Here is a 68,316-nt window from a genome sequence, read left to right as displayed (position 1 = left end):
TATTTATATGCATTACATAACTATTTAGACATTTAACAGAGACAACCCCAATATATATGATCTACCCTTCCCTCTCCCTCTCTTTCGCTGCACAGCAACACCTAGAACCACGCTTAATACAAATCTGTCGCAAAAAACCCGACACTAAAAAAATGCCATGAAATATGCAAGTCGAAAAAAGAACAAGAAGAAAGAAGAGGAGGAAAATTTGTAGTTTTTGCTACCGTGGGGCAGTTGAAAGTTAACAGCACTTTCGACAGCTCATTTCATTAAAAGTGGTGATTTGTGTGGCAAGCGAAGTGCCGCCGTGCAATAAACTAAAAAAGCCAAGCAGACGCCAAGCCCCAAAGGCATCTCCAACGCCAACTCTAACTCCGAATGTGGCGCAGTCAACAGATGTGACTCACAGTGGCGGGAGGCCGATGGCAGGGCGTGGCAGATCTGAGGACTCTGTCGTTGAAGCCATTTTACTGCCAGCAGAAACTGAAAAAGAGAACTTGAGCGAAGCTGGAGTTGCAGCTGCGTCTCTGCTAATGGCTAAATAATTGAGTGATAATTGATTGATTGTAACTGGAATTTGATTTACCTGCACGAAGTGTGTTAGCTACATAAAGGTATTTCTGTTCAAAGAGGAATCGGATAAGGGAGCTATTCCAGTCGGATGAATTTGAGGTGGAAGCTGTGTAAGTACTAAATACTAAATTTATTTAAATTGTACAGAGTGAGAGTGAGAGAGAGAGAGAGAAAGAGAAAGAGAGAGAGAGAGAAGAGCTACATATAGATAGATAAAGAAAGAAAGAAAAAATAATAGAGAGGGTGAAAGAGAAATTCGAGAGGAAAAAAAGGAAAAATGGAAACGGAGAGAGAGAGAGAGAGAGAGAGGGAGAGAGAGAGAGAGAAACAGCTAGACTGGGAGAGAAAGGGCGACACTGGGAGAGTGAGATATAGAACGACACATTAGATTGAGAAAGAGTAAGAGAGAGTGTGAGATAGAGAGACAGAGAGAGAGATCGAGGGGGAAAGAGGGGCGATCGTAAAAAGACAAAAAAAATGAGGAAAAGAGGAATTGATTTATATATAGAAAACAGTGAGATTTTATAATGTACATTCTTAGTACAGTTTATCTCGTTGTGAAATGCTGATAAACGTTTTGATTTCATAAGCTCCATAAAATTCCATATTTAGAAATTTCCTCCATTATAATTTGCGAATATTTGATTCATAAAGATTTATACATTCCTTAATTAGCCTTTATTTTTTCCCACAGTTGCAGTTGCATTGCATCATTCTCAATATTTCCTAAATTCTAAAATCAAACGAAATTCGTTTATTCCAATAAGTTTCACTACACATAGAGGGAATGGGAGAATGAGCACGAAAATGATTACCAAAGAAATAAATTCAGTCACGTCGCTTATTTACGAACGCTTAAATCCATTTGCTCTCTTGCAGTGCAAGAGAGTGAGCGAAGAGCCACGTTGCGTTTTGCTTTGCTTGCGAATGAAGAGAGCGCTTGAACCGGTTGCCGAGCGCTCGACGACGAGAAACGAACGAACGAAATGCACGATTCGTCGGCAGTTGAACGCAAAGCACGACCAATCCGTGGCAAGCCGAAACAAACGAGCCGAAGTTGGTGAGTGGCTGGCGATTGGGCGTTGCCTGCAATGGGCTGTGATTCGGCCAAATGTTCGGGTTGTTCGGGCGTGGTCAATGCTCAATGCATTTCGTGCGAGTGCAAAAGGGGGCGAGTTTTTGTGCGTTGTAACAGGAGTAGTCAGCATAAATATACACAAATACAAATACACACACACGCATGCATGTGTGTTGATTGTATGTATTGATTGAGGAGTATGACTGGGAACAACTAGAGATAAAAGGTAAAATGAAAAGATTGTTTGTTGTGAAATGAATGGCCAAGCGGAGCAAGCGAAAGAGCTAACTATGATTTACAGTTGCAAGGCCGAGATATCATAGAGCGAAAAAGTTAGTTAGCTAAAGTACAGTCACAATTTGCAGCCTGAAGCATAGCTGAATATTAAAGCTAGCAAGAAAGCAACAATAATAGAAAGAGGAAGAGGCATATTAAGAGTCAAAAAAGACCCAAACACTTCTTCCCTCATTACTCATTATGAAAATGACACAGAGGAGAAGGAGAAGAAGCAGAGAAAATTGTATCTAACCATTCAAAATCAGCCATATGGAAAGATATCTTTTTTCCAAGCGCTGCGCAAACAAATGGAACGTGTTTCTGGGCGAGCGGGAAGAGCGGCGCAAAGAAGGGAAGAAAATAGCATAGCGCGAACTGGCTGAACAAAGGAAAATGCCAAGGCGCCTAGGCAAGAGAGTGTGTGTGTTTGTATGTATGTGTGTGTGTGTCTGTATTTGTTATAGCAAGCAGAAACTCGAGAATTCATCTTTTTTTGGGGTTGCTTTGCTAATGCGTGGGCGCAGTTAAGTGGACGGAGGGAGTTGAGTGGAGTGTGGGGCGCTATGTACTCGAACAAATTACGAGTTTGCTTTATGTAAATGCACGCAAGACTTTTGTTTGACTTGTGATTTATAAGCGCGAGCGCACATGTGTGTGAACAGCCAAGTGTTTGATTGCCCAAATCAGCAGAAATGTGCAACACCCCTGTAAAAATCTGGTCTGACTGTACCTAGGTGTACTGTTACCTAAAATAATTTGATATCTAATATATTATATTGTTTAATTATTTTTGCTTTGGCATTTTCCTGGCCTTAAAAGCAACTGACGCCATTTTCGATAAGTAAAAATGTGCAGCACTGACTGGTGTGAGTCTTGGCTAAACGACAGGCGCCATCTAGCAGACACAAGTGCACTAAACGCGAATCATTTGTGAGCAATTTTGGGCAGTATATTTAGGTTTGTGTCTGGACTAAAGCAGATTAAGCAGTTCTCCGCTAGGTGTAGGGTTTGTAAAGGCATGAACTTGGCTGCGCTTAAGTTAAGTTAGCTGAACGAAAGAGCGGGAATTATTTGAATTTGTTTAACAGCTGTAAGTTAACGAAAGTAATATTTTTAGTTTAAAGTTAAGTAAGTTAAAGTTGTTTCGCTTAAATTTTGAATATAAATGAAAAGTTTTTAGTATTTTAGTGCATTTAAACTTGGTTTGAGCTATTTTAAAGCACTTTATATATTGACATTTTTAGGTTTGCATTCGCTTTACTTTAAGCTTGAATTCAAACTGTTTGTAGATTTGTCTGTTTGCCAGTTACTGTTGCAACAATTAAATTCAGAGTAAGCCGCTCTAGCCGCACGGCTTGTTCAAATTGCATTCAATTTATGGCCTTCGTGTAGCTAAAGTACTCGAATCTCACTATTTACACATTTATGGCAATTGCATTTCAAAGGGTGTCGCTGTATGTGTGTGAGTGTGTGTTTGCACACACCTGTAATCCATAGCAATTTATGTGTGAGTATTATCTACAAGTAATTGCCTTTCGATTTTCATAAAATTTCATTTGAGTCCAGAGAGGCCGAAATTTCCATGCATATTTTATGCACCCAAAAAGAGATGAAAAATTGCCGTTATTGTTGTTGTTGTTGAGATAAGTTGACTTAATCACTTTTGGCATGCAAATAAGGCTGCAGCATGCCAACTGTGGCGATAAATAACGACGATTCTAATGACAGAGTTCAGAGTTCACAAAACGATTCTGTGGCAAAGTTTTTGTTGCCACTCATCAATATTGATTGCGTAGCGTGTGTGTTGGTGTGTGTGTGTGCAGGTGCCATGTTATTTTACAATTTTCGGCACGAATTTGTTATGCCACAAATCCCCAGCAGCGCTTTTCAAAACTGTTGCCCGTTGCCTGCTGCCTGTTGCCAGTTTGCCACGTTGGCCAAAAGTGTGGCTGAAACGGATTGGCCAACGCCCCCGCTTGCAATCAGCCAATCAGCCAATCATAAATACTTCATTACGTTTGCACCGACTGGCAAAGGGGCCAGCGCAGCACAGTGGGGCAAAAAACTCATAAATGTATGTCATAAATGTAAGTTATAAGAATCTATATAATAATAGTTCAGTTCCAATACACTTAAACATATATCGATAACAGCAATCGATAACAGTAAGTTGCATAATATATAACATATCTTTTGATTAAGCTTCAATAAATTCATATTTAATGTATTGTAAGGATATACATGTATAAATCGATATCTAGAAACTATCGATAACAACAAATTAGTTTATTATAATAACAGCAACATGCAATTGTATGTATATTAGTTGAGTGTTTTAAACAATAAAAATTATGCTTTTAATATGGATTATATTCCATGTTAAATAAATATATATATATCCATTATCGATAATAACAATCGATAACATGAAAATGCTTGAATATAGACTATAGGAAAGCCCTAAAAATAATTAGTATAACTTGAAAACATTTGTTTGAATTTCCCGATTTATATACATTTATCGATAACAATAATCGATAACAGCTTATATATTTCAAATTCACGTTCCGCAGCACTCGGCACTCGCTCCACTGTGCAGCTGGCAACTTTTGACGATTACAGTTTTTGGGGCAGCATGCAGTGGAGTAGAGTGGAGCTGGAGCAGAGAAAGATTGTTGGGGTCTAGGGAATTTGCTGCGCATTAGAGAGCATTTTCGAGCCATGCCAGGCATTGCCGTGGCATTAATTTATCCAGTTTTGCAGATTGAACGGGGCAAACTGTTTGGCTTGTTGCATATTTGAAGCGATTGCCAAGGTGGCAGCCACGGGGCAGGTGGCACGTAAACACCTGAAAGCAGATTGTGAGAACGTGCTGCGAAAATAATAACAAGTCCGTTTTGGCTGATGCCAAATTGCTATTTATTAAAAATCAATGTGGCTGGCAACAAAATCAGCAGAATTTAACCAGGCCCGCATGTGGCAAGGTGGCATGCTTGCATGCTGGCAGCTGTGTGGCATGGTGTCCCTGTCTCTGTGTGTGTGTGACATCTGCTGAGCCTCGGGGCCGCACTGCGGTCCGTGTTGCTGCCATGCTCCAATAACTGTTGCAGCAACACCCACACACACACACAGATGTAGAGCTTGCCACATATGCCAGAGCAGTGGAGGCGACACCGGCATCTGGTCAGCCAGGCGACATTTCCGGGTAGTTTGAAGTAATTGCTTTGCAAGCTGTTGCCCTGGACATGAACGCAACGATGTCGCACAAGTCTGTTGCACAGCTGTAGCCAGACCCCAATATAGGGGGAGGGCGAGCTGTTGTTGGGGATGCGAGGGGTGGTCGTGCTGGTGGTCAGAGCTTAGCCAGCAAGCGGCTTAGGTTAGGCATTCGAGCAAACTGACTGCGGCCCACGCGGCGTATGAGAAATTTGTCAAGTAAATTGCGCTGCCAAAGCGAATTTGGCAGCCCAAAGCTGGCAGCTTAAGCAGCGAGGGCAGCTCGAGGAGTTAATCGTAAATGATTTGAATTGATATTTCAGTTAAGCATTGTTGAACTATTCAAAGTAGAACTTGAGTCGTGCTATAGTTTGAATTTGGCATGCACAGAGCTTGCAGCGAGGGCTGTTACTAGAGTTGTTCATAATTAAAATAAGTTTTTATTTGAGCTGAGAATGATTTTAACGATCTAAGTGATTTAGAGTTTGTGCTCGTGTGAGCAGCTAGTGTGAATTGGGTAGCTTAAGCAGCGAGGGCTGTTTGTTGAGTTTGCTTGAATTATTATTTCTGCTGACAATTAATGAACTATGCTAATTATAACATTCTATGTGCTCTAGTTTGAAATTAATATGTATTTGGCAGCGAGGGCTGCTTGTTGAGTTTGTCAAAAGTATAATGAATTGGTATGCCATTTCAGTAGAAGCTGGAAATGAGCAAAGTTAAATGTGAACAGAAGAGGAGTACTTCCAGAATAGATCAAGTAAGCTTTAATAAAAAGCCAAATGTATTTATGAGCTCGCCTTTCTATGCAATTCTCATGTGATGAAGTAAGACTCACTTGACTTTATGGCAACTATAGTAAATATTCTCTAATATGATCAATTATATGTTTGATTATACTCTGAATATGCTGTCAACATAATGTTAAGCCCTAGTCTTATCTTAATCTTATTATCTTACAATTTCCCTTTACTCTTATGATTTATCCATCATCCATCATCTTTCAAATTTGTCAACCTTTTTACTTACTGCCCTCGCCGAATATCTACGTGACTCTGAATGCAATTTTTTGCAGTTGTTACAGCTCGACGATTTTTTCTTTACCGATTTTTTGCCCCAAACTGTTTTTATATTTCCACAAGCCGCCAACAGATGGCGTGTGTGTGTGTGTGTGTGTATCCGTGGCAGCATCCGTAAACATATCCGGCAACGGCTTTGCATTGCGAGCGGCGCGTTTTGCATATTAACTAAGTGAAACATTTCGTTGACAACTTTTCAAACATTTGTGCGTCCTGTGCAAATATTTAGCTAAATGCAAGACAGATACAGCCGGAGAGTGGGCGAGGGGGGGTTGGCAGCGGGCGAGGGTGCGCGCGATAGAGTTGTCTTCGATTTAGGATCGGGCTTTTTTATGCTCGTCGCCTCAAGACGTTCGAAATTGAAATTTAAATTCGATACAAAATGCTTTGGCAGCGCCCATAGTCAAAGCAGGACTTCGGGCCGCATCCCTTTGACCGTATCGCTTAACGTTTTCCTAAGCAGCATTTTTATTTATCACTCAAGCGGGGGCGGGGGCGGGGGCGGGGGTTTGGCAAGGGCTGGCTTACAAATTTCAAATGAACCAAGGCCAATAAGTCCGCTCCCCCCCAGCAGCACCTCGCCCCACCACGCCGTCTGCTGCAGGATTTGTGCAAAAATAGCTAACTGAAAAAGAGAAAGCAGCGAAAGCAGAGCAAAAAGGAAAGGAAAAGCAGAAATAACGAAATGTTCTATACGCCAACATATTTATTAAATATTGAATGTTTTCCTTTGCCAGCTGCCTGCAGGCGCACGGCGCATATCCTGCCTCAGCCTCAGCCTCGCTTTTTTTTCTGCTATTTTTGTGTCCTTTACGCTTGCGGCAAGGCGCGCACCCTTAAAGCCAGCTCGACTGAGGGGCTTCCATGCATATTTGTTAAATGCAAATGTTTGTTGCCGATGTCGATCAATGTTGCTGCTGTTGTTGTTGGCAACCATCATGCCGCATTAGTGAGTCATTTGGGCGAGAGGCTTTATGGCCAGATAATAATACGACGACAATTCCTGGCTCTGGCTGGCCATAAAGGACATCAAATGCGCTCATCGTAAGCCATCAGCAGCTCCATATAGTAGTCGCTATACTCTTGCTCTACTTATCAGTTATAGTTCATCAAGTGAAAGATTTGAAAAGTGTGACTGACTGGCAGATACTCTGCACATGCATTTAAGCTTTGGCTAAGGTGGGGTAAGCTAAGCAAAAGACGTCGCTCTCTTCTGCTCCTTGTCTCTCTTCTCTTTCTGCCGACTTCTCTAGCTCTTTTTCTTTCTGTTTCTGTTTCTATCTCTCTCTGTCTCTCTCTTTTTCTCTATATACTCTCTGACTATCTCTCTCTCTCTTTCTCTCTGACTCTCTGCCTCTCCGTATCTCTCTCTCTCTCTCTCTCTCTATACATAAATGCCTCTCTTTTTCTCGTTCTATCTTTTTATTTTTCTATATCCCTTTGCAGCTCTAACTTTTTCCAACTCTCTATCTCTTTCTCTCTCTAGTTCTCTTTTTCTATCTCTCTCCTAGCAACTATTAACAACATTTGGCCTCTATAGCTCTTATAGTTCTCGAGTTATGCTGCAGAAATCACTTATACAAAATTTATTTTTATCAATATGAAGGAAATTGGGAGGAGATAAAAATAAGGAAGTGATAAACTTATGCTTATATATTTATATATATAAATATATTTATAACTTAGAGAAATTAGTCAACGCAGCTAAAACCAACTAAGATTATATATAAAAATATAAGATATTTTAATACAAAAAAAAAAAAAAAAAAAAAAATATATATATATATATAACTTTATCTATATATAAATTTTTTTTTGTATTAAAATATCTTACATATATTTATATACCTATATTTCTATATATAACTTACGAAGTCTCTATTTATAAATTGATTGAGTCACAAAGTTTTGTGTCAATGTATGTAATATGCATATGAAGGCGTGTCCATAAAGTATATATATTTCTGATCAGGATGGCGAGCTGATAGCTTGATTGAGTTGCAGCTTTGAGCAGGCGGCAGGGTATCTTCTAGTCAAGTACTTCCTACTGTAGTGCACTTCTTTAATGGCTGAGCAAAACTTGTTTGATTTGAAGTATTTACAAGGAAAAGTTTATTACTGAACTGGATCTTCTGATCTTAGCTGCGCAGATGCTTAACTTTTTCCAATTTCACAATTTGTGAAATTAATAATATGTATTCCTATATATATTATCTAGAAGTGTGTGTGTACTCTTGATGCAATGCACATGGATAAAGCTGAACAAATAGACTTTTTGTATATCCAAATATTTAACAGAGCAAGAGTGAGAGCGAGAGAGACTTTGGGGTCTTGATAAATGCAATTTTTGTTTTATTTTGAGTTCTTAGTTAATTTTTTTTTATTTTTTATATATAGATTTCTAGCTAAAGTTTTGGTTGCGAGTACATCGGAGTTTCATTTGAATCGAGGCGTTTTTTAATATTTGCCCCAGATCTCAATGGTGGAGTTGAGACCACGGCTGACCTGGCTGCGCAGATTGATTTGGGCATAACGATAGCCGGGACCGCCGGACCACAGGCTGGGCGTGGCACCAGAGCTGTTGCGGAAGTTGTCGATCACATTGACGAGGGTGATCGTGTAGACGCTGTTAGTGCCCTGCATGAATACATTTCGGTGTTAGACCCGAGTTCAGCTGACACTTTTCACTTTGGCTACTTACGGGACGGGGATAGTCAATGTTGATGTTCCAGTAGCTGTTCTTGAGCGGGGCACGCACCTCGGTCTGGCGGGAGAGCAGGATGTCGGTGCTGTTCCTCTTGCCCCAGCTGGAGCTGTAGGCCTGGCTGGCGGCGAAGACGGCCAGCAGTAGAACGCAGCTGTATAGGAATTTCATTTTGTTCAGTTTTCGCTTTAGTTTCTACTTCGAAGACGTTCGATTTGACTCTGGTTCAGTTCTGCCCGGCCAGCTGCTTTTATACTAAACACTAGACGTATGAGTAATATTGTTTACACGCGAGCGGGGGCTTTTTAATTAATATTTTGTGCCGTAACTGAGAAGTGTTTCGTCTTTTTTGCTTTACACTTTTTATTGTTGTCTGCGATAAGCCTGGTCGGGCATAAGCGTAGCTGTGGACAGGTGAGCAGGTGCAGTGCAGCAGGCGGCAGCCCCTGCGCTACGTTTAATCAGTTCGTGTGTGATAAGCGAACGGCACATTGTTTTCTCTTATTACAATTTCATTGAGTCATGCCACTCGACTGGGCCTTAGTTAAGACATGTGTCCGTTGTTGGTGGTCAGGGGCGATTGGGCCCTCTTAATCGTAGATCAAAATGAAATAGAAAATCACATTAACTTTGAGGGGCTATCAAATTCGTGGAAGCTGATTTGGCCATTAAATTATGATAAGCAATTGATAACAGTATCATCATACTGTGATTTTCTTTGGTACTTTTTATTCAAATATTTTTAGGTGTATCTGCTGAAGACAGCCAGACGTTATCTTACATAAGTTTTATATGCAAATGTTATCAATTCTGTACATTTTTCCATTATTTTTTTTAGTGTGTGTATGTTTCTTTCTCAGTGTACATAAATAGAATTATTCCCGTTTCTATGTGCCATTGCTGTGATCCGTTAAGCAATGGCCATTGTTAAGCCTCTCTCAGCTCTTTGCGCTCTACTCACCATTTTTCATTGCGCTCAAGGCAGTCAAGCCTGCAGCTTTTGTTTTTGCTTATGTATTGAATATTTCAGACTTGTTCTGCTTTTGCTCTCAATGCCATTCAAATGTGTTGTTGTTGTGAGGCTTGCATTTTATTACTGGCAGAAAATTTTTCGTTTCACTGCTTGCATGCGCCTTTTCGATGATCCGCTATGCTTTGCTTTTGTTCTTGTTTCAAATCTCAGCTCTCCCCATTGAGTCTTTTGCTTTTATCATTTAGCTGCCGTTTTTGTTTGTATTTTCTTTTTGCCGATACCTCTCTTTGTTTTTATCTTTTAAATTGACATTGTAGCTTTTGTCACTGTTACTTTAGGCACCATGGTGCGTTGCCCTCCTACTCCCTCCCAGTTTCTTTTCTCATCCTTATGTTTTGTTGTTGCATTTGAACATGCAAGCCGCTACTGACCGCTATTTTCTTTATCCTTTTTGAGTAACCTTCGCTGTAGCAGGTAGCGTTTTGCTGATTTTTCAATTGTTGCGTAATTGATCTACGCTTAGTCGTTGTATGCACGCGTTAATAAGTGGCTGCATTTTTTGTCTGACATCAGCGCATTTATTTTGTTTTTGTTGAGTTGAATTGCTTGTTTTAAAGTGAAAATACATATGTATATGTATGTGTGTGTGGTGCAGTGATAAATTGTGAATGAAAATTAATAAGTGTCGTAAATTGTGTAGGCGTAAAAATTTATTTTATGTCAATTACGCGTTTTCAACAAGGCAATAATGCGTTGTGGGCAAATTGTTGTATTTTTAGTAATTTGAGTGCCCATATACGTGTAACAAGCCATTTAAATTATTTGATTTTATGCCATTTCTATGAGCTGCTTTGCTGCTGAGAGCAAATTCTTGCGCTCTCTCTTGTTTGCGCGCCTAACGGAATTTACAATGCTGGCTCTCTCTTATTTGCATTCTTATCAGAACTTATAGTATTCAAATTGGGTAAGCTGCGTATTTTGCTGTGTTGTGGAATAACTTAACATAGGAATCTTGAACATATTAGGTGAGTAGATGAGTAATTTATGCACTGTGCAATAACAGCTTATGTTAAGAAAGCATTTATTTTAATTTAATGCGTTTATCTCATTTAACAGGAATGTAAAATGATAAAACTATTTCTGTTGAACTGTTCATATTGTTATCGTCGTTATCTCTCTATAATTAATTTGCGCACGTACGATTGTGCTGATCAATCAAAAAGAAAAGCAAACTGTTTATTTACTATTTTAGAACCTACTGTGATTGTCTGGCCAAGGCCTTAGGTTCTACAAAGAAAAATATTTCAGCTAAATGCGAAATTTACTTAAATTTACGGCAAAGTTCTTTGGGCAATAGACTTGCTAATCACCAATAAATAATTTAATATCATTTCTCAAAGGTCATTCACACACGTTGCTCTGCGTCTTGCATGTGAAATCCATTCTAATAGCACTTAAACAATTGTATATTGATTGCAGCTCTTGCTTAAAGTGGCAAAGCAAACAAACAAACAAACTCAAGCACAAACATACAGGAAATATGCATTTCGGCTAGCTACTGGATATAACAACAAATATTTGCCTGAGGTTAGAGCATCGTTATGTGTGGAATTTGTTTAATTATGCCCGAAAGTTTGTGGGTTCATTAAAATGCTGATAACTAATATATCAAATGCCTGTCTGCCTCGCTGTCTGTCCGTCTGTCTGTCTATCTATTTGCTTAGCCAATTGAGTTGAATGGAACAGCTTAAGTCTAAAGTTTTATATATATATATACATATATATTTATGTACATCAGAGATATGGCAGCTGCAGCTAAGTTGAGCATTGCCTAGGGCTTTATGGCTGCCACACGCCTCACAGCTCTTATCTATGCTGCTGACTCTTGGCCTGGTTGGCTGCATATTTATTGCAAATTACAAAAGCCCAAGATACTTGGTTTGAAATAAAATCTCATTACTTGCAGCAGCCGCCACCGCCGCCGTCCAACACACGCGCCTGATAAGGGCAGAAACTTGCCTCGCCCCTGTCTGACTGCCTGTCTGTCTGTCTCCCTGTCTGATCCCAATTGCAGTTCGACAGACATATTTGTCACTTATGAAAGGGATAATTTGCCACGCTTGCCAGCGACAACAGCAACAAAAAAGAAAAATGCTGTGGCAGGAGTTTCCTTTGGGACTTCGAACAAAAGAAAAATGCCTGCGGCCAGAACAGCAGAGGGGGTGGGGGAGGCAGGGCGAAGTGTAAGGCAACGCAATTGCAATTGACTGTCGGCATTTTTATGCAAAACTTGTTAATCACATTTTATTGACACATGCAACGGTTGGGAGGGGGCGTGGCACACTCTGTCTGCCTTTTCACTCGGGGGAATCGATTTCCATTTTTAAATTGGGCAAATTAAGGGCGGCTAACGGAATGACTGCTGCAAATGCGGCCTGATAAGCAATTGGCAGCAGGCAAGTACCCTCATTGACACACACATACACACACACACACAGGCGAACGCATGTTAAACTCGACTCGACAATTGCCAAATTTAAAAGCAATAAACGTACGAGCAAATTTCTGGGTTTATGCCACGTTCTTTGCTTTTTTTTCCATTATTTTAACTGTTTGACAAGGGGGCGGCAAGCGCGTGCCACAGTTTCACCCCCTGTGCACTGTGCACCCAGTGCCCCATCTCACTCTTTCTATGGTCTACGTCTGAGCTCTGACTGGCATTCCGGCGCTGACTTTGCCATTGCCTTAGCTGTAGCTGAAACATGCAAAGGCTTCCCTTTCATTTACGCTTTCAATGCCAATTGAAGCGCACCCCAAGAGAGAAATCCTCACACTTGGCCTCTTACCCAGCGGGGGCAGAGTTCAAAATGCGCTTTGCAAAAATGTCAAGTGCGGAATGTGCACTTTTGACAGTTTCAGTTCATTCGACAGTCACTCTCTCTCACACACACACACACACACACATTCGCCCTTCGTCTGGCGTCTGGCGTGTGGCGTTTGGGAACCCTGACAGGCCAGTCTTTAACCCTAAAACATCCCTCACACACAAACTGCCAGCCAGACACGTACCCATAATAAAACTTGCAGCCTGCTTTGAAACAAAAAAAAAATAAATCTTATATGTTAAGTGAGCTTGCAATACCCTGTAATTAAAGAAATGTGACTTTAGCTGTAAAGGCCTACAACGTTTATCGATAGTCTATAGTTCGATATGTGATTTAAATAGTCTAGAATTGCAAACATTTTGATTCAAAGCTTTAAAGTATGATACAAAATGTTGCTGCGACTTTAAAAGCAAATATATATGATTAATCGTTTATCGATAGTCGTCAAAAGTTTATGTGATTTATGATATATGACTGATTGTAGATAGCATGCAATACGCTTAAGGAGAGGAAGCATTCAGAGCTGCTTGGGTAGCTGGTATAGATAAGTTATCGTTTATCGATAGTCATCACAAATGTGCTTATCAAGTATATAAGTGGGAGTTAAGTTTTCAAAGCTGGTATCGAGCATACCCTCAGTGCCCATTAGCTAAGGGTATAATAAACAAAATCAAATATTAGAAAACCGTCGGGCAACAAGCATTCCCCTTCCATTGCCAATGCCATAGCCACTTCCATTCCTCGATCTCAGTCGCAGCGTGTGTTTTTTATGTTTTTAATGTGTTTTGTTGGTGCCACATTTTGTTACCCGCTGTGGCTGCTGCTGCTGCTGCCCCAGCAATTGGAATTAGTTGCTGCTGCTAACAAAATAACAGTAAAAAAATAGAACTTAATGCGACGGCAAGCGACAACAAAGCCAAGGCACAAAAGCGCAAAAAGAAAGAGAACAGGAAACGCTAGAAGAAAACGAGCAAAATACAGTCAAAAGAAGAAGAAGAAGAAGAAAGGGGAAAAACCCACTGGAAAAAAGTCATATACAAAGCGCTTAGTTGCTTTGGCAAATGCTCAAAGCCCGTTGAAGTTGCCACCAACCGTTGCCATTGTTGTTGCAGCTGCTGTTGCTGCTAGTGCTGTTATTATTGTTGTTGCTGTCGCTGTTGCTGTTGTTGTTAATTGCTGACTTAATGGCGTTTTAATTAAATCGCAACACTGCAGGCGGCCGCTCAACTTTAGCTTAGAGTAATGGCATGCTCACACACGCACACAAACACACACATATGTATATATGTATTTGTATATGAACTATATATAACAAGTCCCAACTGCAGCTGCCCTTGTACCCCTTCCTGGCATGCAAAAGTTATAAACTGTTTGCGCAATTTTTATCAATAACAAATAAACAAATATCTGCTGACCGCAGACAAGAGAAGTTTTGCTTGCCTCTGTCTCCGCCTCTCTGCCCACTTCTTGCTACAGTTGCAAGTGATTCATTTGGCTGCAACCCCAAAACTATGCAGCACTTTATCTGCTCTCGCAGCTGTCTGCAATTCTGTTCGATTTGTATCTAGTCTGTGGCCCTCTGTCTATTGTGTCTCTAATTGCCGCCTTTATTATTCGCTTCAAAGTTTAATTGTTGGGACGAGCTATGAAAAATGCGCGATTGGCGTAAAATTACATTTAACGCGACTTCAAATTGCTTTCAATTAAGGCAGCGAGCAAGGAACTTTAACTTTTCAAACTTCTTTTTTTATAGTTTACTTGGATATTTTATCTTTACTTGTTCAATTTTCCGTCAATTTTTTTATATTTTTCTACTAGAGTAAAGTAATATTATTCAGAGCGACTCTCTCTTATTTTGCAATCACAGTTTTCAGCAATGAACTTGAAAACTCACCTGAGCTGCATCAGTTTCAACTGTTTTGCTTTATTTGTAAGCATTAAAGCTAGGCGCACGTTGCTTGGATTATAAATATTTCATTTTTCTACCTTATAATATTTACGTTTAATCAAAGGGAAAATCGATTGCAATAACCGAAACTGTAATAAAATTTTAATAAAAACGAACTGCGCCCCTTGCGAACTGTATACAAAAATATAAATCTCTGAATATTAATATCTCTGCAAAGCTGTGCATATACTCTCTTAAATTGCTACAAGAATAATATAATATATATTGGATTTTAATACTCTTACACAGAGTTTTGTTCACTGGGCAGCAGAAATTCATGTTAACCATGACAACTATGAAAGTGCATGCCTTCATCAGTTACTCTGTTCTCTTGCTACTATATATTCATGTCTTACTATATTGTTTTATACTTACTTTTTTGTTAAATAAATTATATATTATTTTATAGATTAAAATGAATGGATTTATGGACAATCTTAAATATTTGGTCTTCGGCTTAGACAATTGATATTATTAAGATTATAAACCTACTCAGCAGTATTTGTAAGTCACTTATTTAGAAGATACAAATTATAAATTGCATTCCAGATTTTCATATCTCAACTTGCCGTTGCTTTAAGGGTATTTCCTAGTCGGACACTCCCGACTTTCAACTTATTTTCTTATTGCAATGCTTGCAAATGTATTTATTTTGTGGTTGCGAATTTTTCAGTTCCGCTAAAAATGTATTACACACTCACACACACAAACATATATATACAATTACATATATCATTTTAATTAAAGGCCCAAAGGCATTTACAAGAATTGAAACTATACACACGTATGTACACCCACACCTGTCTACATACGTGCTCACACCTACACAAACACACACACACACACATACAAAATTGATTATATCCGCCAAACTTCACAATTTGTTTACCGACTCAAAACAATGCCAAAATGATTGCAAATAAAAATATTAAGAGAAAAAATATGAATTTCATTACAGGTTCTATAAAAAACGCAATAAAAATTAATTTTGCTCAAATTGGTTTTGATTTATTTTGATTAAAGCGCTATTCACAATAATCCCTGCGCAATCATATGTCAGCATTCGTAATGCGCATTTTAATTGAGCGTCCAAACAGATTGAAATCGTATTTAATAAACGTAAAAGTTATGAAAACCTGCAAAATCAAGGCAGAGTCAATTTCAAAGAGCTGCCATTGAAATGCATTGAAATTCATTTGCTTTGATTTAGATTTATCGATCGAGGCCATGGAGCGTATGTGTAATATACGAATTTCTTCTCTATGATTTAAATAACTAGAGTTTATGTCAAAAATAAAGGCTGAAGGTCAAAAGCTTTGATTCGTTTGTGTTCGTCTGAATTGATTTTCTTTTCGGTCCAGTTAGCAAAAGTTCGCTGTCAAATGTTCAGCTTTGATGGAACATGAAAAACATTTGGCATCATTTATCCATTTATGATTGCTGTTGGGTGTCCCCAGGCGAGGACAGAGTCTCTGTGCCTGTGTTTTAACTGTTGTAAATGGCTGCAAATGCACAGAAGCGTCATTAGTGTCGACAATTATGAGAGCGCATAAAAACGCGTTAAGCAGGCGGCTATACAGCATGGGGCTATGATTGGCTGGGCGGGGCAATAGCACCAGTAACGAGAGCAGCAGCAGCTGATGCTCAGTATGTGTGGCGCCTGATTTTGGGGCACGCACAGCAAACAAACAAGCAACAACAACGGCAGCACCCAAAAGCCCTTTGGTCAACTGTGCGAGTTGTTCGAGTTTTTGCCAGCTCAGCGAACAAACACACAACGTGGCACTTTTTATTTTTCGCCACTTGCCATTTGCCACTTGCCACGCTTGCCACTTGCCACTCGACAACAAAGTGCTGCCGTTATGAAAACGAAAAGCGACTGTCCTCGTACAAAAAATAACAGAACAGAAAAACAAAAAATGCAGAACAAAAACAAAAAACTGACAGTGATTTTGTAATTAGAGCGCAGCACTGGAGGTGGCTGTTGGAGGAAGAGCGCTGTAAATGCGCCGAGTTCAGCATTTGACACGCACAGCAAATATATCCAACTGTGAGTGTGTCTGTGTGAGCGTGGGTATGTGTGCAGCTAACCATCTAGCCGGATTTTACTGAAGCATACAAAATTAAGTAGTTTACAAGCCTAAAGCACTGCTAACTGAAGTAACTGAAGTAGCTGAAGTTTATAGCCAACTAAGCTCTATATATATGACAAAGGCACTGCTAATAGATGTAAAGGTTGCACATTTGACTGAAGTAAAGATTTAAGCTAGGTAAGTGCTTAAGTGCTTAATACATGCTAAAAGCACTTCTTAAAGCAAGAAGTATATCAGCTGAACAAATTCTTTATACATATATTACCTATATGTACTATAGATTCTATATAATATATGTCTTCTCTTGATGCTATATATTCCATTTCATAAATAATATGCTCAGAGTAGTAAAGATTTCGACTAGATCAACTTCAGCTGGCATATTTCTTTATATTTGCCAAAAATACTGCTAAGAAAGCCGCTATCAGCCATCAGGTAGCATTTCAGAATTAAGCCAGTTTGTTGCTTTATACATGCCAAAAGCACTTCTTGTGGAATTCAATTTCAGTTAGTCTGGGCTCATGGATCTCAGCTTTTCACATAGTCTATGTATAGTCCACATATTCGACTTGAAATTGTCAGCTGGTTTTCAAATTGACATTTCTATCTGGCAGACATGCCAAATGCAATGAGAAACGAAGGAAAGCTTTCAGTAGTTATGCAGTTTGAGTGCTCCATAAAAAGTGGACGCAAAGCAAACGAGTTTTTTCGCTGCTGTAACGGCAAAATAATGTTTGTGCCTTTTTTTATATTCTCTTAACCACTATGTAGTAGCTTTTTTCGTTTCCTTTTGCCTCGTTGCTAGTGGGCTGTACGTGCCGCGGCATGGACATCACGCATACGCCGCATAAGCCAAGACAAGCCAATCAAGTGAGGCAACAGCAACTGGCAGCCCAAAACGAGTACATGCAACATAGTGTTGCAAGTGTTGCCTGCTTTATACTTACTTTTTTTTTCGCTGTTGCGAGTAAGAGTAAAACCCATTGAGAGATAATAATAATAAAGAGAGCTTTGTCAGTTTTGTTGATGATTCAAAAGGAACATTTATTTAATTTGCTTTTTGTTTTTGTTTTTGTTCATTTAGTTTGTTGTTGTTTTTTTTGGGCAAAAATTGAATTTCTGCATTTGCTTTTTGCTAGCTTAAATTGCCAACCACCCACAGAGTTCGAGTTATCCAGAAAACCCAAAAAACTGTCGCACAAATGAAACTACATTTAGTGTGTGTGTTTGTGTGTGTGTGTTGGGTGGATAGGAATGTGTGTGTATGTGTGAGTGAGTGTGTGGGTTAGTTTAGCAAATATTTATCCAATACACATACATAGTATACTAGGGTACACACACATATATCTTAAGTTAGACAGAGACAGAGAATACATCTATATAAAAATTGGGCAGTGTTAAAGAGTGAGAGATGTTCAGAATCTGAATGTTGATAATATTAAGGTTTTTGCTTTGCTGTGGCAGTTTGTCTGACTGTGTGTGTGTGTGTGCGTGTGTGTTGTTTTCTTAAAAATACATAGAGAAAACCTAGTTGATGCATATGTATTAGTCATCGTATCCTTTTGCAAAACTTTTCGGTATTTTGTATTTGAAGACGAGGAAAGAAAAAAAAAAACAACAATAAATATCCCTCAGGGATTTTGTTAGCTATTTGTTTTTGCTTTGCTTTTGAGTTGTTCAATTTGATGACAAAATATGCATACATAGCTGGTAAATACATTCACACATACATACATACATACATTGAGGATGCGTACAAGTATGAGTTAGAGTATTTTATATAAATATATTTATATATGAAACACATTCAGTTAGTTATAGTTGTTAGTGAGTGGGTGAATAAGTGTGTGTGGGTGTGTGTGTGTGATTGTGAATTATTTTTAACTATTTAAAATTGTTTTACACTTAGTTTCGGGTATTATTTGGTTTTCTTCGGTTACCATCTGCCTAGCAGCTTCACTTAGTATATACTACATAGAGTTGAGAGATCAGAATCAGAGATTTATTAACTAGTTTTTGTTTCGTTATTCGTTTCTCAAGTTAGTTTTGGTTTTTAGTGAGTATTTAGTAGTAGTAACATTCATATTTTTTGGATACCTTCGAGTGCAAAGTAAAATTCAGTTTGTTCAGTTAGTGCTTAGAAATAAAACATATAGATTTACACATACATATACATATATATTAATATATATATATAGTAGAGTGATATAGCTTACATAGTTTGATGAAAAAGCAGTTGTTGATATTTTCAAAAAGAACAAATGCTTTAACAGTATTTTTGGGTATTTTTTTACAATATTTTCTGTATTTTTTTTCGTCTATTTGGTTTTATTGCACATTTTAACAATTACAACAACATTTAATTAGTGTTTCGTATTTCGTAGTTCGTATTCTATGAATGCATTTGTTGTTGTTGTTTCTGTTGTTTTCGTTTGGATTTTAAGTTTTTGTTTGCTGTTTGCATGACTTGCGAGCAACTTTGAGTTGCCCCTAACTTTTAACAGAAATGCAAATAATAACATAAATAGAAACAGAAACTGGAAACAACGTAACGCAATTTGAACTAAAGCTAAAGCATAAACAACAACAATAATATCTTAAGCTAAGCTGGAAACAGGACGAGCAGTTCTGGAAATATAATCAAAAGTAGGAAAAACATAAAAGATACCCTGTAAAAATCGAGTACATCTAGTTAAGTACAGCTAAGTAGGCTAAGTGATGACGAGATTAAAGATCATCATTTGTCAGTCTACCTTAAGGAAGAATAAGAGTTTTGTGAGGATGAATAGCTTTCAAGCTTTCTCTTTTCAAGCTGTTATTGTTAAGTGAACTTTTTATTAACGCAGTTTGCAAAGCACATGAAAGCACTGATAGAGCTTTTAAATCATCCAAGAGCTTGTCAAATAGATTTTTTAAGCTCATTATGTTGAGTTTAAAATTGTTTTAAGCTTGTTTGAATTTCTTGCCTAGTTTTCTTTTCTGCTTAATCAGCGTTCATGACACACAAAAGCTTTAAAGAAGCTTTATGCTTGTAGTTAAATGTGATTGAGATATTCCTTTGCTCATTTGCTTTATGTAAGCATCCAACCCCTCAAGCGTCTCATAAAACTTCAGACAGACTGAGTTAGCTGAATTAGTAGTCAGTTTTATAACTAAATTAGTGTGAAGCTGTGTGTGCGTGTGTGTGTGCGTGGGTGTGAGAGCATTTTGTGAGATTTAAATTTGGGTTTGTTCAGCGTTGACTCTAATGGAATTTCGTTGATAACTTTTCTACGTTTTAGCTCGTGACATTGACAATTGGTTTGAGTTTGCTTTGCTACGTTTAACAATTGAAAGCAAATTACATTGTCTACGTTTTCACCTGATTCTGATTCTGATACCGATTCTGATTCTGATTCTGATTCTGTTACTAATTTGAACTTCAGCTGCTTCTGTGCCTCATCAGTCGAGAGTTTATTTATTTCTCTTATAAATATACATATGTGATAATAATATTTTAATATAATAATATTTAAATGCTCGTTTGGTAAATAAATAAATAAATATATCGTTTTTTTTTCATAACAATTGAGGACAACATTTGAGAACAAAAGATTCCGTATTTTGTTGTCGCACATTCAAATCTATTCACTGCTCTTCCTCTCTCTCTCTCTTCCTCCCCCTCTATCTCTCATTTAGCTTTGTTTGTTCACTTGCACTTTTCTTATACACATTCAATAAAATATGCATTCTCAATTAGTCCACAATCATGTTTCTCCTTTATTCACGCTTGAAGTGTATACATTCCATGTAAGCCTGAACTTGTGTGTATTCAATTTCTAGCTACTTAATGCTCAACTGTACTTAAGGACCTGCATTCCAGCAAATGTATTCGCCTTAATTATCAGGAAATCTTATTATTAAATTCAATTGCATTTCTCTTAATGGAGAATGCATTGCTGGGAACACATCGCAAAGTCAACATTGTCTTTTGTGCCTTGAAGTGGAATTGGCTGCAATTGTTATTGAGTTAATTGGTTGTTGTGTCACTTAAATGCCTCAGCATTTACTTACATAATATATACACATACATACATACATTCATATACATATACATTCAAAGAGAAATTGGTAACAGGTAATTCACATTCAATTCTCACATTTAAAATGTAAAAGTTTTCAATTAATTTATCTTAAGTAAATCGTCTTCAGTTATACAATGTATAGACCTGACTATCTCTCTCTCTCTCTCTCTCGCTCTCTCTCAATCTCTTTCATTCAATTGAATACTTAGCCTGCAGTGCTTATCAGTTAGTCAGTTAATCGCCATCGTCATCCTTAGATATACATGCCCAGATCGACGTGAAAGTCCTGCAGATAGGACAGCAGCTGCGAGGGTGTTGGCCGCTGTTTGGGCTCAGAGTGCCAGCAGCAGTTCATTACCGTAAAGCTGCATTGTGGTTAGGGTGAGCGGTTGTTTGGGATTTGGATAAAGGGTTGCATGATTTGAAAATGAAACAGTCTAAAAGGCTACTCACAATTCATCAGGGCAATTGACGGGCTGCTCCAGACGATAGCCGGCAGCCAAATAATTAGTAAGCTCAAATATGTCCACCTCTTCATGTGGCATCTGGGCGAGGGTGACCAGCTCCCAGTATAGTACGCCCAGTGACCAAACATCGCCCTGTGTGGTATAGATCTTCTTCTGCAGCGATTCCAGCGATAGCCACTTGAGCGGCCGATTCTCATTGTCACCGAGGCAATCGTAGTCATCCGGGAAGAGATCACGCGAGAGGGCGCTATCGCATATCTTTACATATGCCTCCTCATCGACGCTGTAAAGAGATGAAGATGATGCAGATGCTGAGCCTTTCCCTCTCTGCTCTATACTTACTAGCAATTGCGAGTGGCCAGGTCTTTGTGCACAATTCCTAGTGAATGCAAGTAGGCCAAGGCCTTGGTAATATGCAAGCCAAACTCTACCAGCTGGCGAGTGCTTAGCGCTGTGCTAGACTCTCGAGACTTTTGCAAGTAGCTGCAAGGCACAGGAAATAGAAAACTAATCATGAAAGAAGAGAATTAGGGCAGGCAACTTACATCTTCAGATTGCCCTTGGACGGATAGGGATAAGCAATCTCTGGGGGGCCGGGCAGCTCGGTGTTGGCCAGCAAAGGCGCCAGTATATGCTGATGACTGACGCCAATTAGCAGTGAGGCATCCTGCAGCAGGCAGGCCACCTGCGTTAGCGAGGCGCCATCGATGACTGTTTTTACCAGCGCATCGCATGTTTCGCCCAGCTTGCCAGCATAGATGCGCCCGAAGGTGCCCTCCTTGATCAGCTGTTCGTAGCTCAAGGCTCCTGGCTGAACACTGGGTATGCGACGCAGACGCTCCTTAGTCTTATCGCCATGTCCGTGACTAGCTACTGTGATGGTGCTGCCGGTGGCAATGCCACCAAAGAGACTGCCGCTGCCATTGCCACGGCTGCTCTTCGGTGTGGACATGCTGCAGGGCTGTAAAAGGGAGAAAGCAAGAGAAATGGATAAGATGCAAAATTCTTAAATGACATTTTCATGGGAATTATGGATTTTTTTTACGAAATAGCTTATAGCGCGAGACTTGGTATATTAGGCTTGTTCTTAAAGAGAAATAAGTCTGTTGCTTTTCAGAGAAGGTCTAAGTTAGGAAGTTAAAGTTAAAGAAGGAATGAAATTGAGATGGGTTAGCAAATAATTGAACCGATTGAGGGAACAATTCTTATAAACAGACTAAAATGTAGATGGGCTAAGTAAGAGAAGATTGCTTGCCGTAATCATCTCATCATTTTACCTGATTCATATCCTAGTCCTTTAACCCATGCAAGTGCTTAGAATATTTTTATTATCATATAAAACGAAACTCTTTTTAAGGGCCAATTGAGGAACTTTAGGTAGCTCTAGAGGGTCAGGAGCTTAGAGTTTGATATTACAAATAGTGGGGAGGCAATGGAAACGCAATTTCATCAACCGGATTTGCATCTTTCAGCTTGCATCCGTTTACCGTTAGTCATGCACTTGGCTGCGCTTCGTTCATTCATTTTAATGAATTGAGTTCCGTTTCCGCTTGAAGGAACTGCTGATGTTGCCAACTGGCTGGCAGTTGGCGTTGCCAACGCCATCAAACGCCTGCTGCCTGTGCCATAATTTGTGTAGCCCTCTGGGAGGAGTGGCAAAGCGTGGGCTGGATGCAGTGAAGAGAGACGAAGGGGGCAGGGAGTAGGGACTGGGAAGACTAGCTCTGTATCCGCCAGGACAAGCCGTAGTTGTCTTACGGCATGAATAATTTATTGGTTGGCAAAAAGCTTTAATTCGTCGAGCATTATGTTTGCATAGCCTTGTGCCAGGAGCCACTAGGGGCAGCAAGAGGAGCAGGCAGAAGTGTAGCAGAAGCCAAGCCCTAGACCAACACGAGCAACAACAACATGAACAACACGGCGTGGCATGAAGGGCGCAGCTGTAGGAAATTGCGAGATGAGTTGTATAAACAACGTTTTTCCCGGACGGAAGCGAGGGGATAGGAAGCTCGACGGGCACTCAAGATATATAACGAAGATAGGGAGACAGCACAGCAGCAGCTCCTTAGCCATAGCCAGCAGCTCATTTATTTTCATAAAATTCACACAGCGAAAATCATTTACCCGCCCGTTGAGCTGGATGGGGGCCTAGTGGCTAGGGGCCTGCTCGATGCGCTGGTCTAATAAACTCCAAGAAAAATCTCTTCATTTCTTTCTTAATTTGGTGTGGAAAATTTGCATAAATGTTCTAGCAGCAGCGGCAGCGCCACCTGAGACAACTGTCCAATCATTTTCGTTTATTAAAAGTAACAGCTTCATTCGAAGCACCATGTTACATGTGGTCTGTAGCAATGTCAAAGGGAATTGGACAACAAACGGGCAGCAGCAACTTTGACAGCAATAAAAACAATAGTTGTTTGCCCATTGTTAGTGAATTTCATTCATTATTGCCTTTATTGCCATTTCTGGCTACCCGAGTCTGTCTGTGTGTTTGACGGTCTGCCGGTCTGCCGGTCTGTCGGTCTTCTCGTCTGTGCTCTGTTGTCCTTTATTTTATTTGTTCCTGCTCGTTGTTGCTGTCGCACAAAGAAAATTCAATTAAAACGCAACAGTATCGCACTCCATCATCAAAGCACCAACTCTAGCTACAGCTACTGCGAGTGTTGCTGCTGCTGCTGCTGGTGGTGCTGGTGGTGCTGGTGCTGCTATTGCAGCATGTCCTGTCCGTTGGTTCAAGCTCATCAACGCGCTCGCTGGTCCCCTCGTCAGCGGCTGCTCGTGAATGCGACGCTGGCGATAAATCCTTGTCGCCCAGCTGGTCCAACGACATGCAAAGCGCTTGCTCTACACACACACACACAGGGGATAGAGGAGAAGGTTGCGTTGTGTACTACAGCGACAAACAACAATGTCACCGACAGGCACAACAAAAGTGTCTGCGGGCTGCACCGGCGTCGCTTTTATGACCCTAACTAAGACTGAGAGGCAGAGGCAGAAACTTCCTTTGCTTGTTCGGCTTGTAGAAACAAGCAAGAATTATATATACATATATAAACATATTCCCTTATACACATATATACATATATCAATTTGCGTGCTTTTATTGCTTTTGTTCTTAGCATTAGCTGGGCCAAGTTGCTCTTTAATGAGCACAGTTCAAGTGTAATTAGATTTTATGTAATCGGCTTAACATTAAACACAGTCTGGGATAATGCTGCAAGCTCTGTGAATCGAATCAATGCAGCAAATGAATGTTGAGCTGAAAGTGTGCCAAAAATGCTTTATAGATGCAACTCTCCACAGTTTGGCACTGAAGATTGAGTATTTTATGAATAGTTTTCTATTTTTCCTATACAAAAGCAAAGCGAATAGCAAGCAGAGCTCCTCTATGAATAAGCAACTGTTGCCTGGAGCTGCTATCATGAAAGTTTTATGTTTCAGTATGAGAATTTTATGATAACATATTTAAATAATTGTACTCTGATATATCAGGTATCCAATTAAATCCTTGCATTTGTCAAAGACTGATTGGTAATGCTTGAATAAGAAAGCGACGCATGGACAACTATCATTATTTAGGATTTATCTATTGAATCTTAAAGCTTAAGCTGAATGAAATTTGTTTTAGCTTGGAATTGGTTGACTGTGGAATATCATATTTCGAAGAGGTCAACTTCCCATAAGAATGTTTGTATCTAATATCTAAGACTAAGCACGTTTGGAATACTTTCACTGCATAATTGTATCACAAATCAATGACAGAGCTTCACTTGTCCAATCGAATGCTAAATTCCTTATGACTTTTCAAGCTGAAGGTAAATGAGAATATTTGAATGCTGCAGCTGCAGCTGCAGCCATTTGAGCGTTTCTCTATTAAAATCGAGCCAATAACTGAGTGCTTCTCTACCAATAGTTCAATTTAGTAAAGTTCATTTTGATAAAAGCACATTTAAACTGAATCACATTCCCTTTGTTTTCGACCAAATAACCAACTGATGCCAATTCGAATGTCAATGGAGCTCTTTGAGTGTGCTACACTCCATCTCGAGTTATTCATTTTGCATGCGTATGTGTTAGAAGAAGAAGGCGAAGGGTGAATTAAGCCAACCACAGAAGCAGCAGCAGCAGCCGCAGCAAAAGCACCTGCAAAAGTCCACAACTCGTCTGGCTCAATGATTGTGGCAAAAGCTAAGCTATTTTGTGAGGAATATTAAAAGTGCACGTCAAATAGACAATATTGCCATGGCTTTTACAGCTGCAGTTGTTGTTGCTTTTGCTGCTGTTGTCTCTTATTGCTTAAACTGAAAATTGGAAAACATCCGTTGCTGTCAACTGTCTGACTAGTCGCAGCTCTCTCATCTCGCTTTGCATTGACACTCAGATGAGGCGCGATGAGCCCAAGGCAGAGGAGCAGCAGAGAGCGGTTGTGGGGGTGGTTGGGTTGGCTTTTGGGGGTAGCCAGCTGCTTGTTAGTATAAATTTGCACAAATTTAAACTGGATGTGGCTCGGGTGTCAGAGCAGCACTGGGGTGGGACGTTATTGTTGCCAACAGAGGCGACACTTGGCAACACATAACCAAAAACAGCAACAGCAGCAGCAGCAACAACAAGAATGTGACTCAAAGCGTTGGCAATGTTGACGTTTGGTTTGCAGCTGTTTGGCTTTGTTGTGACATTTCTAATGACAACACAACACGGCAGGCAGCGGAGGGGTGGCTTGGTTTGTTGAGGAGGGGAGGTTGGCTATGCAGCGTAGCTGCTGGTCTGCAAATGACATGTACACCACACACACACACACACACATAAGTAGACATACACAAATTTCAGCTCACACACTTGACAGGCGTCTGATTTGTTTATGTCACTTGCAGCTCTATGGCTGCCCACACGCACACACCCGGTCTGCACAACCACAACGTTGAGTTGCGTTCCCTCGCAACTGGTTCGTAATTAAAAACGCTTGATGACAATTTTGTCAACATTTCGTGTTGCTCTTGCAGCGTGCTTGGCCTGCAACCAAAATGCAGCACAAACTTTCAGCCAGCAAAAGCAACAAACATAACATCAGCAACAAACAATAGCGACAGCAGTTACAAGCACAGTGACACAAGAATGTGAAAAGGAAACTAAAGAAAACAATATTTGATTGTATGCAAAAAATATATATGAAGGAATAGTCATAGAGTAAAGCTGGTTATTCAATTACAGTTAGTTGCTTACTTAACTGAAGTTGAGATCTTCGCTTTTCAATATAACTTTAGAAAACGAATTCAAAGTGAGCCTAAGTTTCCACAACCCTGGCAAATCCAGCTTAAATTATTCAAATTCTATTTGACATTCGTATAATGGCAAGAAATACTCTGAAATTTACCTTATAAGCTCTCTGATTAGGGTCTGAGCCGTGAAGCGCATGTACTTGTGTGTCAAGGCTTGCTCACAGCTCTGCGAAGGCGACATATATTAAACTCAAATTAAGAAACAACCCTAGTCACATTTCAACTACCAAAGAAGCCCATTGTACACACTTAACCCCGCCCACCATTTCGACCCACTGTGCATTCTTGAAATTGTTCTTAGCTTGGCAGCAAATGGTTGTTGTTATTGCTGCAGTTGAACACAATTGCCAGAGGCAACGCTGACGGCAGGGAACAGTGGGAAATTGCGTATACGAGCTGTCGCCTTGGCATTAGAAGTGACGAGCGACGAGCTAGGCATCTTAATGAACTGAAATTAGTCAGTTGACAAAAGTGAACTTTGTGCCCAAGCCATATCTCAATTATATTTCAATTTACCTGACTGACTGCCTACCTGCCCTTTTACTCGTTTCACATTTGCCTGTTCCCTGGATTTGAGTCTTTCATCAAGACTTTTGGATTCGTAAGTTTTTTCATTCCCTCTCTCTCTCTTCTACAAACTCTTATTAATTTCGCATTTGTCTCTAGCCAGTTAGAAAAAGAGGGCGAAAGAGAGCGAGCGAGCGAGATGTGTTTCTAATTGGCTGAGAAACTAATTTGAATTTTCGTTTGATTTATGCCTGATCGACTTGATGCATGGCAATTTGATGAGTTGCTTGCCTTGTTTGTTAGACCTTGCCTCCCCTTACCTTCTGTATATTTGAGCTCTTAATAACAGCTTGGAAACTTTTTGAGCGCCTTTTGTTGTGGTCTTAAGCATCTAATGCATAATTAAAGGTACCGAAAGTCCTTTTGGGTCTAATTAAAAGTGCCGCCTAATTAACCTATTTTACCACCTACACACACACACACACATACACACATATGTGTCTAATTACAGGTAATTGCCTTTCAATTAGGCATCGCGTGCCATTGGACACGCCCACCACTGAGTTGCTGGGAATTGGTATTCAATTGTGGCTTACAAAGCGTAAAAGCACTCTTTATGTATTTGTTTTAATGTTATTTAAAATGTGCTTGTATAATTGCGTAATTAAATATTTCTTACACAAGAGACATGCATATTTCATATGAAAATTTGTTAAAGGTGATTTTTGCATGATGCTCATAAATAATGCTAATACAGCTTTTAGTATGGAATGAATTTCAATAAAAAATTAGAATTAAAGACATTTTCTTTAACGTCTGGTCTAAGAGAGAAAACTGGATTTGAAAGTGATATATTATTTACTACTTGAATTATTTGCCTTAAAGCTTCAAATTGAAGTGAGGGAAGCACGAGGTCTACCAATTCGTCTCTTTCAATTTAAGCTTTGCTCTGGCTTCTGAGACAGTGTAAGCCAAAGTTATTGCTGTCAACAGATGCCAATGCTTCATTGAATCATGTTTCGCGTCTTTTCTCTCAATCTCTGTCGGCCTTTATGCTTATCCCTCTCCAGTCAGTGCCTCAGGTGGTCAACGCAAACTGACCGCAATGAAATCAGCCGAGAGCAACAACCAACGCATCTATCTTATCGCATTGCCTACCATTGTCTGGTCAAGTGTGGGTGGTGTGAAAACCACAAAACCCTCCGACACAGTCTGCAACTGACCAAAATCCCACATAAAGCCCATGTCGGACAGCCGAAACTCTCGCTCCTTCTCTCTCTCTCCCTGTCTGGGTAACTGAGTAACCGGGCAACAGGCAGCAGGCAACAGGCAACAGGCAACGGGCAACAAAGGCAACATCCGTTGCCAACTTCCGTTTGTCTCTCTCTGCGGCTGACAGGAAGCAATCAATAGTGTAATGGCAGACAAAGGCATTCGCCATAGTTTGGCACTAGCCTGCCGAAGAAAGGAGCCAAGTCCTTTACATGCAAAGATTGGTAGAAAAAAGCGAAGGCAAAGATATGAAAAAAACTGAACAAAAATCATCTGACAGTTGCGCAATTTGTCAGCCTTTGCCGGGGGCGAGTACCGTCAAAGGTGTTTCTCCTCATCTGACTAGACTTAAGCCTCGTCGCATATTAAATCATCTCCATATACTCCTCTGCCTGGCGTTTGGCTTTGTCGCAAATGTAAATAATTCGTTTTAATCAAAAGAACAACAGTGAAAAATCCATTAACGGCGTACGTGCCGCACCCCCAGTAGCTCCACTTGCCCCGTTGGGGACACACTTAACCCCTGCCCTTTCCCTCATTTCGCTTGTGCCTAGGCTTAACTTTTCGCATGCTGCGCGCGTCATTTGCAGGTTGATTTACAAATTTCTTTAATGGGGCGACGACAACATTTTTAATTAGCACCTGTTCAGGTTGCATGAATCTCTTTCGTAATCTCCATAAAATACTCTAGCCAGGGCGTGCTCCATGGAAATTAATTTCCAACTGTGCGGTGTCTATACTCAGCTCTCTTTCCCTCGACTTCTCAACTGTTCCGCTTCCGTGCCTCACGCACTTTTCCAACTTTGCCCCCAAATGATGCCATTCGGATGCGTCGCGTGGCCTGGAGGTGAAGTTGACTCTGCTGCCGCCTTCTAGTTAACCCATTCGCTTCTTCTACTTACTCTCGACTGCTTTAACCGCAGCAGCCACTTAAGCTTTCCTCTCTCTCTCTCCCTCTCTTAGCCCCTCCCCCTTCCCTAACCCACTTAAGCTTACTCTTGATACAATATCCTAATGCTTTTCTATGTTTGTTGCTTCGCTTGCAGTAGCTAGCTCCTACTTTGGTTTCCTTCCATGTGCACCCACTCGTATTGGAGGCCTTTGTTGTTGCTGTTGCAATAATATTTTGCAAGTGTTTCTAAACAAGCACAAAGTCATGTTTCAACAGCTGTAGTCTGGCTTCTTCTTCTTCTGGCTGCTGTTTTTATTGTTATTTACCCTTCACTACTTCAGCCCCCGCGTTGTGCCTTTTGCTGTAATTGTTGTATGTCAGTCCCCGCAGTCGTTAGCTAAACTTTCGCTGAACATTAAAGCAATTTGGCCAACATTTATAGACTGATTTAATAGAATCAAAAGGGAGTCGGCAAGAGGGATGTTGTTGGCAAGGGAAGCCCCACACAAATGAGATATTTCCACACAAGTGAGCAGATCAGAGCCGACAACATTTCAGTGTGTGTGCACTTGGATATAATTGTTTGACTAAATGAGTGCGTCGCTCCTATGCTCGACATCCCCCCACCTATTCCCTTTGCCTAGTGCTTCACAAGCACTCGCATGAGTGAGAGGGTAGCTAGAGCGGTTTGGGTTTATAACAAGAGAACAGCAATAATTATGGCAAACACTCCCTTCACCCACAGAGCCATATGCAATTTTGGGGCTCCACTTTTGTATAAATTCACTTAATTCCTCGTCCTTCCCCATAGAGCGGCCAGCAGATAGCGGCAAATGGATATGACTCTTGGTGCTGTGCATTATCCCAGACATCCAGATATGCCAGATATCCATGTGAGAGAGTGAATGGGAATTTATTTGTGTGTGAGGCGAGTGCCTAGCTGCTCCCCAGTCAAATGGCTCGAAACGGTTGCCATAATGAGGATGAAATTGAAGTCTAAACAAACAGAAATCGTTTGGGCAAATAGCAGAGGCCAGGAACAGCTGGAGGAATGTTAAGGAATAAGCAGCAAGTAAAAATCCAAAGGAGTCTCCATGGAAATTGAATATTTAATTATGCGTCGATGGAAATTGCGTCTCAGATGGTGACGAAAATGGCCCAAACAATCATGAGAATGGCGACAGAGTGAGGGAGGAGGTGCGACACTTTGTTGTCTAGGAAAAATGTAAGCGTCGCTTGGGTCTGTGAAATGTTTTTGCCGGAGAAATAGAAAAGAAGAAGCTGCTAAATAATTTATTCTAATTTGCGACAGATTTGCCAAGGCCAAGAAGCTAAAATGTCAGAGGGATTCCCTGAATATATAAAAACAAGCGAGGGACGGAGAGAGGGAGGATGGCAGGAAGAAATGTGTAAAAAGTTTTGTAGGGTATCATAAAATTAATTTGAGGGGAATCGTAACAGACATTCTTAAGGTTTGATAGCTCGTAGGGATTCATCTGCGGCTTTTGGTTAGTTTAAATTTAGTTTGCTAATTTGCACTCTGCGAGTATCTCAGCTGGAAGAAAAACAAAGGGATGAGTAAGCAGAGTATGAAGCACCTTCCGCTTATCTAAACAAACTCACACGCTTCCCCCAGCTACTCTCCACTCACATATAAGAGCGCGTATCTCCGTAATTCTTATTTGCTTTCAGTGTGTGTGGAGGTCGTGGCACGGGCTACGTGAGCGCCAGGCAAAACTTGCCCCAACTCTCAGCAACCCCACTGAATTCAACTAGGACTGGCAGCCTGGCAGCCTGGCAGCCTTGCAGCCTTGCAGCCTGGCACCCTGGTGGGTGGAAAGGAGAGTCCCATATTTATGAATGGCTCTTGTTTCGAGTTTAACGCACTTCGGGAGCTTTATCAGCTCGTAAATATAAATTAGAATTTAATTTTTATCGACGTGGAAAGGTGGCTCGAGTCGGGATTTGTATGTGGACGTAGACGTAGCTGCTGCCTTGGGAGCAATCGTCTGGTCTGGTGTGGTGAGTGCCGCAAATTGGCAGCGGAGTGGATCTGGTGGCCTAGGCAACAGAGCGACCGAACATCAACGGGATTCATATCCATTTGTGCTTGGCACGTGTCGCAACATATCAAAGGCATTGATTTACCTGAGGGCAGTTGGTTGCTCGATTCAACCCCCTTGGAGGTAATTCATGTGGCCACAGAATCAGATGGAGATTGGGACTCACCTGGGTTAGCTGCGAGGAGGCGTAGTAGGAAATCCTCGAGGGACATACCGATTCTGGCTTCGAGTAAATGGTCTCGCCGGCCTGGTCGCCCATTGGCAGCAGGGCGGTGGCATAGGGTGTGGGCGTGGGTGAGCTGCGGAAGCCTGTAGGGAAATGAATAGTTCGGAGGTCGATGAAAAAGGGATGGGATTATTGAAGGGGGAAAAACTTACGGTCGAATATGCTGCAGGACTTTTTGGTCTCCGTTGGATATTTGTTGAGGCTGGCAATGGTCGCGTAGGAGCCGGTGGCACTCGGGGGCCGTCCGAGAGGATCAAGGCGAATGAACACGTTCTGATGGCTGCCATAACCTGCTGTTGTGAAGCTGGTGCTAAGAATGGAATGGAAATGAAGAGTTAATAGTAAGGTAGATAATTAAATTGATGCGCCAATCTATCAGACTTACTGTAGCGAATCCTGGCGTAGCTGCTTGCGAGCCCGCACATACATCATGCTAGCCACAAGGCCTACGGCCAGGACTAAGCCCAAAGCACAGGCGGCGGCGCTCATCAGTGCTGGGCCCTGAGAGGGAGCGTGGGCAGGGGCAGGTGACTGATTCGGCTCAGGTGAGATGCCTGCGATAGTTATGCCAATGGAAATGAGATATAAGCGAATGACAATTGGTTATGATAGAGCATTGAGAGCTTACCTTTGGCACAGATCTTGTTGCGCTTGAAGTGGAGTCGGGTGTCGTTAAACCGGGGAGGCCCTTGCACTACCATGTTGACATTGACCGGCAGTTGGAGGCTGGCATTGCCCGTGCACGGCAGGTAGACTAGGAACGACTCGATCTCCTGCGGCACAACGCCCTTGTGTGGAATACTGAGCGTGGGGGTGCCCAGTGCGTCCTGGTCGTTGGCGTACTCGATGCTGATTGTATAGCGGAGCTGTCAGTGAGTGTGTCAGTTAATGGAGTGCAAATCAAATTTTGAAGTCAGGTAGAAGGGGTGGGTCAGGTGGCTTACCGGATAAGTGATGAGACTCTGCCAGGAGAATTCCAACTCGTGGACATCTGCCGGGACGGGAACAGTGAAGTGCATAGCGTATGTGTTAATGGCTCCCTCGTGCACGTAGAACAAATCCGCTTCCAGTCCTTTCAATGAGAATAGAGAGCATAGTGAAGATGAGATTAGGTTGTCGATGCATTGTAGGTATAAAGAGAAAGTTTATTTCACAATTTGCTTTGTTACAGTTTCCCCTTGGAGGTCCTTCCTTGTATTTTCTACTGCTTTACAAACTTTGTGCATTCTGTGTTTACTTTCCTCGCAGTTGATGGCTCTCTCTCTCGCTCTACCCTCCAGCTCTATATACCTTTCAACTTGAACGGAAATTGATTTCCTCGACAACTCAGGGGGGTTGGAAGTGGGTTTGCAGTGGGTGAGCGAAGTTCGGTAAACAAAAACCAAGACACAATAATAATCGAAATCGAATCCGTCACCAGCAGGCGACAATGCAAAGGGCGTCAATTGGTTCTCGCTCTCAAATGAAGCGCGACAGACGTCCGAGGGGAACGAAGGAAACGAAGGGATTTGTGTGGGGTGAGACGAGATATTAAAAGGTGTCAAGTATCGTCTAACTCGATTCGAGACGAGACCAGGCGAGACAGCGACAAACTCATCATCATGCTTCGCTTTGTGTAACTTTAACTAGCTTCGGGAACGTCCTAATCTCTGACCCCGGCCCTGGAAGCTCTAAGCCTCCGTCTCTCACTCTATTGGCAGTGAAAGCCGAGCTGTTCGAGTTAAAAAGACGTGAAATTAAATTTCTTCATCCGCCTTCATTGTTGTCTCTGCCTCCGCCTTATTCCCCCAGCTCCCTTCTATCCCTCTTAGTGGGTTGCTTTATGTTGCATCATTTACTCCCTGGGATCAGGCCTCGCTTTGCATTGAAAGTCGCAAATGCTGTTTACTCTCCTTAACTTGACTGCCAGGCCTCCTCTTCCCCACTTCCCCAGTTCCCCATTCATCCTTTTGACTGTGCGTCTGTGCCGGATGTTGAGTGTTGCGCTTCCGGTGGAAGCAGAGGCAGAGGCGGAGGCAGAAGGAAAGAAGCGCGTATGTGCGTGCATTTAGGAGAGCGCTCTCCGTATTCTTAAAACAATTTCAAATCCAATTATAGAACAAGAAAAAGCATTTTTCGTTAGCTTCCATCTACTGACGAGTCTAAGAACTTCCCCAATTCTTATGCCGTTTTCCTTTACAGTTTCATTTTGTTTTTGAATTTGAAATTGTTATGCACCCCGCTGACTATCCTTCAGGCACCCAAAGCGTGCTACTTTCCTTTTACATTTTCCGGTTTCCGCTAGCAAACTGCACAGAAATAGAGCAAAGGAAATAAAGTAGAGAGAGAATAGGGGCTGCAATTGACTCGAATTTGATCCCTTCTTATTCATCCATTTTGGGAAATACGCCACAGACTAAACAAAAAACACAAACATAACCTCAAAGTGGCTCACATTAAATATGCACAAACACACGAAAAGGACAATGTCACTCAGCTCGGGCTGAGTTGTAGGACAACAATGATGAAAGCTTAGACAAGGTGCCATCAGAGCGAGCAGAGCACAAAGGCAAAGGCCGAGGAAATGCACTTCTGGCTTAATTAATTCAGTTTTGATTGCAAACGGATGCGATTCACTCTCAAGGAGACTTTCAACTTTTCGATTGGCCTCTTTAGCGAATTTAAGCTACAGCCTGAAAGCAGCTTTAATTTTCGTGAGATCCTTTTGGTTCTGCAACCGGAGATAAAAAGGACAGCCAACTTGGTTACGGGTCCAAGTCTAGCTCCGTCGAACTTTGGCCGTCTTTCATATCACGCGCCTTGCACAGCGCCAACTTTGCCGTCGCCTTGCAAAGTTTTTAGCTCGTTCAGGAGTCCCAGTGCCTTGCCCCAGATAGTTCCCCTTGTCGCCTGGCTCTGCACCATAATTATAATACCTGCGATTGTCTGAATGGCTTCGCCACACACACGTGACGCTGCAACCGCAGACGCTCGCTCGCAGAGGTGGAGAGGAAGGATTTGGTGGATGGAGTATCTCGGAGCGGCAGAAGGACCGTGGCTCGGCTTTGACAATAGCATCACACAATTTGCATAAAAGATTAAGAGGATAATTAGTGTCATTAGCTGAGCAGCCGCTTTGAAGCAGTGCAACGCTGTGCATTCCCTGAAATTATCATCTTGCCTTTCGACTGTCGCCTGTCTCCCGTCGCCTGCCTCTGTCCACTTTCCCCTTTCCTGCTGCCTAGGTGACACCTTGACATGGCTTATCCCTTTGCAATGAATGCAGTTCTTTTAATAGCCTTCCCCTTCGCCTTCGCCTTCGTTTCTTGAATCAAAATCGAGCTCGACATTTAATTGGCACAGTTTAAGAACTGCTCACGCCTTCTCTGTCTGCTTTTCTCGCCTTGCTCAGCAGTAAAGAAAATCGACCCTGCTCTATTGAAGGAGGGAGTGGGCATAAAAGGTTGAGGGTTGCTTTATTAATGTGGCGATTTTCGGGCTGTTTTCTATTCATTAAAAATAATTTTCTTTTGCATTAACTTTTAACTTAAAGGGAAATTTTTGAGCCAAAAAGGTGGGAGAATGCTCTAGACCTAGAAACAAGTCCTGTTCGAGCTTGGGCTCCTGTTCGCTCTCAAGAAATGTGCACATCAAAGTGAAACTTGTTGAAATTGCATTTTTACGCACCCTTGCACAGCACGGAGCAGGTGGGGGTGGTAAGTGGGGCCACCCTCCCTGACTGGTGGCTGAAGCTGGTGTCGCTAGCAACTGTGGGTCGAAAATTGCTCGTTGCTAGGACGACACGAGGCAATGGAAGGCAGAGCGGAAAATCTTCAGCAAAAGCGTAAAAAATATTTAATTTTAATGTTGTCGTCACTCCATCGGAAGAAATCGAGATATTTATATATATATATCAGTGTAGTTAGGAGTTGCCAGAAAAGAAATCGTTTTACTCATGTTTACAGCTCGCTTTATGGAACAAACTTTCCGATTGTGAGTCGAGGGAACAGGAAGAGGCAGAGGACGGCGTTTGGAATAGCAGAGCGAACTCTATACTCGATTTTTATTGTGGGAATGCATCACGTCAATCACAGTCACGCAATGAAGGAACTGCCAGAGAGTGAAGTTATTCGAGAAATGCGTATGCTGAATAAGGGAGGAGGAACTGAAACAGGGAGAGAATCGGCAGTTGGAACGGGGACTGGGCGACGGAGATGGAGATGGAGAGGGAGATGGAGATGGAGCTGGGTCATGCAGCCGTTACACGCATTCCACTTGAACAAATAGCCATAGAGACATATGCAGAGGAAGAAGAGGAGCCCTGAAAATAAATCATGCAATGGCATGTCGCAGTTGGAGGAAAGAGAAGATGGGCGAGTGATTGCCGAGGGGGTGCGAGGCGAGCTGGGCGGGTCAGTTTGTTTGATTTCATGCTGCTTGTTAATTTTGAAATGGAAAACAAGCCCAGAGGGAGGCAAATATTATAAGGGAGGGGTGTTAACGGGTCGTTAAAAGCATAACGAGCTTTGTGGATGGAGATGATGAAGTAAAGGCAAGTGAGAAAAGGAATCTATGGGAATCGCGCACAGCGCAGCACAGGAAATTACAAAGAGCAACAAACAAAGTGGAAGATTCTTTGAGCTGTCGCTAATGAAATCCGATTTGCATTCAAAGATGTAAAAGGGGTGAGGGACCAGCGCATGCTTTGTGAAGTGTCAATTGCCCGGGCGAGTAGTGCATGGCTCAGCGAACTTGAATGCAATCTCAGAGAGGGCCAGACAGAGATAGCGAATGAGAAAGAGAGCCAACCTAAGCGAAGAGGAGGCGAAACGGAGCTGGAGCTGACCCAGTGACGTGGGCGACAGCTGCAGCTCAAAGTTGTTCGCCCATTCATCAATCTCGGATTCATGTGGCACTTGTGTGGATTATTTTTATGCTGTTCAACTAATTGAAGTGCCGTGATTCGGCGATTAGGAGCGACTGGACTGGGACTAGGACTAGGAGTACGATTGAGCCTGCATAATGAGATCGAAGCATTTTGCTCCAATTACAGTTAAGTGCCGGAAAATGCTGTGCACAGCTAACGCATGAATGATGGACTGGTGGCTAAGGGGAGACAGAAGGAGAGGAGGAACCGCCTTGGCTCACATTTTGGAGCCATGAGCCATTAATCAACGAGAGGCAAGCAACACGACGTCATTCCGCCTTGGCACGCCGAATGAATGCCTATTACTGTAACTATTTTCGAGGACATGAATTGGGCAGGAGCTGGGACCGGGACTGGGGCTAGGGCTGGGCCTGGCACAAGGTCGATCTGGAGGCACTTGAATAGCTGGCGCCATCAATAACGAGGCCTCGCGTCGAGCAAAACAGCAAACCAAACAACAAAATGCGCCGCACCGGACTGTGAAGTCGTTAGCAGATGGAGCAAGGAGTGAGGGAGGGGAAACTTAGCGGAGTAGGAGGTGGACTACTTGCAGCTGTCAACAGGGTGGCAAAGGTGCGAGGGTGGCTCCGTCTACAGCCGGAAATCGATTTGTGTGGATTTGTTTTCTTTCGTGTTTTCGCGTAACTTTTGTGGTTGTCCAACCCCTCGCCTGCTTCTTCTTCTTCTACATCGTCCTCGCCGTCGTCATGGTCAACAATTATTTTGGAACTATTAATGACTGCGACGTGGTCTGTGCCTAAACCCCCGCCTTAACTTTGTTTGTTTGTTTTCCCGGCTGAGGAGCAATGAATTTGTCCCGTCGCACTTTGCCATTCAACTATTAATCATATCAGTGGGGCGGAGTTCCGACGTCCCAACGATTACTTTCAAATCGAAATGAGATTGCCCTACCCCCGAATATGTTTCTCATACGAACTTACCCATCAGCTTCATCACCTCGTGGTGACTGATGAAAATGTTGAGATATCCGCTGACCGAAGGTAACTGCCAAGTGAGCAGCGCAGTCCAGAGGAGCTGCAGCAGCAGACAGCGGCTGTTGGCCATAATGAACATGAGGAGCTCCTCCGCTCTTCTCTTGTCAATGTTATGTTGTGGAAGATGCTTATCTGCCTGGGATACGTGCAGTTAATAACTTGTCAGTGCATGTGACGCCGCAATTGGCGCTCATTTCAAGGGGGAGTGGCGTTCCCCTTTGGCTTTGTGACAGCCAATTTCAATGTGTGACCATTGAAGCGTTCCGGAGGCACAGACGAGACTCTTCCTTTCGGTTTTGATTTGGTTGCCAGTTGCCAGTTGCCAGTTGCCAGTGGGCAAACAGGCAACGCGGCTCTAAAAGATGCGTTAAAATCAAATTCCGGGAACGGCAATGGCAACGGCAACGGCAACTGCTGCTAACAGTTCCGGATGCAACCACAAAGCGACGAGCGGCGACGAGCGACGACGAGCAGAGCTCGACGAAATTTGTGTCTGGTAAATTTTGGAACTTTTCAGCCGCTGCAGTCTCTGTCCCTGTTCAACTTTTCCAGTTTTGTTTTTGTTGCGGTTGCGTCTGTTGTTGTTGTTTTTGTTGTTGCTGCTGCTGAATTCGGCTGTCGACTGCAAGTGGCATCAGCATTTTCGCATCTGACTCTGAACGACTTTCGTTAGCTTTTTTATTGGCCAGCTTCCACCCTTCTCTGTGGCTCGTTCTCTTCTGACCAACTGCTACTCTTGCTGGTGGCTTAGCTCGTCACGTTGGCAACGTCTCGCCCGTTGGTCAGTAGCCAGAGCCAGTTGTTGGTGTCGAGCATGTGTCCTGGTTGTCCTCCTTGTCCAGCTGGTCCTGGTGGCCTTTTTGTGTCGTCTGCTCGACTGCTCGACTGCTTGTCCAGCTGGCCAGCTGCTGCGTTCGAAACAGAGTCCTGTTGAATAGAAAGTGATTTAGTTGAGTTTTCGGACAGGAGTCGAGTGGTTGGTGACACTGTGTGTGGTGTGTGGTTGGAGAGAGGAGTGCGTGTGGTGCTGTGGTTGAGTGGCTTTGTTGTTTGTTTCAAAAATAATTTGTGAATGTGCTCAAAGAAAGTTTTCTGCCTGCAAAAGTAATTACAAAGTTGAAAAAAGATTAACAGCTTACAGGAACGCACATCGGGAACTTCTGCAGAAAGGGGGCAGCTGGGGAGGCGTGGCAGTTGGGGTAGCCTCTGCTGATTAAAAGTCACACGAGTTGCTTCGACTGGTGTTTTAATAAATTCGTGTTAATATTTTGTGTGTTTTCCACTTTTTAAATTATTCAAGGGGAAAAGGAGGGAAAATAGGAAAAGTTTTGCGTTGCAGAAATGTTTGTGTGGATTTTGTGGTTCAAGTGGTTCTCTGCTCCCTTCCCCCGTTCTTGCTTCTGCTTTCAACCTTCTGCTGCTTGCGTGTGGAATTCCAGGTGCAGTTAGAACCAAAACCAGAACCAAAATCAAAACATTCGGCCAGGTGGAAAGTCAAGAGTTGGCATGGAAATGGAAATGTAAGGAACAGGAAGAGGAAGAGGCAGAGGCAGAGGCGGAGTGGGTGCAGCAGTCAAGTGCCTCCAAAATGAAATTGTTGCCAAGAAACCGACCTCCATTTCCACCTGCTGGCACTTGTTACCCCGCTCACTGCAGCTGCTTCTGCTCTTTCTCCTGCTGCTCCTACTGCTGCCTCCTCCAATCTCCATGGCTGCATATTGGGAATTGTTGCTGGGTTTTTTGGCCGCAATAAAAATCGAAATCAGAAAACTTTGTTGCTTCAACGAAAAGTGCGGAAAGTCTTGCAATGCGCGGTCAAGCCAGCTGTGGGCGTGGCAGCAATGCAGCCGTGGCATGCGGAATGTGGAACGTTGAATATGCCAGAGATTTAATTAAACTTATCTACGATGAAGGAAAAAGCCGCAAGGAAGAGACAGGCGACGACTCACTTGATTAAGAGCCAGATCATCATGACGTCAACTACCGCTGAGATCCCTGCCACAGCTCAGGCAGAAGCTGAAGCTGAGGCCGATGCCATTCAGCAGATTCATTAATAATTCAAAAGACAAATAACAAAATGAAAGTGCACATGTGTGTACAGAGATGGGTGTGTGTGTGTCTCCTGTGTGTATTTGTGTTGACATTGCGAGCAATGTAACTGATTTAAATGGAGCAGCAGACAAACAGCCGGCAGCCAAGCAGTCAAGCAGCCAAGCAGCTCGCCTCATCTGTCTGGTGAAGCCGCAAGTCGCGAGCGCGTGGCAAACACTCAGAGTGAGCTGGCAATCGAGGAGGAGCTGCACATCATCATCGATAACATATTAACGACGTCAACTCAATCATAATCAAAAGCAAGGATAAGAGGGGGAGGAAGGGGGAGAAGGTGTTTGTCTACCGAAAGGGGACAGGAACAGGAACAGGGACAGCGAGTTGTCTGTTGGCTGTCGTAAAACTGGGGAGCCAATGCTGAAAATTTTCTGCTTAGTCACACGCATCATCAGTCTGGGTATCCACGCCTAGACACAGCTGCCACGCTTCCCGCGCCCGCCCACTAGGTTTGGTGACAAATTATGCGGCGGGCTTTGTCTTTGAAAGCTAGAAGATGATGCTCAGAAAAGCTGCTGCGGCTGCTGATGATGATGTGAGTCCTGGCAGTTGTGACAAAAAACTTTTCAATTACATCATTTGCAGTCTAATGAATAATCATCTTTCATTTTCTGCCGGCGCCTGCCACTCTCTAACCATTGCTAACCATTGTTATTATCTACGTAGGTTTCCCTTTTTGCTAATTTTTGTTGCTCGCAATATTTATTGATGTTCTTTATTGTTTGCCTTTGGTCTATTCCACAGCCGTTTTCCTGTTTATCGTTCATTTCATGGGGGAGACGCCTGAAGGCGTGGCAGCTAGGCAGGCACCAGGCAGCTCGTTTCAATTATAAAATGGCTTTCGCTTCTTAATTGAATCGTGAGTTTGAGTTAAGCAAAGTTAATATTTTATTTCCGCCTCGTTGTTGTTTCAATTGCGCTGGCATGGCCCCACTCCACTTTGGCCACCCTTACGTCTCCTTCTCTGGGGGGTCCCACTGCTCTGTTTGCTCTGGGTACTGCCACTGCTGCCTGCCATCATTTGGCGACTTTAAATGGCTGGCAAGGCAGGCGACTTGCTTCCCGTTTCCCATTTGGCATGCGTTCTCCACTTCCATTTCTCATTTCTAGACTCATTCCAATTGCTGTGCCTATGTTGCCAAGTGCCGCAAGGCATTTGCTTTTGCTTCAATTGCAGATACAAAACTCGGGGGATTGGGGAGCTTCAATTGTTGTTGTTGATGATAAACTGGTAACAGATTCCGATTCAGATTCTGATTCTTATTCAGTTGAAGAAGAAAAAGAAGCAGTCCATTGCCTTGGCTATTAAGCGCTCTTTCACTCCGTCCCAACGAGAGCTCATAAAAATGAGAAAAAGCAAGCTAAATTCAAGCATTTGAGTAATTTGAAACTTTTCACATTCGTAAATAAATTCTAGTATAAATGAATTTGGCCTACAGCACAGTTTTGGCTAATAGTTGGCCTCAATTTGCCCTCTCAAATGTCCGTCGAATGCCTGTTCCAGCAATTTCCTCATTAACTTTAATGCGACTCGAACAACAAATTTCAATATGCACAAAACACACACAAATAAACTAATGCAAACAAGCCAAAAGTCAAATGTTGCAAATGGTGTTTTGGGGCGGGGTCGTGGTTTGTATATGCGCGACTTCATTAAATATTTTACGCGAAAAAAGTTGCTGTGCGCACAATATTAAAATTGGAATGAAATGGCAAATGTTGTTCACCTGCGTTTCGACAATGTTTCAGATAAATTTAGCAGCTTTACATTTTGATAGCTGATTAAAAATAACGAGCGGCATTTGCATCTGTTTACCTGGCAATGACAAAATGAGAGTGTAAGAGAGTTAGGGTATGCTAGTAGTTAATATAGGGTATTTTACTATAAAATCTAATTGGGAATGGGAGTAAAAGCTCATTAAAGTTTGTACGATTAAAGTTTCAATAAACATTAAGCTGAACTAACCATATGAAACTTTTGTTATTTACTGTATTGATTACAGCTTAAAGAATAGAGAACACAATAATCAAGTCATAACCGCTAGAAAGCTGGTCAGCTCATTAAAATTTCATGTTAAGTCAGCTGCTTAAGTCAGCTTGCATAATGGCTCAATTCACTCTGAAAAGCTTTTAAGCACATTAAAATATTTAAATATGTATTTAATCCAAATGCTTGAATCTCTAACTTTAGTTAACGTAAACTTATATAATCCTCATCAATTGCATATTTATATTTCAGTCAGGGTATATTGTAGTTGAGTATTTCGATGGGAAGCATTTTTGCTGGTGATTGTCCAATTATTTCGTATGGGGAAATTGGGGAGAGTTTGCCCATTTATGCCAGCATTTTGTGCGCCTGGGCCTAATGTCCAAAATGTACAAAATGTTCGAAATGTTCGCCGAGTTGGCTAATTTGTACAGGCAATTAATTTACATTTGGGGCGAGGGCAATGGGCATTATGGGTAGGCAAACGCAAATGAAAAGGGATGTGGTGCAAGCCATTTGTGCGATTTTGTAACATTTCGGCGCTGCGCTTCACTAGGCAAAGAGAGAGAGAGCAGGAGAAAGGCTTCGACATGGATATACATATAGTACTATATATACTATATATACCATATGTAGCACAGAGGGGCGAGAGCTCTGGGTGGACAATTTGTCGTGTGCACTAAATATCGCAACTCCATGGACACTAATAAAGGCTGTGGCTCTGTGGCTGAGGGCATGCCTAAGGGGGCAGGTGACGGTGGGCTGGGCGTGACTTGGTGGCTCTGCGTGAGCAGAATTTGTGGCAGTGTAATTTGTTGCCATCTAATTGACAATTTGTGCAATTTTCAATGAACAACGAACAATTTATGTTGTTCTACAATTGTCTGCGCTGTCATGAAATGGATATGGTTGGTAGATACATTTTTATAATAAAAGTTTCGTTTGTTTAAATTTATTTTGATTTATTACAATCATAAAATATATATATATATATATATATAAATAAATGAATATTAAAATAATATTAAAAAAATTAAACTAAAAATGAGAATTAATTGATTAAATAAAAAAATATTAAACTTATAAATTAAATACATCTGTAATAATTAAATGTTTTATTTAAAAAAAATCCAAAACATGGTGTAACCTTAAAATTTATAATAAAAAAAATATATCAATCAAACTTACTAAAATGTAAAATGAGCTGAAGAAATATTGAATTATTTTTTTTGGAAAAAAATCTAAAATATTAAATTTATTCATTTAATAAATACTAAATATTACAAAATTTTTCTTGAAATATTTAAAATATATAAAATTATTGAATAAACATCTGTAAAATTAAACTCAAAGATAAAATTAAATAAAAAATATTTACTCAATTTAAAATTAAAATATTTAAATAGAAAACTTTTCAATAAAATAAATATAAAATGTTATATTAGGAAATTTATACTTTTAAATTAAATCCAAACAATTTAAAATGTCAAAATAATAACCAATTAAAAAAAACTAAAATGTATAAAATGAAAATAAAAAATAAATTATAAATAAATAAATCATAATAGTACATATATATACAAAAGAATTCCAAATTGTAATCAAATTGTAATACATCTTTTTTACTTCCCGTTGTAATTGAAAAACAAATTGCAATAATATTTTATGTGATCTTTAAATCTAAAAGACTTAACTTGTAATAACAATACTCTTCATCAAATTGTTTAAAGCAAGCTTTATAGCTCAGCGCAGCCAGTTCATTCGTCATGAAAAACAATCGCAAATTATGTTTTATGTGCTCCTATTGATAACGCGAGCGCCCAGAGCTTGTCTGTGGCCATATTTCATATTTATGTGTGGCAAATTTATTGTTAGCAGCTCGAGAATGTGACAGAATCGCAGCTAAGCGATGACACTTTTAGGCATCTCTCTCAGGCAGCCACTCGAGCTCAAGCCACTCGCAGACACACTCGACCCTGTCTGGTTGGCTGCTTGTTTGTTGCTTTTATCTGTGCAAGTGCCATAAAAAGAAGTAACTCGACTCAACGACCCATTTTAAAAATTTGAAATGCTCCTTTGGCAATTCCCAGGACACAATGGCTGGCAATAATCATTGATTTATTATGGCCGTCAATGATGGTTATTAAAATCATATCATATTCAGATTTCAGTTGGAATACTAAAGGTCTTGGCCATTGATTCAGCTCAAATCTGAGGGGAACAACTATTTATAATCCCTGACTCTTTACTCTTGGCTGCTTTCTAATTGAAACATCGACTCGCCTCCCTAAGTAGGGCGCTAAAAGCATGCCTAATCTATGCATATTTTTCAACTTGGTCACATAATCAAAAGCCCTCCACTTAGCACTTGCCCCAACTACCAAAAAAGAAAGCCATATAAAAAGGAAAAAACAACAACAAAAGGCGGCAGGCAAGAGAAAATGTAGCATACATTTTGGGGCAACATTTTGTTGCACTTCGACACTGGCGCCCATTGTTGTCCTTTATGCTTGGCCATTTAATGTGGCTGGCAGCCAGCGTGTCCTGGCCAAGCACTTAGGCATTCCATCAGCATAGTGGCATAGCGTGCGGAAACGTTCACGGGCGGGTGGCAGTGGGTGCGGGCATTGCCGACCAACCCCATTCAAAAAAGTTGTTCAAGCGCAGCGCAAGATTTGCATAACTTGACATTTTCTTAAGCTGTTGTTGTTGATGTTTTTGATTTGAACGGATTTTGCGGCCATTTACTTTCGCTTGTTGGAAATAGAGAGCAGGCATTAGTTATATGCCCTAGAAAACACTATGGAAGTGGCTATGATGAGTTAAGCAACAAGCTTTACTTGAATATTCTGTAGGAGAGTGTATGAAAAAGAAGAAGAGGCATTGCTTATGTATACCCTGGAAAAGATGTGAATGGACAGTGATGAACTATGGATAGAGTATGTTAAGAGAGCGTTTGGGTCAGTGCAGTTTGGAGAGTGTTGTATAGCTGGTAGCAGGCATTGTTAATATACCCTGGCTATGATGAGCTGAAGATGGGATATATAACTCGAAGTAGAGGCACGCATTACATGCATACCAAGTCACATATACAGTTCGGTAATATACTTTCTATAGGGTATATTAAGATAATTACACTGTAAAATGCATGCATTAGCAACGTTTTATGCCAGACAGCTAAAAGGAAGTAATAACTACATTTGAGGGTCTTTTTTAATGAGTTTCATTTCAATAAACTCTTTAACTCTTAAAACGCTTTTAACGTTTTTTTACAGGGTACTTGCTCAGTAAGCTGTCGTTCAATTTGCTTTTGATTGCCTACTTTGAAGAGCTGGTCAAAAGCTTTTAATCTGTCGCACATTGCAATTAGTGTCAACGCTTAACGCAGACGCTTCACACACACAGCGCAGCGTACACTGAGCGAAAGCAAGGTGTGAGTGCTTTGAATCTAAAATAAACCAGTTATTTTTAAATATATTTATAAGCAACTATTTAACTAGTCTTAACAAGTTGACTTTAAGCTCTTCCAGTTAAGGTCTGATTCATATTGAGTTTTTCATTTCGCTCAGTGTACTGGTCAGACACATGTCTAGTAGTAAAAGGGACGCAATGCTTAAATGTGAAAATATTTATTTAGTTTCACTTTGAAGTGGGTCTAGTCTGTTGACGTTCCGTCTCGAACCGAGTTAGTCACGGCTGCTGGCGCTGCTGGCGACTGGACGAATTCGTGAAAGTGGGTGCTCAAGTTGTTGTTGAGTGTTGGAAAAAAGTGTTTAGCAAAACACATTAAATGCTTACTTATCAAAACGCAATCAGCTTAGGCATGGAGTCCTCAGTCGAATGTGCTGTATCCGTCTGTGGCCTGTGTCCTGTGTCCTGTGGACTGTCAACTGATATGAAATGTTATGCTTTTAATCCTTTCATTGGCTATGCGAGACAGACGCGCGTGGCCTTATGGCCAGTTAACACGCACAACAAAAATACGCACGCACAGTCACACACACTCACTCACACACAGACACTGAGCACGAAGTGCTTAATCCTTTCTGGCTGAGAACGTATTCACACTTTAAACCAACACTTTTATTTGCTTGGGTGTAATATATCATTTCACAGGACACCAGCCAAAACGTTGACAGGCGTTGAGCGGGAGCGAGTGTAATGAGAGCAAAAGCGCCTTGAAATTTAAGCGCTTAAAAGCCCATTTAAGCCTGTCAACATGGCTCTCGGGGCAGTGGGCTGCGGGCAACGGGGGAGGTACCGACACTTGCGGGCTCAATGTCCTCGTAGATGGTTTGTCACAGCACGCGCGAGGCGAACCGCTAACCGCGTACAACAATAATGCCGATGACAACGATAATGATAATGATGCCGATGCTGACGCTGGTGCAGAATCTGAAGCTGATGATGCTAATGCTGGTGATTCTGACCCTTTGCACGTTTAGCGTTTACGTTTATTAATGATTTGGTTGGTTTATTTATATTTGGTATTTGGAAAAGGTAGAGGAACAATATTTTGTATTACTTGGACTACAACTGGACGGAGTTCACTTCGTCACTTCACGAATTTCAAAGCGAGTCCTGCCGGCGAATCGTTTGCACAGAGTTATTCGCTAGTCTTTCGCGTTAGCCTCACGATTCCGACTGACTCTACCGGAAAGCTGTGTGCGACTGAATGCAGTTCGAGCATCGCAAATATCCGAAAGCCCACGATAAACCCGAAATTTAACGAAGTTTTCTTCGTGTTTGGACCGTGTGGGCACATGCGCAGTTGGGCAGGAAATATGCCGGCTCTTGGAGTTAGGGTATTCGGGGTGTGTTTGGCAACGGCAGAAAGGACAATTGTTTGCTGGTTTGTTGCTGTTGCTACATGCCACATGCCACATGCAACTGTTGCGCATTTTTTCCAAATGGCCAAAGCCTGAACCTTTGTTATTATTGTGCTTTTCCTCACAGAGACTGAACTAAAGTGGGAGTGAGTGAGAGAGCGAGCGGGAGCGAGAGCGAATGAGTAAAAGAGAAGCAGCTGTAGCGATTTCTATTGATGAACCGATAAGCTAATAAGCATATCACATGATTCAATTATAATTATGGAAATGCCTCGTAACAACAAGTCCAAATTAATTGAATCGGGCTTGAGAGCGCTGCTCATATCAATATTTTACCAATACTCCCCGGGGTCAAGCAATTTATTAGGAATAATAAGCAATTACGAAGTATTACCAACTAGTTGATTGATTGACAAATAGCAGATATATAAATATAATACAAAATATTTACCTGAAGTAAAACGTTATTAAGATTGGACAACAGCACCTGAGGGAACCTATGTCACCTGCTTGATGAATTTGTTTATATAAATAACTTATATCAATAAATAGAACGACAATTAATTGGAAATATTAGCTAATTTCGATTGTTACTAGCTTGTCAAATTTATGATAGCCATAGGGCCTACCACAATACATGGCGAAATATAAATGTTGCTATATATTAGAACAATAATATTCCCAACTGTTGGCCTTTGGGGCATTGCTTTAAATTGTTAGAAATTATAAGCGAATTTGATTGTACAAGCAATTTAATTGGCTTAGCTAATAAATGCGGATAAAGTTTCCATTCCCCTTTTGTTGTAGGAAAATGCAATGCAGAGGGACAGAGAGAACGACAGCGGTAGAGAGACAGAGAGAGAGAGAGAGACTTGCAATGGAATTGTGTGAAACTTGAGCTACACATGAAGCACAAACTCTTGCATATACTTAATTGTATAGCATATACATGTGTGTATGTATGTGTGTGCTTGACGGTGACAAGTAGCCCTATTTGTTGTGCAGCAAATTCAATTTGTCACTCAAAAGCCGTCGAAATGAAGCAATTTCCTGCTAGCTGCCAACAACAGTAGCCCTAGAAGAGGCAGAAAAGAAGCGGAAAATCAGTTCGAGGCGAAGAAGAACAAGCAGCAGCAGCAGCAGCAGCAACAGAGAATGATGAACTGTTTGTAGCAAAATTTTCCAAACTAATTAAATGAAACGAACTCACAGCGAAGTTGGAACCAAACCGAACTAAGCAAATTGGGCAACTTGTCGCAGTAATTACATCAAAATATCTAAAAAGAGCAGAAAAACAAGTGAAAACGCTACACAATCAAAAAAGTAAGCAACACACATATACACATAGATATATATATCGCTATATATATGTATGTAAACTGTCAAGTTGATTCATTTGTGGGGCCAGGGCAAAGTTATTTGGCATTTCCTGTCCCAGGATCTGACAGATGGCCAGCGAGGCTTGTCGGTCACAAAGCTCAATTTACTAGAAGAAACGAATGTCAATTAAAATTTTTTAATGAAATAACTTTCTTTGATTTTGTGCAGAGCCGGACTCGCAGCCGGAGTCGGAGTTGGAAGGGGGAGGACCCGCCTGTTAGGCTATTTGCCATTTGCCAGCTGCAGAAATTCAATTAAAAAAGGTTGATTAGTTAGCAATTACATTGCCAAACGCCTCAAATATGCCTCATTACCAACAACAAGAAGCCGCCCAGAAAAGAAAGGCAAAAACAGGCCAAACACAAAATTCCGTCCCTCTAAAAATTGCTGTGACAGCCGCCGCAGCAGGCAGGACACTTAGAACTTTGGGCGACTTTTAATTAAAGCAAACGAGTCCCGAGCTTCTGCAAGCAAAAATATCAAATTGGAAATCATAAGAAAACTCTCTAAAAATAATTGAAAATATTCAAGCTGTGCGATGGAAAACCCTTTTCCCATTTGGTGACGTCATTTCTATTGTTTACACGTGCAATTGTAGATGGAGAAAATGGAAGATTTTAGAGTTGAAGCCAGCAGGCGCCACGTGTGGCCATTAAGTGTCGGCCAAGTAAATTGCAGGCGATAAGACTCTGATTTAAGAGGAGGACGGGGCAAGGCAACAGCTACTGATAGCTGATAAGCCATAGGCAGGCAGAACCACACGGGAACCACTAAGCCACCAGACGTGCTCTTATCAGCGAGCCAACCACCCAGGGACACGCCCACTTTACAATAATGAGTCCAGTCAAAGCACACAAAAACCAGCCAGGGGAGAGAAGCACAGTTGAAATGGAAGGTTAAGCGTGCCCCATGCAACAACTGTGAATGAAAAGCTGCACAGAAGGATAACAATAAGCAACAACAACAACAACAATTGAGAGACGCTTAAACAGTTGCAGGAACTGCAAAAAAGCTGCAGTAGAGTGGCAAAGTTCACACCAACCCCAGCATTGAGGAGGATGGAGCAGTGGAAGGGCGCAGAGAAGGAAGTGTAAGTGGTAAAACCCAAAGCGGTCTAAGGATAAAGAAAAGGATAATAATGTGAATGCGAGAGCAAAAACAAATATGTGAGACTTGATCTGTGGCTGCAACTGTGTGTCTAAGGAATGTGTGTGGCAGGCGCATGCCAGGCGAGGCAAGGCAAAACAACAAATAGTGAGCAGAAAACAGAAAATAGAATCAAATCGCAATAAAACGAAACGGAATCCTCTTAATGCGCCATGTAAACAAAATGGGCACGTGACCCGCAGGAGGGCGACCTACCCCCTTAGCCCACTATGTTTCGCCTTATCCCCCACCAAAATTTGTGTCCTGCTGGCGCCGGACAAATTGCCTCGTGAAGTAATCCTGCCAGGCAGCAGATGCAGCTGCAGAGGAGAGGAGTCTCGTGGCGCCTTCATAAAATTCAGAGAGTCTCGAGTAGTTCCCGAAGAAGCAGCTTGGGGAGTCGAGATGGAGGCTAAAGAATAATTCACAGCTGACCGAGCAGTGTGAATGCACTTGCCAGTTGCTCATCCTATTTATCCTGGAGCACAGTTATCAGAGTCCTTGAATGGCTGTCAAGTTGCGGTCGCTTTACAAATCGTTGCAAATTCTCAGATCAAATATTTTAGAAGAAGAGGAAGAAGAAGAAGAGTGTGCAACAATATAAAAGATGTATCTGATGTGTCGGCTGAGAGTCCGTTGCCGCAGTCCACAACAAAAGCAACGCAAGCTCGGACAGTTCCTTCTGCCTCTGCCCCACTGCCTGTTGCTGCCACATTTTGGGTCATTTCCTTCATTGCTTCAACACATTGCACTTGCATTGTCAGCTGCAAAGAGAGGGGAAATATTGGAAGATGGGCAGATGGGCAACTGCTGTCATTTACAGTAAAACTGCCTTTAAAGGATATCAAATGTGCCGAGTAGCGAACGAACAAGGAGAAGAGGCTCCTCCTGGCCTGTTGCCAGGCTTCTATTGCCTCACGTATTCACATGTGCCTCGCTCGTTGGTTAATTACATCGATAAATGGGTAATTGCCTCACTTGCTCCCACACAGCATATGGGGCCAATAACCCCAACTAAGACGCCGACTGCACTTCATTTTGTTTTATGCGTCACAATTTGCTGTTAGTGAGTCGCTTCTTGTGGAAGGGAATCTGTGCAACTATCAAGATTTTTACGAGTCAAGTTATGAAGTCCGAAAGATAATAATGGGCCAACACTTTACGCTTGGCACTAATTCAAAATCCGCCAACAAGTTTGAGGAGCGGCTCCAGCCAAGGGCAACTTGGCAGCCAAAAGCCGAGCTACACTGAGAGAAATGGGAGGGAAACACGTTTTACTATATTGCTTGTATTATTATTATTGTTGTGAGGGAAACCATAAGCAAAACTCTAACCAAAAGTCAGGCGAGTAAATTGTTTGATGCTTTGAGGCACAAACTCAGTTCCATCCGCCTCAGCGGGAGGGATGAAAGGAAAGGGGAGGGGCAGCTGGTCGGAAGCGTCGGAAAACTTTCGTTGCCAGCAGCAGCAGCAGCAGCAACAGCAGCAATAGCAGAAGCCATCAACTGTCGGGCTCCACTTGGATGTCAGCAGTAGGCAATGGGCCAAAAGGATAAGCAGCGTCGCAATATGAAAGATCCGCCCATCCACAGGAAAAGGGACTAGTGGAACGGGGAAGGATACTGGACTAAGGAGAATTTCTTTGCTCAAAGCTTTTATTGCTTGTCGCTGTCTGGAAGAAGACTGCGGAAAGTAGCGCCAAATTTGTATGATTGGAAAAAGTGCAGAGCCAAACTTAGATCCGTCTGGGCAGGAGGAGTTGAGGGTGGGGCATGTGGATGTAACTGTGGGGAGCACGCCGGGTAAATGAAGTGTGACGCTTTGTTTTCTTTTGATTTAGTTTTATGGGTCTACATCGGATGTAATTGAATTATGCAACTTGGCGCCGACACCCGACAGGCCAACAAGACACAACAGACAACAGACAACAGACGACTTTATTAGCATTGAATCGTAAAAGCGAGACGAGTCTATATATGGAAAGAGGAGGAAAGAGGAAATGACATCCACATTCATAATGATGAATTCAATGATGATAGAAAAACAGCCAGGGGCAGATTGCGATAGGGATGCGGATCTGGATGGGAGCAGGGACGGGAACATGTTTACGCTTTTTAGCATTGATATTTGAATTTTAGATGCCCAGGTCTGCTTGCTTGGTGCCCAACACCCGATGAAATGAGTTGGAAAATATGTCTGCGGTTGCCCAGCAGCCAGAGCACGCAGCGCTGTCGACATCCTGCGATATCCTGCAATATCCTGCGAACTCAATGAGTCTGCAAAATTTCCATAACTCAATAAAGCGACGCATTAACTGATAAGCAGTCGTTGTCAGAGTTGCCACTGTGCCCAGTAGATAGACTAGCTGAGTGATGAGTGATAGGAACATAACTCAGAATCGATGGAATCAGCAACTGCCAATGATATGGCAATTGGAGCTGCTCAGCAGAGCACAGGGAGCGGCAGAACTGGGTGCCTCGAATGGTTGCGGAGTTGTTGCCCTTAAAGGTTGACTCTGACCCAAAGATGAAACGAAACTGAAACAGAATCCATTTAAAGGGCGAAGCAACACGCATTTGCTTTCAGGTCGAGTATCCCAAGGGAGACTAGGAAAACTCGATGGAATGGAAACGGGATCGGGGTCTGGGTCTGGGACCTGCCCATAATTAATATGCGAGTTGCCATAGAGTAATCTGTCATATCATATATGGAGTGCAAGCGAAAGTCACCCTAGACTGTGTGACAGTGTCAGATACAGACACAGATTCAGACAGCTCGCTTCAGTGGCTTCCAATTACAGTTTCATGTCCTGTCAGAGCATTTGGAACCAGCACATCCACTTGGTGCTTGATGCTTGTTGCTTGATGCACTGCTGCTCCTCGAATCGATGCGAATTAAAAGTCGAAACCATGGAACCAATTGAAATCAAAGACATCACCTTAAACCCCTCCTTCAACTGGGCAGCAATTCGAGTCCCGGTGCAGCGCAATGTAAACGATTGAGGGAGGTCCAATTGAGAGCTCTCTGGCTTTGTGTAGCTCTGTTTGATTGTTGTGCTGTGTTTGTGTCCTGTTGGACATGGACTAAGCTGTGTAAACGACGACTGCAACAGAGGCAGCAGAGGCAGCTCACGCATTGACACGGGTCTTAAAAGGCTGGACGGATGTTGTAATTCCAATCAACACGAATAGAGGAACAACAAAGTTGGGTCATGGATTGGCGCAGTCGTCGAGTGTAGAACAATGCAGTTTAGTAGCGCTTGAGGTGAAGGTTTTCTCTAGTTTCAAGTTTCTTCCTGAAAGTTTCCCTAAAATGCTCACGTCCTTCGCACGTGACCAAAATGTTTGCCCATAAATAAGGAAAATATGAAAATGAAGAGATGAAGTTCGTAAATAGAAGAAGCAACTCGTTTATCCTCAAGTTTTCTGCAGTCTTTTAGCGACTTCATATGAACTAACAAACTTCACACGAAACCTTTGAAATATTCATCAATGAGTCGTGAGTCGCAGCAGGTAGGCGACGGACCGCCCGCCCCTGGCAACTTCCACCCACAAGACATTAACCCCAATTGGCTAAATGGCTCATTAGGTCAGTGGAGAAGTCTCTGGTCTGTCTGTTTTGCCGTGGCTCATCCATGAGGTAAGCAACAAAAGTCACTCGCCTGCCATTCAGAGAAGTTTTCCCCATTCAACCAGTCGGTCGTTGGGGCTTTTTCATTTCTATTCCCATTCATTCAGTAGGAATGAAAACGGAAAGAAAACGCAACCGAGTTGCACTACTGCGTGGTCAGTTATAATTAGGGGGCGCTTTTAGGGTTTTATGGGCTAAGCGATTATCGCCAAGCGAATAACGAAAAGCGAAAGCGAAAGCGAAGAGCTAAGCGGAAAGCGAACGCGACTCGTAAACACTTTCACATTGACCCGCTCGAAAGGATTCCATTGGAGCTTGTTCTCTCCTCTTCCCTCTGAGCTCCGCGCTGAATTCAATATTGTTAATTGGCGACATGGTTCCAGCATGGTTCGAAGAACCCAAGCGACCCATAAACCCATCGCATACAGCTGTACCCCAATTTGAAGCAGCTCTAAGTTATGTTGACTTTCTATATTTAACAGAAGAGTTGGGAGGTGGGGGAAATACAAATGGGTGTGGTCGTGGATACGCATAAGTCAGTGAAAATATGTTTCGGATCTGGTTCTGGTTCTGGTTCTGCTGTAGGGTTGATTAATTGGCCATAAACCAAACGATTATCATACTAATTTTGGGAAAACGAAGCTTATACTTCAGATAAACTTCTCCTGAGACGAATCCACTTTGTAAGGGATGCCCCAGTGATATGATGAAATGGAGTTCCGTGTGTGGAACTGGACCAGGGGAGTATATAAATGGCACTTGGTGTTGTTTGAGTTCCGTTTGGCTAGGCAACGTTTACCGTTATGATTGTGGGGTGCAACTTGCTCACACTCTGTCCTGTTCGCAGTTGCACGAAGCTCAGAGAACTGCCCCATAATCACAGGGGATGTGGACACGGCTTCACTGTAGACCTAGCTGCCCAGAGGCAAGGGCAGGGGGTAGACGCAAGGCAGTAATTGCTTAATTTGATTACGTGCCGCCGTAAAAAGCAGAACAGGAAATTTGCACACACACACTCTCTCAGACACCCTGTGCTCGGTAATGAAGTTGATTCGCTGAATGGATGAATGGATGAATGGATGGATACGTGGATAGATGGATAGGCAGTTAGCAGGCACTCGCTTTCGGGTGGTTCGCGCATGTTGCTCGTAGTCCCCAATTCCTATTCCCCAGCCCTTCCACGCTAGAGCAGTGTTCTGGCAACTGCCTCGACTTTAAATGTTTTTCAGATCCGGAACAACTTAATTTATGTTTCGGGCTGAACCTGAAGCTGAAACCCTTTGCCCAAATGTCGCCAACAACAGTGCGGACAACAGGCAGAACTTACTACACAAGTGCAAATTTAGAGGCAACAATGGAGCGTCAAAGGCACGAAATGGAAAACCATTTGGTTCGGTTCGTGCGATAATTAGAAGCGACCTCTGCACGCTCAATTAGAAGCTTGTGAGCATTACACCCAAGGGGCAGAGGAAGAGAGGGCAGAGAATCGGGACAAATACGTATATATAAACACTCTCTAAACCCAGCTGCAACAGCAAAGGCAGGCAATACGAAGGGAAACACGCGACCAACTGCAGCTACAGAAGGAGAGAGTGGGAAGCAGGGCTGAGGCAGCGGTAGGGGCAGGGGGAAGGGGCAGGGATTAGGCCGAAACATGAAGCGAACGTGGCAAAGAGTCAAAGAGTGGGACGAACGGCGGCTGGTTGAATGTCTTAATTAACTGTTAGCTGCACTCAGCTAAAACAGCAGGAGGGCGGAGAGAGAGTGGCGGAGGAGGGGGAGAGAGTTACTGCTTCTGCTTGTCGCCTGTTGTTGCCACTAAATAATGTCGAGGACAACCGACGCCAAAGCCGTGCCTCAACTTATTTATGATTTGCAATTATTTTAGAGCGAGGTTCGCTTCACTAGTGAATAGAAAAGAGAGTAAAGAGAGAGGGAAGGAGTGGCTAGGGGGCGGTACGAGTTAGGTTCGCTTATCTGATTTAGGGATACACGAAGTGTGCATAAACCTGAACACGTCCCCATCATCAACACACGCACACACACACACACGAGAGTTGGTTGTGGCGTTCTTTCATATATTTTTTTGGCGGTGGCGCCAGACGAAAGTGTTCGCTAGACAAATGCTATGGCCAGGGAGAAAGGGAGGAACTAGTAGGGAGTCAATGGGTTTCTGGCGAAACACATAGAAAGAGAGAGAGACGGAGAGAGTGCGAGAGACTGGGCTGACATGTCACTTGGCCATAAAAAAAGTTTATGTCTGACATGAGCCAAAAACAATTTGCATATTTTCCACTGGATAACAACTTAATTTAGGATACATTCAAGCAGCTCCAATGGCACTGTGACTGAGACTATTGCGTAAGCCAGTGGAGGGCAAGTCATATCTGTAGCAAAAAAGGGACTGGCATAGAAAATTTCATTTAGTTGAGAGTTGACCAATTATTTGCCAAGTGGCTTAGGGCATGGCTCAGATGTGAAATGGATTTCCGCAGGAGGAAGCTGCTGCTGCCGGTAGCCTCTTACCTGGAATGCAATTTATTTGCTGTCGTCGGTCTGACTTTTGACTGACGCCATATTTTCCGCAACATTTGCAATAGCCGTGAGCTCATCCGCCTTCCTTGTAATGCGAGAAAGCGAGTAGCTACCGCAGACAGTGGAGGCATAAGGCATGCGGCATGCGGCATGCGGCATGCGGCATGCGGTTGCAGTCGTTGGACGTCCATTGATGGTGTGTGCAGCCATTTCTCAAGGTGTCATGACTTCCTGCCGGCTTGCTCGACTGCAATGACTCTCTCAACTGGCTGATAGATTAGCATAATCTGAAACTGAAATGAAACTCGCTGCAGGTGGCAATTAGTAGAAAAAGTTATTAGTCATGTGCCAGATGCTTGAACTGAAGTTGAGATCTGGAGACGTGAACAGTCAAAGATGACTTAACTTTGACTCTTTTCCTTCAATATCTACTTCAATTTAAAACGTAATATTTTATTCAATTTGCAGGCCAATTGTTGGGTGCTTTGATGTGCGTTTTCTAAGGAGTAGCTGTAAATGATATGATTAGAGGCAATTTTAGCTGCATTTACAGTTATAAAAGCCAGGCTCTAATCTAATATGGACTGCACAAAGTCAAAGCGGAAGCTGCTCGCCCTCGCCCCATCTGCCTGCTCCACGCACAAAATGAAATCGCTTTCATTTACTTTGTGTGTGGGTGGCACATGAAAGTGGATTTCGCTTTCTCCAACCACTTTGTGTGGCGCTATAAAAATAGCAAAAAAGATGAAAGAAGAGGAAGAGCTGGAAGCAGCAATGGCAAAGAGCAAAATCCATTTACTCTCTGGCCAAGAGTTTTAGAGAAGCGCACCTGAAATTCGTCCGCCCCGTTGGCAACTTGAAATGCATTTGGCGTTGCTTTCTACTTTGGCTTTATGGGCAAACGCTTTGCCGAGTGGCAAATGTTGGTTGCATTTTTGGCTAGCGCCCGTTGCCAGTTAGCCACTGGCTGTTGCTCTCTTGCGTGTGCATGCACTTAGCCAACACTGGCAGCCGACACTGCACAACACTGTGCCACGCTAATAAACTTGAAACTTTCGAAAGGGCCCAAAATCGAGTCAAAAACTTTTTCATTGCCCTGTCTCCGCTGCCACGCCTGCCACGCCAACCTCTTCGGATTCTTTTTCTTCCTTTTTTGTGCTGTTAGTTGGGCGCCAAAATGGCGCACGTTGTGGGGCGCCAAATGAATTTCATTTCGCAGACGCAACGCGCACAATTTTATTCACTGTCAAACCCAATTTGCTGCCCAACTTTGCCCTAGCAACAGAACGAGGAAAAAATACCCCAAAACATTGAAATTAATTTGCCAGCTTCTTTTTCTGTATATGTTTCGGGGCGCTGCCTTTTAAGCTAATTTGCCTCGGAGCCCAGCGGCTCATCCATTTCCACTTCATATCCATATCCATATCCATATCTAGCGAGCTCATATAGAGAGCATATTTAATCCATTGCCAAATGCTGCTTTGGCTGTGTAATAAACGTTTGCTCTGAAGTCACTTAAATGCTCCATGATAGAGCTCTCAATCTCAATCTCACTCTCCATCTCTATCTCTATCTCTATCTCTGTCTGACACAGTCAAATTTCCGACAGGCCAAAAACAGTTTGAAGCCGTTAACAAGCTCTGCCTGCTGCTGAGTGCAATTGGAATTGAAGCTCTGTTGCCTGTTAATGTTGCCCCAGCAACGCGATGGGGGCGAAACACTTTAGCAATTTGCAATTGGCATATCGAGAGCTGAGGGAGATGAGTGGACAGCGCTGCATTGGAAGAGATCAAGATGCATTCATGCATGCAAACAATCCACGGCTCAACGCACTTCTATTGCACAAGTACTCGTTGTGCGTTGGTCGTCGGCCGTTGGCATGGGTACGGCACAGGTACGCGCAGGTACGTTCAGGCGGGTCAGAAAAAGCACGCAACGTTGATTTCGCCAAATTTACAATGTAATATTTATGATTCAACTTAATTCAAAATTATTCAGCAGAAAACGAAATTGTGGCTTGATTATTTCAGCATTTGAATATTTTAAGCATTTATATAACATGAATTTTGGATGTGCGAAGCGAAGTGCTTTCAGCTGCAACAATTTGTCTTTGATTAACGTTGATGTGAAAGTTTTAAAGAGTCTTTAGAGTTAATAATGTTGATGTTAATAATGTTCGAACTTTTTAATACTCTATTTCCCCATCTGTTCACACTTCGCATTGCTGGCAACTTGGCTCAGAGCGCGTTAACTTCTGCCAGCAATTCGAAATTGTTGTTGTGGCGCTCAGATAAAGGTCGTTGTAAAAGGCATTTGCCACTTAATAATAAAAGTTTCCCGTTTTGGTCACGTTAGTTTCGAGCAAGTGGCTTTAACCCGGAGTTCAACAAAGGCAATAGAAATTAATTTCATGGCTCAAAAAACACAAATCGTAAACAATTAGAAAAGGGAACAAAAGCTACAAGAATTTCGGAGAAACCAACAAAACACAAAATAAAATGAAATGAAATAAAAAAAAACATGTGCAAAATGCGAGCAGAGAAAAAGCGAAAAATAAATCTTCAAGTTTTTGCTCAAGTTAGGGCAATAAATGTCAACTGCCCATTGTCGTGGCTACAGTCAGCACTCATATGAAGCGAACAATAAACCGCAATACTCGCAAACACGCAATGTGCAACAAGTGCAAATGCTCAACTTGGCAATGCCCTGTAAAAGTTGCAAGAGTTCAATGAAGTCAAAGAGTTTTGTGCCATGTCCGTTCTGCTTACTGTGTCTGTCAGGCTGTCTGTAAGTCAGAAATTCGCTCATCTATGCGTCTATCCTTCCAGCTTTCTTCATACTCGTCCGTCCGTTTATTTATCTTTCAGTCCTCTTGTCCGGCTGTCTGCCCATCTCTCCGTTTGTTCAAGCCAGAGACTAACTGTCGTACTTATACTCGCTTTGACAACCCAAGATAAAAATATCTCGTAGATATATCTACACCCATTGAGGGCGTTTGCTAATCGGATGAAACTGTATGTTTCACAGTTTTACTCAATGTTCAACTCCATTATGAGATTTGCCAAAATAGATTTAACTGATTATGGACTGTAAACGAATTAATATTCCCATTTGCTTTTTAAATAATTCTAGATCAAACTAAGTAATATTTGTCTATTTATAGTTCAGATTATGCTAAAACTATATCTTATAAAGACTGCTTTATGTATCTGTATTTTAGAGAGGTATATAGACACTAGATCTTGAAATCTATACAATCAAGAAAGTCCTTAAGTTCGTCAAACAAATCACCTTAACTAACTAACTTTATGCCTTTTACTTCATTACTCTATCTTGCTTTTGCTTTACAGGGTATTCAAAGTGCCAGCCAAGTTGGCAAAAACAATTCTCAAAGTTTAGCAATTCGTTTGATTGGGCCAATTGTGCACAGTTTGTTAACACTTTGAGTCGGACATGCAATTAAAGTTTGCGGTCGTCTCTGTCAATCTCTCCCTAGCTACCTCTCTCCCTAGCTCCCTCTCTATCTCTCTCTCTCCCAGTCACTTGGCTAGCAACTCAAGCAGCCACATTGATACTTTTAATTGTTGGCCAAGTCTCTGCTGGCCACGACTTTGTCAAAGATGCCAGCCAGCAATGTTTGCTCATGTGAACATACAACTTGCAACTGGCAACTTGCCGCTTGCAACTTACAACAGGCGTAAGTGAAGCGCAGACTTGTCGATGATTCACTCTGGCAATGTAAATACATGTGCGAAAGCGGCCACCTGAGAAATCAGCACGCCACGAGGGCATGGCCGTGAGGGCGTTTGTGGCAGGCAGCTTAAGGCGGGCGCTTGGAGTGCTTGGCGTGTTTGGCTTGTTACCAAATCGCGTTAGCATAACGTTCGCTAGCTTGTTCTTATATATTGATTTGAAAATTGAATGCCAAGTTGTGTGGCAGCTGCTGCTGAACACGCGGGTATATACACAGCTGCCACATGCCACACGCCGCAACTTTTCTATGTAAATGCTTTTTAGCCATATTCGGCTTTTGTTAAGTGCGCCAACAAGCCGCAAGAGACAAACATCAAAGGTAACAAACAGCACGCCCCCGCCCCTTTACGCCCCTCCGATCTCACACTGCTGTGTTTTAATGTCTTCATATGCGCTGTTGTCCTTGTGGCCGTGCCACAGATTTTTATGACATTGCCGCACATTTAATTTAACAGCTTATCAACACAGTTGACACTTGCCCGGCGCTAACTGTTGTCTCTCTCTAGCACCTAGCGTGGGCAGCGCCCTCTCGCTCGCACTGCCTCGCGCAGTTGGAGCTTTCAGTTTCGGTTTCAGTTTCAGTCTTTGGGCTTTTCGGGCAAACCACATTGACAGCGACAGGCAGCACAGGTTCAGGCCAAGCGGGCATCCCTTGACGCCATTTACATTTTGGTTAACTGTAAATTGGCTTTGTTTTCAATGTGTGTGCGAGGGATGTTTCTGTGTGTGTGTGTGTGTGTGTGTCGTAAAGTTTTTTGAAGCTCATTGAGCGCGTTAATTGATTTTCGCGCCAAACAAAGGCAAAGTTTGCAGCCAAGGAGAGTGGCTGGAGTGGCTGTGTGTGGGTGTGGGTTGGTTATGTCTATCAGGACATGCGAGCAGATTGCCGGGCAGACAAAAGCGACGCAGGACCAAAAAGGCCAATTGTTGGCGGCAGCACAATAAAAGCTGCAAATGTAAAGGAAGAAGCACTAAAAAAATATGCCCTAGCAGCGAGAAGGGGATTTTATATACACATATATATTGAGTGTGTTGTGTGGTGGTGTGTTGACTGTGTGTGTGTGTGTGTGTTCGTGTGGCAACTGTAGCAATTTACAAAATGACATTATTTGAACGCAAAAACATAAAGAAAGAAAAAAAATCAGCATTGGGTAAAAATGACGACAACAACTAAAATAGACAGCGCTGCGGCTATTGTGCCACGCCCCCAACCCCCCAACCAACCACCGACAGTTGCTATTGTTATTGTTGCTGCTGCTTCATTCTTTTCTTTTTGATATTTTTTCAAGCTGCAACAACAACAAGCGTCGTTTCGTTGCATATATTTTTTATATGGCGAGGGCACAACTATTTCTGTTGCCACTTCATTTCTCTGCCGCTTCCTACCGCTATCTGTTATCTGGTTGTTTTTGTCCAAAAAAAAAAAAAAACAAAAACAACATTTTATAGCCTCTTATGCAGGCGGGTCAGGGAGGTGACTGGGGCAGAGGCAGGTCAATTGCAGGCGTTTCTCGGTAATTTTTTTTCGTTCGCTTTTGCATGTGCGTGTGTGTGTGTGTGTGTTTGGGGCACATGCATGAAATGATAATAAAAACGAAATAAATTTTATGCAGCAGCAGTGCAGGGGCAAGCAGCCAAGCAGCTCTCAGCTAGCGAGTGACTAACCAAGTACATGCACATTTAAAAGGGGGATAAAACGCATAAAATAAATGAAGTGTACGAAGACAACAACACACAGTGTGTGGGTGTGTTTGCTGTAACTGACGAATATTTGAAAAAAATACCTCATAAAATAAATGACTCAGCTGCTAATGTGCATTAAGGCGTAGCATATCTGTCTCAATATATAACTGTCTATATATATATATATCTTTCTATATCCCTTTCAGCTTTTAAGAGTAACATTTTTGCTCTGTTTATTGATTCGTTTTAAATTTGATAAACTAGCCCACAAAATCTGCAGAGTCAACAACATATCTCTCTCTCTCACTCACTCTCACTCTCTCCATCTCTCTCTATATATATCGAAAGTTTTCTGGTTTGAACAGCAATTTTGGTCTTCTGCTTCTTCTTCTTTTATTTGCGGCCGCCCAGCACAAAAGCCTTTTAATTAAAAATGTGAAATCATCTGCAATGTGAATATTCGGCGGCAATGTCTGCACCGAAAAATTTACCTTTGTCCGGCCAATATTTACCTGCACTGATTTAACAATTTTCTAGTTTCGCTTTTGGCCCAAAGCTCAGTCAGCAAATTTTATTTGCTCATGTTCAGTGTCTGCAGAGTGCGAAAACAAATAGCAATTTATATACACACGCACACACGCACACACGCACACACACGCCCACACATACATCTATATAAATATATATATATACCTATTTATATCTATGCAATATGCAGTTACTGTCCTGTAGCCATCAATCATTCGCATGCTCCAAAAATTTGCTCAAATTATACAACACTGGCAAATGCAGTTTAACATTTTGCATTTTACTTAACATCTGGTTGAAAGCTTGATTAATGGATGTATTATATTATGCTAGGCCAATCTGCTGGGCTACAATAACAACTCATAGTTGTAAACGCTTAACTGAAGTAAACTTAAGTATAAAAATAAATCACTAAGAGTTTTATGAATTTAAATTGAAACACAATTTACTTCGTGTAAGTGCTTAAAAATAAAAATCCACGCTTAAGAAATACCAAAAATATTTTAAATATTTTAATAGCTTAGCAAAATGAGTTCAAATTCAATCAGTTATAGTCAGACTATAAATTTTCGAATCGTATAATACAATATCTCTATTACGACTCGAATTATTTGAAACGAGTACAGATTAAGAGAGCAGTTTTTGGTTAGATTTGAGATCTAACTAACTATCTATCTAAGATATTATATTTAAAAAAAAAAAAACTTAATATAAACTTAAGTTCTTCTTACATTTTAAAGTCTTTTCAAAAGATGTTTCAACTCTTTTTTATAATTCATATGTTTTTTTACTAAACTAAACTCCTCTCTAAGAGGAGAATGAGAACACAGAAGATGAGAATTCTCGCTTCCCTCTCTTCCTCTGCCTACCTACGTTTAACTCAAGGCAGATCCCAGGAAGTCGCTTTCTTAAACTATTTCTCTCTCTTTATATCTCTCTTTTACATATTTAATATATTTATATACAGTCAAAGTTAACTTAATGCTAACTCAACATGCAGTTTTAAGACCACATTAAATCAACTGGTTTATTATTTGCGTGAAAATCCATTTTTCAGCTGGAATCCAAATTGGGAACATCAACGTCAACAATTTGCAGTGTAATGGAAAATTTTGCTTGTTAAACAAGTTGAACACAAAGTTAAAAGGTTCAGTTTATAACAAGAGGAAGACGGAGAGAGGAGAGCGTGGGCGAGGATGAGTGCAAATCGAATGCAATTGTTGCCAGCAAAACCAATGCCAATGACAGACATACAATTATGCAAATGTGTGTATGAGTATGAGTGTGTGTGTGTGAGCGAAAGCAACATTGCATAATGAATGCTCTACGATGCGTGGGTGTTCGATATGTTCATGTCATGTTAAATATGCATACACACAACTCTCACACACACACGCACACACACACCCACAGAGTGCAGCCATTGTCCAGTGATGCGTGCAACTGAATCTCTGTTGAATGCGAATGTGAATGAGTGCTTGAATGTGCGAATGTGAATGTTCGTTGCATTTTGGTTTTGCTATTTGTTTGTGTGCCATGTCGCAGCTGACCCTTTGATTTATCAAATGAAATTGTTAATTTGCAGGCAAAGCCAATTTTGAGCCCAGGCACATGTGCCGCAACCACTTAACCACCAGCTCTCCCACTCTCTGTTTGCAGCTGTAAATGCCACAGAAAGTGTGCAACAACAATTGCTGTTGCGGCTGCTGCTTCTGCTGTTGTTGCTTTTGAGCAGTATTGACAATAATTGAGTACAACAACAACAGCAGCAGCAGCAGCAGAAAATATAGTTAATGCAGTTTCAGTTTCAATTTCAATTTCAGTTTTGCGCTTCAGTTTTGAGCCACGCAATGAAAATTTCAATTAAATTTTCCTTTTCGGTCCCAATTAATCGATTTCCATTTAAATTTTAATTTAAATCAATTGCCCACACAGATTTGTTGCTGCCGCTGCTGCTGCTATTGTAGTTGTTGCTGTTAATGCTTGCAACATGCATTTGTTTGACTTGCGGCTTTGTGGGTGTGCATGTGTAGTGTCCGTGTGTGTTGCTCGTGTGCGGCATAGAGATCAGACGCAACAAAAACCCATTTACCATAACCAAATTGATGGCAATTTTAATTGGCATTGATTGCAAAATAACAATTGCATTTAATAACCCTCAAACACATTCGCACACACACACACACACACTGACACACCCCTCTCTATGCACACTCAATGCCTGCACTTAATAAAAATACTTGCATAATACTTTGCCTCCCTCTTCCTCCCCAGTTCAACAACTCATTCACCCATCTCTCTCTCTTGCTCTTCGCTTTGCCTTTGTTCGTTGTCACTCTCTTGTTGTCTCGCTCACACTCAGGCTGTCTCGTTCTGCTTTGTGCAATGGCTAAATCAATTATCATATTTAAGGGGTAGGAGGGTGACAAGAGGCCATTTTTATTGTGTTCGACTGAAAGGTTTCGTGGACATAGAATTTCCATTGCATAACTTAATGCTAGGCTTAGTCGAAGCTGCATTGAACTAGTTCAAAGAACCACAGAAATACGCTAGGAATGTAAATATGCTAATTCTGTTCAGGCATCTAGTTTTGCTGAAAGTTATTCCTAAGTAATAACTGAAAGGAACTAGCTCAATATTCTTATAATATACTAAAAACAAGTTAAATTACTTAAATTCATTAAATACAGCTTTTTGCTTAGCTATGAGTTACATGAAACTAGTTCCATCAATCACACATATCTGAAAAGTAGTTAATTCTAGTTAATTCTTCAAAGTTAGAGTGAAAAAATAAGAAACTAGTTCAATGAACGGCAACTATCCCAAAAACATATGTAAATAAATTCTGTGCAGAAAACAAATTGATTGTAAGCTAGCTTGTGATACGCAGAATAGAACTAGTTACATGAACCACAAAAATATTTATATAAATATATATATATAAATAATAATAATATATATATAAATAAACATTGTGAGGAATTAATAAAAAATATTTGTAAATTTTCAGATGAGCAGTTCGAAACTAGTTCAATGAACAGAAAAACTTGGAACTAGTTCATTGCCTTGTGAATATATAAATAAATTAGGCAATTAATTTCGAATGCTTCTTTTCAGATATTCAACCACAGCTCGGAACTAGTTCACTTGGCGTAGCTTCACAGCTGAATAAAAGCAATTTCCTCACACGTCATTCAGCGGAGCGCTGAATTAATTCAAATCAAATGAGTAACAGCTATGCACGCGAATCTTTCCGGTGAGTTTTCAAAATCCTGTTTCCATTTCCCCATTTATGCTCCATGTGACGGAGGCGCGCAATTTCAGGATATTTCGGGACGCTGCGTCTTTTGTTTGACGCCAAATTCAATTAACGCGCGTTTCGCATGAAGCCCACAGCCAATTTACAGTTAACCAACATTTGAATGACTTTCGTGGCAAGTGGCAACTGGGGCGCGTGGGGCGAAGGCGGAGGACTGTTGACTGGGGTGTCGTCTCTTTGATAAGTTATAAAATTTAATGCGCCATCATGGTCGTAAAATCTGTGTGAAACGTCGAACAACAACTCAATGAAGTTGCCACACACGCACACACACACACACACAGAGTATAAAGCCATAAAAAAGGAAGCAGAGAGAGGGAGAGTGGGAGACGTGGCTCACACAGAGCATAAAGCAGCCAAAATATGCATGATGTACGAGTTGAAGGAAGTTGTGGTGGGGGTCTGTTCTGTTCTGTTCTGGTCTCTGGGTGTTTGGCTGTCTGGCTAACATTGCTGTAGCTGCTGTTGTTGCTGCTGCTGTTGCTGTTGCTGTTGCTTTAAAGGAATGCCTGAAATTCCGTTCGGCAAACAGTTTGGCCCCGATAAATATGTGGCCAGGCCCGTTTTTGGTTACGGTGTTGATAGCCAGGCATTTTCACAGGTGTTGCGCTGCAGCTGATTTAAATTATTCGCATGTTTGGCTTTTGGCCTAGGCCAGCGTATAAATTCCACTTGGAAAGCAGGCAGAGACCGTAAAGCTGACCGAAAGCAATTGGCCAAGATAAGATGTAATGGCTTTTTATGGCCACGGCCCCTAATAGTTATCTACAGGAATTACGAGCAAGGCGAACGACTAGCTGACCAATGCAGCTGCTCCTACAGTAACTGCTGCTGCTGCTGCTGCTGCTGCTGGCCACAGCTTAAAGTTTTTGCAAAATGGAGTCAATGACACTTGGCCAAGTATGTTTTGCCAAAGCAGCCACCCACATGACTTGGCTGCAACATGTCTGTTGCCCGTTGCCCGCTGCCCGTTGCCCGCTGCCCGCTGCCCGCTGCCCGCTGCCAGTTGCCAGTTTAATGGCCGCTGAATGATTTAGCAGAACTCTGCCGTCTAACAGCGCTACTCCAGCTACAGCTACAGCTACAGCTACTGCCGCCTGCTGCTGGCTCCTGTTTGTTTGCCAAGTTGGCAGCCAGCTGCACGTTTCCCACGTGTATCAGCCCACGTTCGATTCATTCTGATTCATTTTGATTCATTTGAGTTGCCTCGTACAGCCGCACAATCGCAATTTACATTCAATTTTAGATCCATGCCAACAGAACGCATAATGGCGAGACAACAACCGTAACGTCCTTCCTTCCATACGTCGTTCGCTCCTCAGCGGCCGCCACGCAATTGTGGCCACAATAAGCTGCTTCGTGCTGCCGCATTTTGTATCATTTTTATTGTTGCGCCGCCCCCGCCGCTGGCTCAGACAATTGCACTTGATATCTCAGGTGCTCGCTTTCGCACATGTATTTACATTACCAATGCAGCAGAACGACTCAACCACCCTGGGCCACACACAGCCCTGCCCAACTCGTACCTCAGCCTAGCCCAAGTCAAGGTTTGGCTCGTTTGGCTTTCCTTGAATAGTTTGTTCTGTTCTGCTGCTGCATTCATTGTCTGCCAGCTAGCGTGTGCTCTTGGCTTGTCTATATTCATGTTCAGGGACACGCACACACACACAGACAGCCAGGCACACATTACTTACATCTTCGATGAGCCGAAAGTCCCACTTGAAAACTTTTTGCCACAATTACAAGTATCGAAAAGCTGCACTTTTGAAGTGCACTTTTCATGCGAAAACACTTGGAGTCGAAGTGCTTTCTAGCAGAGATTCGATTGGGAGGGGCATAAAATGGTTCGGAGTACTCACAAAACCACAAACATTAATTGCAGTATATGGCACAAAGTGCCGACAATTGACCAATCAAAATAATTCTAGGATCATCTTTTAACGACCGGGGAGTTAGTTGTTCTTATGTTTTGAAAGGCGGAATAAGTGCAATAATTATAGTCATTGATTTCCACTTCTTTGTCGTATTCCATTTCAACAAGTTCCTTAATTATATAGGCAGCGTCACATAATGTGTTTGCCATGCAACTAAACAAACCGTCAGCTGCTGGCAGTCATTTAAACTCGTTTCCAAAACTTGGCATATGTGAGGACGCCCCAAGTATTTGTGTAATCCTCTTTCAAGGCAGCTTTCACTTCGACACTTTGCGCTTTGGGGTGTTCGCATAAACGAAGTGCTCACAATGAGCTTGATTATGTGCTCGCATTCACACCTTTGCAGCTTCACTTTTTCACAGCTTTTCGTCAGAATTGCTGTGGCTGTGGCCCAGTTTGTTATTTGTTATTTGTTATTGCTGCTGTTTGTTGGCTGTTTCAACAAAAATTATTTTCAATTTGAGTTCTGCGAGCCATGAAATTAATTTCGTTTGCTTTTCCAAGCAAACCAACTTTCTTATGTAGAAGTTCTAATCCCTAAGCAAACTCACACACATATATATCTCTTTATATATATATATATATATAGGATACATGATGTATTGGATTTGAAAGTTAGGAGCTGCTGCTCTGTTTAAAATCAATCGTTGTTGACACTTGGAGTGCTTTTAACCTATAGTCGAGTGCCATCTGTTAGCCTTACACTTCACAATTGACGCTTTCATTGTTCGGGCAATTGTCCAGCAGAACAAAAGCCAAATGTGCCTTGGCTTCTCCATCTAGGAACAATACTAACGGCAATGCTCTGTTGATTTGCTCTGCTATTTCTTTTTTTATTACACTTATTCATTTGAGCCATTTATTATGCGATTCATTTTCATCTAGTTTATTTCAAATATATATCTCAATTTGAGACAGAGTCTCACACTTAACGGCCACTCCATAAAATACGATTACTAATCGCTTTGTCTGTCCTGCTTTGACTTGGCCGGGGTCTGCTCTGGTCTGGTCTGTTTCTTGCTGCGGGCCCTTTTTGCGCAATCTCTTAGTCATCCATGTCACAAAAGCACACGCCCACTGCACAAGAATTTGCCAGCTCATCATTTGTGCAGCGCTGTGTAATTAAAGGCGCTCCAAAGAGCTCGACCACAGCTGAGACAAAGGCAGGCAGGCAGGCAGGCAGTTAGTCAGTCAGCCAGCCCGCCCGAGCCCAAGGCCTCAGCGTGAGTTGCTTAGTCCTAGCCCAGCCCAGCCCAATGTCTATGACTCTCTATGTATACCGCCTTTTCATGTTGATTATGCTAATTTCCGAGTCTCACTCTGAGCACAAATTTCGAGCGAACATGCTTTAGCCATGTTCAACAGCAGCTGCAGCCGGAGCAGCCAAAGACCTGTCAGCTACACACAAATCCATCCATGGGACGTCTTTTGGCTTTGGCCACATCCGTCGCGCACTTCCACTTCCAACTTCCGCCGCGGGCCACACAAGAAATGCCGTTTGCCACTTTAATGAAAAATGCTGCATAATTCAACCCCACACCCTAACCTACCCCTTCAGACCTAGCAGCCCCCCTTAAGAAGTTAACCACTTAGGTGTTGCTTGTTGTTGCTGTTGCCCGTGCCCGTAATTAAGGCCTTGTAGCTGTGAAAAGCAATGCGCATAATGTACTCGCACAGCTAACAGCTAACAGCTAACAGCCAACAGCTCAGAGCGCACAGCTCACAGCTCACAACGCTTGGCCATTAACTCCACACTTCGATGGCTAAGCAGAAAATGCGACAGTTGCACAAAAGAAAATTCCCCTTCCAATCATTCAGAACTCGTATTTGTAGACTGGGAACAAGAGCATAAAGAGGTTTTGGGGTTTTGGGTAGCTTCTGTGTGTGTGGACGGGCGTTGGACGTTTGGGGGCGACTTTGAATTGTGCGCCCAGCTGACAGTTATGAAAAATGAATGGGCGCATGGGCGCATGGGTGCACGGGCGAGTGGGCG

At 42.1% G+C, this 68,316-nt stretch overlaps 2 protein-coding genes across 2 annotated transcripts; both read right to left on the bottom strand.

The window, feature by feature from the left end:
• Positions 1-8,605: 8,605 nt before the first annotated feature.
• On the bottom strand, positions 8,606-9,161 carry LOC111595726. The gene is made up of 2 exons (XM_023309577.2): positions 8,924-9,161; positions 8,606-8,859 (listed from the first exon to the last, which is right to left on the bottom strand). The coding sequence occupies exons 1-2, from the start codon at positions 9,095-9,097 to the stop codon at positions 8,680-8,682; spliced, it is 354 nt and encodes a 117-aa protein (XP_023165345.1). The 5' UTR covers positions 9,098-9,161; the 3' UTR covers positions 8,606-8,679.
• An 11,289-nt stretch (positions 9,162-20,450) lies between these two features.
• On the bottom strand, positions 20,451-37,563 carry LOC111598802 (tyrosine-protein kinase RYK). The gene is made up of 10 exons (XM_030225106.1): positions 37,440-37,563; positions 32,537-32,664; positions 32,221-32,458; positions 31,978-32,146; positions 31,745-31,902; positions 31,533-31,675; positions 21,902-22,317; positions 21,699-21,839; positions 21,343-21,639; positions 20,451-21,254 (listed from the first exon to the last, which is right to left on the bottom strand). The coding sequence occupies exons 1-10, from the start codon at positions 37,561-37,563 to the stop codon at positions 21,143-21,145; spliced, it is 1,926 nt and encodes a 641-aa protein (XP_030080966.1). The 3' UTR covers positions 20,451-21,142.
• Between the last annotated feature and the right edge of the window lie 30,753 nt (positions 37,564-68,316).

This window comes from Drosophila hydei, unplaced genomic scaffold (assembly GCF_003285905.1).
Source record: "Drosophila hydei strain 15085-1641.00,03,60 unplaced genomic scaffold, DhydRS2 tig00008122-arrow-pilon, whole genome shotgun sequence".
NCBI classification, from domain to species: Eukaryota; Metazoa; Arthropoda; class Insecta; order Diptera; family Drosophilidae; genus Drosophila; species Drosophila hydei.
This window is presented reverse-complemented; position numbering and strand designations above follow the sequence as displayed.

Excerpts from the sequence above, each read along its gene's own strand:
- LOC111595726 (XM_023309577.2), bottom strand. The coding sequence starts at position 9,097 with ATGAAATTCCTATACAGCTGCGTTCTACTGCTGGCCGTCTTCGCCGCC. Across the intron at positions 8,860-8,923 it reads ACATTGACTATCCCCGTCCC|GGCACTAACAGCGTCTACAC; the intron begins GTAAGTAGCCAA and ends GTATTCATGCAG.
- LOC111598802 (XM_030225106.1), bottom strand. The coding sequence starts at position 37,563 with ATGGCCAACAGCCGCTGTCTGCTGCTGCAGCTCCTCTGGACTGCGCTG. Across the intron at positions 32,147-32,220 it reads CAACAAGATCTGTGCCAAAG|GCATCTCACCTGAGCCGAAT; the intron begins GTAAGCTCTCAA and ends TAACTATCGCAG. Across the intron at positions 22,318-31,532 it reads CCTCCTCGCAGCTAACCCAG|CCCTGCAGCATGTCCACACC; the intron begins GTGAGTCCCAAT and ends TCCCTTTTACAG.